The 72,089-nt window shown below is 37.8% G+C and overlaps 1 protein-coding gene and 1 long non-coding RNA gene across 4 annotated transcripts; both read left to right on the plus strand.

Moving 5' to 3' along the window:
• The first annotated feature begins 17,344 nt into the window (after positions 1-17,344).
• CXXC4 (CXXC finger protein 4) lies at positions 17,345-44,170 on the plus strand. 3 transcript variants are annotated; one of them, XM_045471377.1, is made up of 4 exons: positions 17,345-17,641; positions 17,763-17,838; positions 20,331-21,673; positions 39,896-44,170. In XM_045471377.1, exons 3-4 carry the CDS (start codon positions 20,588-20,590, stop codon positions 39,938-39,940), a joined length of 1,131 nt encoding a protein of 376 aa, XP_045327333.1. In that variant the 5' UTR covers positions 17,345-17,641; positions 17,763-17,838; positions 20,331-20,587; the 3' UTR covers positions 39,941-44,170. The 3 variants fall into 3 exon arrangements, with proteins under 3 accessions (XP_045327333.1, XP_045327350.1, XP_045327341.1); XM_045471394.1 differs by lacking the exon at positions 17,763-17,838; XM_045471385.1 differs by lacking the exon at positions 17,345-17,641 and having other exon boundaries at positions 17,666-17,838.
• Positions 44,171-44,280: 110 nt separating this feature from the next.
• LOC123594583 lies at positions 44,281-47,193 on the plus strand. Its single transcript, XR_006710790.1, has 2 exons — positions 44,281-44,938; positions 46,732-47,193. It is a non-coding gene; the product is annotated as an uncharacterized LOC123594583 (long non-coding RNA).
• Positions 47,194-72,089: the final 24,896 nt, after the last annotated feature.

Here is a 72,089-nt window from a genome sequence, read left to right on the forward strand (position 1 = left end):
CAGCCCAGGTCTGAAGATCTGTGAACCAGGAAAACTGATGATGTAAGTTCTAGTCTGAGCCTGAGGCTGATGTCCCTGCTTGAAAACAATCCAGCAGAGGGCCAATTTTCTATTCCCTGATTTCTTGTACTATACAGAACCTCAGTGGATTGAATGGGCCCCACTCATACTGGTTAGGGCAATATGCTTTCCTCAGCATAAAGAGTCAAATGCTAATCTCATCCGGAAACACTCTCATAGACACACCCAAAAATGACATTTAGCCATGTATCTGGGCATATACCATAAAACTGTGGCCCTGTCAGGTTGACACATAAATTAACCATCACAAGTAGGAAAGGGAAATAGGAGGTGCTAGGATGCAGGATGACATTTTTAAAAGCATGGACAGGTAAAGTCCTCACTGAGAAGGGCTCATCTGAATAAAAGCAGGAGGAAAGGACATGAACAATCAATATGGATGGTGGAGAAGAGCAAATGAAGCAAAAGGAACAACTCTGCCCAGTCGCTAGGCAGGGCAAACCTCAGCTGATCCAGGAATAGCAAGGAGACTGCAGTAGTTGAACATGAAGGAAATGAGTTAAAAAGGTAAAAGGAAGCCAGATTATAGCCGTTTTTAGCCAGTATAGGGACTTTGGCTTTACTCTGAGGGAAGTAGGAAGCCTGTGAGATTTTCACACAGTGGTATGAAAAATCTGACTTTTGTTTTAATATAACCACTGTAGCTGCAGTGTTGACAATAGACTGTAGAAGCGAATGGGGAAAGAAGATACCAGTCATGAGGGTCTCTGACTAAGAGATACTAGTGGTATGAATGAGAGTGTTTGCAGTTGAGGTGGTAAGAAGTGGTATGGTGTTTGTTTGTTTGTTTGAGAGATAGAGGGCACAAGTAAGCAAGGGGCAGAGAGAGAAGGAGAAAGAGAATCCCATGAGAGACAGAGGGGGGAGAGAGAGAGAGAGAGAGAGAGAGAGAGAAGTGGGGCTCATTTGAAGCAGGGCTTGAGCTCACCCCATGTGGAGCTCAAACTCACAAACCATGACATCATGACCTGCACCAAAGTCATGTGCTTAACTGGCTAAGCCACCCAGGTGCCCCTGTTTTTTTGTTTTTTTTTTTTTCTTTAATATATTTTGATAGTAGAGAAACATGACAGATAAAGAAGAGTCAAGAATGACAACAAAATTTCTGATCTGAACAACTGGAGTAATGTAGTCGCCATTAACTGAGGGTCAGTTTTGGTGGCATTAGAAAGAGAGCTACTCAATTTGAGAAAATTTAGGTGGGCTTTTCAAATAGTTATATATAAAAGTCCATATTGGAGATTTACATATTGGAGTCTTTGGGATATAGATAAAATTTAAAGCCAAGAAATTGGATAGGATCAACAAGAGAATGAGTGTAGACAGATAAGAAAAAGCATTCTAAAGAGTAAATCTTGGGTCACTTAAGTGTTAAGAGGTTAGCAAGGCAGAAGGTAAAACAGGAGAGTGGTTTCCTAAAAGCCATGTGAAGAAAATACCAAATGATGTTGATGAGTCAAACAAGAGGAAGAATGAAAATGATCTTGGATTTAACAAAGTGGAAGTCATTGGAAATTTTGACAAAAGCTTGACTGGAGTCAGTTCAACAGGCAAAAGAAAGAGGGAAGTTGCGACATTGTGTGTATATATATATATATATATATATATATATATATATATATGGTTCTTTCAAGAAATTTTGCTGTCAAAGGATGGATGAGCTAGGTAAAGCAAGGAATGGGGTTAAAATGGATATGTGTGTGTGTGTGTGTGTGTGTGTGTGTATATATATATATATATCATTATATATATTTGTTTACTAATGTTAATAGTACAATTGAAAGAAATAATTTGATGAAGGAGAGACAAAAAATTCAAGAGTGAGGCTTTTAGGTAGGGCCAGAGCAAATGGAATCTAGAGAAAATATGGAAGGTTTGACTTTGAATTGGAACACTTGGAGTTTATTCCACTAAAAGGAAAGGAAAAAAAAATGTGTACTGTTTCTAGAAGATGAGTAGATGTGTTGGTGGGAGCTCATAGAATTTTTATTCTCATAGTTTCTATAAACTCAGTGAAAGCAGAGAACTAGAATAAACAATAGGGATGAAGTGTTAGGGATTTGAGAAGAATATGAAACAGAGAGGAAGAGTGAAAGTAACGTAATTGCTCTACAACATAAAATGCCCACGTTAAGTAATTGCTATGAAGTTAAAATGAGACAGAGATTTGTGCATTTTTTTTCTGGTCTCTACTGACACCAACTTTTCCCAATTTCAGTTCCAATGTTGAGGTCTTCCCCGCACCAGCCCCCCCCCCCCAACACAAACACACAGCAATTCCCAGACATCACCAGGGTGTTTGAGAATTGAATTCCACTCAATACTGACGCTATCGGCTTGAAGATAACATCAGATTCCATAGGTTAAGGGTCCAGTCATAAAAATCTGTGCCCCTCCCTCTTGCCACCGCTTCACATGCCAATTGCAAGCCCCAGGCTCTTACCAGTGCTTCTGAACACCTGGCCACAGATTGGAGGTTCCAGTGACCTCCTCCTTAGCTTCTTTTAATTTGCTAGAGTGGCTCACAGAATTCAGGGAAACATTTGTGTTTACCAGTTTATTAAAGAATATGATAAAGAATACAAACAGCAACCAGATGATGAGATACATAGAGTGAGGTATGGAGGAGAAAGGGTTCAGAGCCTTCATGCCCCCTGCAGGCACACCACTCTCCCCAATCTCCATGTGTTTACCAACCCAGAAGCTTTCTGAACCCACTTTTAGGTTTTTATGAAAGCTTCATTGCATAGTCATGATTGCCTAAGTCACTGGCTATTGGCTGATTATTCAACCTCCAGCCCCTCTCGCCTCCCCGGAGGTCCATGTTGTGGGGGGAAGAGTGTAGAACTAAAAATTCCAAACTTCTAAGCATGTGGTTGGTCCTCCTGGCAACCAGCCCCCACCCTTGGATGGGGTCCAAATGTCACTTTCATTTATATAACAAAAGACACATTTATCACTCTCAATACTTAGGACATTCCAAGGATTTTGGAAACTGTGAGCCAGAAACTGTAGCCAAAGACCAAATACCCATGAGAATATATTTTGGTCATTCAGATGAGAAATACAAATTTCTTGTAAATCACAATACCAAACAGGCACATTCAGCTATTCGGATACACAAATGAAGGAGTTACAGAGCTGTGTTTAACGAGGGTAAGGGTTTGCTTAGCAAGTTTAGTGAAGAGAAAGCCAGCAGATTAAGGTATATGAAAGAATATTCAAAATGATTGATCACAGAAAATTGAGAAAGTTTGCAAGGGAGGGCCTATAATGTTGACTAAGCTGAGGATGTAGGGAAGCGAAGGCCATGATGGATGAGTGAAAAGGTGGTAGTAGGATCAATAGATTGGTGGTCTCGTGGGTGAGGGTTGAAGGATATTTGAGAATCAAGGATCTGAGGATCTAGAAAATTAGGAGGTGACAAGTAGACAGTGGGTCTAGAGTGGGTGTGTGACCACAGGGGTCAGTAATTGAGGTAAGGTGGAAGAAATCATCATGGAAGGGGGATGTCAAGGAGGAAAGGGTCCTGGGAGAATTACATACCCAAATAATACTGCAATCTCTCAAAATCAAGGAAAGACTTGTGGCAGAGTGAGCCAGGATCTAAAGAGAAATTCGTGGAAGATTCAGACAAACCTCCAAGTCCTTTAGATGATTTTTCAAAAGAACCAGGAGTAGATGGTACAGTGTGATGACATTAATTTTAAAGCAGGGAAGGGGGGGCGGTGGTTGGAGAGCATGGGGAAGTCTGTAAGTGGCAACGAAGAGCAGGGATGAACCCTTCCCAGTTTGCCAATTGTGAGAGCTAAAGGGCAGGCAGTGCTGCTGAAGGAACCACATTTGAGCAAGAGCCAGATGAAAGGAGCCTCCAGAGAGGTTGCTGAGGACATGCAGGATTTTACTAATAGACCATCAGTCTCAGGAGACAGGGAGATGGGTACTGAAAGGTGGATGTGCAGAGCTATATGGAAATGAGAATGTGGAAAATGAACTCTGTCCTGGGAATCAGGGTTTCTCATGGTGACTGAACAAAATAGTGACAAAGTGCATCAGGAGATGAGTGAGTCCTGGGCGCCTGGGTGGCTCAGTCAGTTAAGGGTCTGACTTCGGCAGGTCATGATCTTGTGGTTCATGGATTCAAACCCTGTGTTGGGGTCTGTGCTGATATCTTAGAGCCTGCTTTAGATCCTCTCTCTCCTTCTTTCTCTCCCCCTACCCCCCCTTTCTCTCTGTCTCTCTCAAAAATAAACAAACATTAGGAAAAAAAAAACCAAAGAGATAGAGAGAGAGATGAGTCCTGACACGTCTGATGAGTTCTGATGAGGTGAGTATTGGGAAATACACAAAGGTTGGAATCTGTGAACCTCTCTTCATCATCTTGATAGAGGTATAGAGACTGGAAAAAGATGGTCTTTACTACATAGTTATCACGTAACCACAAAACCTTTGAAACCCTCTCTCAATTGCAAAAAATTCTTCTTACGGCCAAATGTGTTGGCTTCTTTATGGGGAAGCTCAGATGTACAGCAAGAGCGTCTAGTTTCTGTTTTACCATATAAAATAAATAATAGTTTCCCATAAAATTAATTATAAAATAACCGTGATTTTGGCACATGAGTGAACAGATACCAATTGTGGGTTGCACTAAGACCAGTAATAGTAATGGGAATCTGCCATCTCTTCCCAAACCAATTAGTGGTAAAAATAAAACTGCTCTGAATACGACCCTAGGATTGCCCCTGGCAGCTTCTTTCAAGCCTTTTTTGGATTGCTCAGCATCATTATTTCTGTGGACCACTTAGCAATTTAGGAATACCCTTCCTTTTGGGATTTTCTGTCACTATCTCCTTTCCTGATGACTCTTTCTGAGTCACCTTCCTTGTCTTCTGAAACTTATTGGTTCCTTAATTAAAATGTAGGCATTCCAAAAATTTTCGGCTTGGTCTCCTGCCTGTTCTATTCTGTAGCAGGAATCTGAATCTAAAATGCCCTCCAGGAACATGATGTCTCTCCTCCCTCCAAATCATCTTCTCCAGTGGAAGTCAGAGGGACCTTAAAAACAAACAAAAGTGCTGATAGTAAATGTCCTGTACTCAAAACATTCAATGGCTCCTTTTTACTACCAAACAAGGCTTTTTTCCTCAGGATAATGTTAAAGGTTTTATGCAATTTGGCTCTGTTCTTCTTCCAGGGTTTCATTACCCATCACTTTTTCTCTTCTTGGGAGACCCTTTACAATAGTCACGTTCAACAACACACGGTTCGTGGGCTCTAATGTACTCTGTGTTCCCTCAGCTTTTGCTTACACTATTTCCTTTACACCAAATATTCTTTCTCCTCTTCTCCATTTGTTAGTCATTCCAATTCAAAGAAGACTTCTTTTGTGAGGTCTTTCTGAAGAGCATCCTAACCCTCAAATTATCCAACCATTCCTATTTGCTATCTTTACCCTCTATTTACCCTTCCGATATATAGAAGTTTTCAGAGTCCACTTCATGTTACCCTTTACTTGTTCACTTAAATTCTTCTTGTTAAAAAATAACTGGGATAGTGGTGCCTGGGGGCTCAGTCGGTTAAGCTCCAACTTCGGCTCAGGTCACCGTCTTGCAGTTTGTGAGTTCAAGCCCCACGTAGGGCTCTGTGGTGCAGCTCAGAACCTGGAGCCTGCTTCAGATTCTGTGTCTCCCTGTCTTTATCGCCCCTCCCTGCTTGCTCTCTGTCTCTGTCTCTCGGAAATAAACATTAAAAAATTTTTTATGGGATAATTTTTTTTAATGGGATAATTGTCATTAGATCTCTGCGTGTGTACATGTGTATGTATTTTCTCCTCATCTGAGTACTTTCTGTGAGATTATTAGTTTCTCCAGGGAAGTTTTTCCTTCCCTCAGTACTTCACCCACTATGCTGTGCACATATCTGGTGTTTAAGGAATGTTTATTCAATTAAAATATGATAGGGAATAATTCAGGCTGGAAAGGAAGAGTGAATAGCCATCAGCTGAATAAAGAAATGGCAGTAGAGGTGAGTCCCACAGGGATAAGGATTTCAAACTGTTTTGTCTTTTAGGAGCATCATAAAAATTCCTTGAATGAAAAAGACTAATATAGGAGACTTCATACTTATGTTTCAGTACTTAACCTTGAGCAACATTCAGGTGTTGTATGAAAGGTGGAGTTTGTCACATCCCAATTTATATGCCCTTTTGAGAAATGGTGACTATCTTTCTCACAATCATCCTTTAAAAAAAATCTGAACAGACATAAAGGAGAAAAATGTTTTCCCAAGTATAATATTACAAAAACTAGTCAATCTCCCTTTTCCAAACTTTTAGGTTTAATTCTATTCAATTTTTTAAATCAATCACTCTTGTGCTGAATATTTTTAAATGAATATGACACTTTGCATGGATCCCATAAATAAACAAAACGTGCACAGCTTTGTTTATGTTAGGAACCTTCTGCTAAGTGTTGCTTCTATTTATTTACTTTTAAATTATGCCAGATTTTTGCAAATTTGAGTCAGTTTGGGGATCAACTTGAAATTTTAAAGACTGGCTATTTATTTTGCTTCTCATACCTTGCAAATATGTTAAAGTAATGGTTGTAAGGGCCAGCAGAAGGTATAAGAGGAAATTATTTATGATAGACTTAATTATGGAAATAGATGTGCTATACCATGAAAATTTCACCACTTCTCTTAATTTAATTTCCTCATTCTCTCTGCTTTCTCCTAACATCCAGAGTTTTTAACCCTATCCCTTATTCTGGAGCTCAAATACTCTTTGACTTGTGTAGAAGAGCATACAAGTTCTGAGACAAATATAAGAGGATTCAGTAGTAATAAGTCGGTAAAGCTTTGCTCAGAAAGCCATGTGGCTAAAAATGAGCTCTTACTTACAGAGAGTCAAAACTGGAATTTTAATTTTTACTCACGATACAATGTTAGTATCCATAAACTGACTTCTCCTTATCATATATAATCTGGCATGATTCATGGGATTTAGGACTGCTTACCTTTTCAAGAGGGAAAAAACAAAGTAATGGAATTATACAAGGCAACAACAGACACTGATACTTGTCTCACTAACAGCCATCCAGTCCCCCACCTCCTTCTTCCTCTTTCTCAATTGAATGATGATTAATGTTCAGATATTTCTTTCTTTCTGTTTTTTTTAATGTTTATTTTTGAGAGAGAGAGAGACATGCATGAGTGGGGAAGGGTCAGAGAGAGAGACACACACACACACACACAGAATCTGAAGCAGGCTCCAGGCTCTGAGCTGTCAGCATAGAGCCTGTCATGGGGCTCCAACTCAGGGAACAGTGAGATCACAACCTAGGCCAAAGTTGGACGCTTAACCAACTGAGCCACTGAGGCACCCCAGATATTTCTTTTTTTTTATTTATTTATTTTGAAAAAGAGAGAGAGATAATGCAAGTGGGGGAGGGGCAGAGAGAGAAGAGAGAGGATCCCAGGCAGGCTTCACACTGCCATCCCGGAGCCTGACACAGGGCTTGAACCCATGAAACTGGGAGATCATGACCTGAGCCGAAAACAAGAGTCAGACACTTAACTGACTGAACCAGCCAGGTGCTCTATGTTTAGATATTTCTTATCCTCCAGACCCTCATATGCTTCAGGATGATCTCATTGCTAGCTCCTGGGATAGTAGATACTCACAAGACTAAGTCAGTCTCAGGGGCGCCTGGGTGGCTCAGTCGGTAAAGCATCTGACTTTGGCTCAGGTCATGATCTTGAGGTTTGTGAGTTCGAGCCCTGTGTCGGGCTCTGTGCTGACAGCTCGGAGCCTGGAGCCTGCCTCGGATTCTGTGTCTCCTTCTCTCTCTGTCCCTCCCCAACTTGTGTTCTGTCTCTCTATGTCTCTCAAAAAATACATAAATGTAAAATAAATAAATAAATAAATAAAAATAAGACTAAGTCAACCTCATTCTCTTTGAAAGTGGTTGGTGTGGGTGTGGACATGTGACCTCATTTTGGCTAATGAGATCTTAGCGGAAATCAGCCTTAGTGCTTCTAGATTATATTGCTCTAAAGATATAGACACAAAACAAGGCAGTCCTTTTCTTTCCTTGAGATGCCTGGAAATGATGATTGGAATTGCTGCAGCAGTAACTGTGAGGGAAATCTGCCTGAGGGAAGACCAAGGTGATGGGGATGATTGAGGAAAGAGATGGAGAGAACGTGTACCATCCATGACACCCTGAAACTACACATTGTTCTATGCCTGAAGCCTGCCTATCTGGGACCTCATCATTTAAGCCAGTTTGAGTAATTTTCTCTTACATGTAGTGAGTAGAAATCTGACAACTTTCCTTCCCACTATAGTGGAAGAGTAAAAGTTACATTATGTTTTGTATAAGGGAAAGATAGGTTTCTCTTGCAAGGGTTCTCTTGCAAACAGATTAGTGATCAGTAAAATATCTAGAGGTTAGCTTTCATTGGACCTTGTTCAAATTTTGGACTCGTGAAATTTGGGAAAGAAGTGTAAATCAATGAATGTTGCCGTTGGGTAACTTTCTTTTTCACTTTTCACTTTCTTTTTTTGCTTATATAGCATAGCCAAAACGACAGGAAAAGAATAGTTCTAAAAATAGAGACATTCAAAAGGAAAAGCCATCAAATCATCATCATTTTAAAAGCACCAAGTTACTGGGGTGCCTGGGTGGTTCAGTCAGTTAAGCATCTGACTCTTGGTTTAGGCTCAGGTCATGAGCTTGTGGTTTGTGAGTTTGAGCCCCACGTAGTCGTCAGGCTGTACCTTGGCAGCACAGAGCCTGCTTGATATATTCTCTCTGCCCCTCCCCCATTCAGGCTGTCTCTCTCAAAATAAATAAATAAACTTAAAAAAAAAAAAAAAGCCAAGTTCCTAATAGGTAAGAACAACTGGTCTTTCAAGCAGTGCTACCCTTGTAAAATGTTAGCAGTTAACAGAGAATAGGGTATAAATAGTGTCCCCTATTTCAAAAGGTAGTTGTCCCCAAAGAAAGAAATATAACATTATTACAACGATCCAATACACATTATGCTTTTGGTCATTTTATTAATTTTTAATTAAATATAATTCTGTTTCAGCCGCAGTGAGTTAACACAACTAAAATTTTCATGCTATTTACATCGTATTTGAAAAGTAGCTCATGTTGGAATGCGTTTTAGGTACAAATGGGTCCACAAGATGAGAGGGTAAATATAAAAATGGAATACGATTTTAAGTTTGATATAGTCTTGTGGGGTATAATTTCAAAGACGGGATGCTAATTTTTTAATACTAATTAAGGTCACTGTGGCAGTCACTGTTCTATTTAATTGACTTATAGCTGGGATACTGACAAGGCCACTTCTGGTCCCTAGAATGCCTTTGTGCAAATTAGACCCACCAGAACATGGCTTGGCAAGCAGAGCAATGGGCTGGATTCCAGGCCCTACTTGTCCATTTGGCCAGGCATTGTTGTGCAGTGAACAGCTAGCACTAATGTTCTCAGAGGCCCTGAGTTGCAAATTCCAATGTTTAGGTGGACAAGTGTTAGATAATAGGGAGTGCTAAGAATGCCGGCAAACTAGAGACCCCATCTCTAATCACAGCTCCAGCTACTGTTTCCAGAAGGGAATGTAGACACAGGGCTTTCAGATCTCTCAATCTTTGAAAAAGACTGGAAATCTAACTCCAATAACACCCAAGCAGAAGGTGTTTGAGACCCAACTTCAGACTGTAGACTCTGACTTAAGAGAAGGGCACCGCCACTCAGATACTACATTTCTCCTGTTCCTATTGGGTTCCAGAATGTTTCAACTCCCGGGGGAAATGGTACACCTGAGAGAAGTGGGGCAGAGGCCATGTGCTTCATCCACGGCAAGTCTCAAGTAGGAAGGACCACGGATAGAGATTTGAAGGGGAGGGAAAAAGCAATAAATGTGATATTAAGGCTGAAGAGAAACGTAGTGTAGAAAATTAAGTACTATGCGGGGAGGAAGCAGTTGTGATTTTCAGGTAGTTTGCCTTTTATAGTACTGTTCTACTAAATAGCTCCAGCACTTTGCTAACATTAATTAAACCTCACAAACCCTGTGAGATAGGTAATTACTATAATTAAACTGATATTCCAGATCAGTAAAATGAGGCTTAGAATGCCCAAGGTCATAGGAAGATTGTGTGGCCCAGTTTGGCAGACAACCTATATGTTCTCACAACACATCACTCCCCTAAGGAGGGCTTCCCTAGCTCTCTCTTTCAATCTCTCTCCCTCTCTCTCTCTTCGTGTTTAGATTAAGGATATAATGATAGGATAAATAAATTAGATCTTTGAGAAGTTAAACTGCAAGTTGATTAGGGAAGCTTAAAGACAATATGGAAAAATACCTAAATGAATGAGCCATATTCCACAAACACACATAATATGCAAATTCCATTTCAATTAATTTCATTTATTTAAAATATTTCCATTTAAATTGCTGGTTTCACTAAATACATCAATAAATCAAGAAACTGATGCACATAAAGCATTCGCCATATTACACAGCAGCATAGAAAAGACTGTCATTAGTTTGGAAAGAGAACACAACAGACAGACAGAAGGAACTCTTCTTGTTGCTATAACTACAGCATAACAAAGGTCAGCACTGGAAAAAACAAAAAAAACAAAACAAAAAAAACCTTCCTGGACTGAACATTAACAACTCAGGAATATTATCCTGAATTCTTCATCTTAACAAAGAAAGATAATAATCTTTTATTCTGAAAAGGGTTAATTAAAGATAAACTAAATGGTGGAAACATACATTTTTAAAAAGCAAGCATAAAAAAAAAGGTTTTGATTCGAAATGTAATTGCAAATGGGGATATCCAGGTTACACTGGACGTCAAAATCTCAAGCTTAGTAGAAAAAAAAATCACAAACATATTATAAAAAATGTCTTTATTGTATTTTAAAAATGTCAAATTCAAAAATGGTGATTTCAGTGAACATTGCTTAATAGAAAACGGTTTAAAATAAATTTAATTTCAAAATTTTATAGAGCTTAAAAAGTATGATGGTCGTAAACCTAATTTTATGTCTTTACAAAAGCAAATTTTAGAAATAACCTCATTATTAAAATTCTTGGAGGTTTTTTTGTTTGCTTTGACTAACTGGGCAAGTCCTGTCTGGTGATTTGAAGGATCACAAGCCTATTTACAAAATGTCCAGTTTCTGCATATAAATTCATTTTAAACAAAAGCCTGCCTCTTGTCTTTGAGCAAAGGAGAACATTTGGGTTTGAGGCTTTGAGTGAGAATAAAGAGAGGGAGTGAGAGAGGGGACTCTGTTACTTGTGTGCCAGTGTTCTGTAAATCCTGTCAGGTAAGACTTGTGTGCAGAAGAGAATGGCTGAACACAGAAGGAACAGAGGCTGCCACATTCTGGACTGTCGTCAGGAAGCACGGGCCACTGTGACACTGAGTGCTTGCTGACAGAGGTGCATGAAGTGTTTTCTGGTCAGCTCACACTTGCAAACTTCACAAGATTTCCAAACTTTATATGATTTTATCATTACTTATCTATCTTAAGAAATACACTTTCAGGAAAGCACCCAGCTCCATGCCTGAAGCAAATTTTCCTGGGAGAAGGGCCAATGAAGGGTGCCTGGATACTGCCAAGCAGAGAAAAAGAGAGACCCTAAAGAGAAACTTGGGGCTCAAATTGCAAAACTATGCTTAGATTTGCTGGTGTCTGGAAGATACTTATCATGACTTGGTGTTTTGTACCAAAATTGACCATTATTTCCTTTATGAGTGAATATTTTGAAAAAATCTGTAAGGTTATTGCTTGTGCTTTCTAATACTCCAAACACAAAACATACCAAGTAGTTATGGTAAAGTACAAGGAAGCCCGTATCTCGTCAAAATCAAGCCGGTTAGGAAGCCTATGGAAGAAGTGTTCTTCTGGAGACTTCCCTTTCTGGCCTGTTTTTATTTCATTTGTATGGGATTCTGTGTTTGTGGACAACTGTTACACAGCTGAGTCTCAAAGTGGAGTCTCAAAGATGTAATTTTATAGAAATGAGAATTTATATAACAAGGAGTGCCACAAAGAAATAAGAGTGGGCCTAGACCAAATTAGACCTTGTGAAGAACGATACTAAAAATCAATGCCCAGAAGAGCATTTGGTACATTTCTGTCTAGTGCCCAGACTGTATGTAAAAATAGGTGAATGTGTGTACTTTATGAGGATAGTTGATTTGAATACGGTGCTAATGAGGCCAAGGTAATGGGTTTAACCCTGTGAACCCATTATTTTCATTACCCTCAATAGTCACAGATTTTATCCTTAACGGTGGCCAGCCATTTCATAAATTCTTCCTGTTAGTCATTAGAAAGACAAGGCCAGAGAGTGTAGATAGCTTAAGACAAATTTATTATTGCTGGAAAACAGCTCAAAGCACATGACCTACTGTTGGCAGGTTAAGAGTACCAGCTTTGAATATGAAGGTCAGCATTGTGATAATGATGTATCGATATTTAATTAAAAGTGAAAGAAAATAACAGGTGTGCAGAATATTGATTTTTAAGAACTAATTTGATCAAATTCCACTTCTTGAGTCACCAAGAAAATCTCTAAAAATTGTCTAAAATATGTTCACTTAAGGGATTTAAAAATATTATTTCATTATAATAGAATAATTTGCCACAAGCAAAAAAGTCTCTTTTATATAAATAGCAGTACTTCCTCTTAGTTTATGATTCTGTAAGTAAAGGGTTTTGTTGTTGTTGTTGTTGTTGTTGTTGTTGTTGTTTTCGTCTTTGTTTTTTTATAAGGTCATGGTAAAGTGAGGAATGTTGTCTGGAAGAAACGGATGTGCTGGGGTAGAGAGTTCTTGTAAGGTATAATAAGAGATGAGATTCAAAAGATGGGGCCAATCAGAGAAGAGCTTTGAATGCCATCTTATGAATTTTGCATTTTTATCCTACAGGCAACGGAGAGCTTATTTCCATGTTTTGTGTGTGCTACTTTCCTTCAACGTGCATGGCACAGAAGGTTAGGATCTTACCATGTGCCAAGCTTCTATGAGCTGGGACACAAAACTGAGTAAGACACAATTCCTGATACCAGGGATCTCAAATTTGGTAAAGAAGACAGAGAAATAAAAATCCCAGGTAGCTCCAAAGAAGAGTTAAAAAAAATTATTCCCTATCCATTTTATAGGTATATTCCTTCTGTGAAGGATATAGTTATTGTATTATTATTCACAGTGTGGATTATGATGGAAAGAGGCAGTTCTCAGAGACTGTAAACACAAATTGGGAAGGTGGCTTCTACAATGTTAGGTGAGAGAGCTCTGCTCACCTTTCCTAACCTGGATGGTGGATAGTTTTAGCGATTAATAGGGAGCACCTTACTGGTTGGAGGGTTAAATGGTACCTCTGGGTTTTGAAAACACCAGTGAGTAAGCTGCTAATGACTACGATTTATCTTTAAGTTTATTTTATGTTTGTGGTATTTCCTCCGCTTTGGTTACTTATGCTTTCTTGTTCTTTAGTAAATTCTTGTTTGAATATTCTAACCATAGTTTGGATGTCCTACACGTATTTAAGAAACATAATTTGTTCCTGGTTGCCAAACTTTCCCCCAAAGTCATTGAGATTGCTCTTAATGGTAATCTCTCAGGGTGATAATCAGCAAAAATGCTCTTAGGGAAGGAGGAATCTTAAGGTCACTTCTGGGCTGTGTGGACTATTTAACCCCTCCAGCCGGTTATTCTCCTTTTAGTGTTACTCTGTGTGGGAAACTGCCAGCTGTCCGCCAAAATCGTTTCTCTACTCCACAGTAATAGAGTTACATCTAGGAAGTGACTGTGCAGCAAACTTTGCAGCTAGTCGTGGCACATCACAATTCTTGACAATTGCATGTGAGCTGCAGCACTGTGGATCACTTCAAGACCAAGGTCTTTAAGAAGGGATGGTGCCTTCTCCATGCCCTTCTGCTTGCTCCTTGTAGTTGGTGAGCAGTCCTTTGGGGACAGCAAAGTGCCGAGATAGAAGGAAACTGGAACCATGAATCACTCATAGAGGAGAATGGTTCTCTGATCTGAAATTCCCACCCTGGGCTGTTTCAGAAGCAAAAAATATACTCCTATGGTTTTTGTGCTGATACATTTCGGAGTCTTTTTGTTAGGACAGATATGCTACCTTTTTAGAGATTCCGGGATAATGGTGATACTGATCATGATGAAAGGCAGCAATGCTTTAATGATATTTCATAGCACATTACAAAATGTTTTCAGAGGAGAAGATACTTTTTCAGGTGATACTCAAGTTGTAATTTTGCATTTTCCCATGAAGATATCAATGAAGCCCCTGTACTCCTGCTTCAGATCACAAAACACATAAAGCAGAGGAAAGGCCCACTTTCAGGTGATCAGAAGCTGTAGCAGGCATTTTGCAGAGGGAACAAACCTTAACTTTTAGTACTTGTAGAACTGTGGATTCCTAAGAAGAGTTAACAGAGGACTAAGTGTTCTCAGCAATTGTTACAAAACACTGACACATCACAACATAGGACAAGGACTGGTGTGAAACATGACAGATATGCAAGTGGAAAAACTAGTATAACAAATAATAATAATAAAGGATAAGAGGTAGACCAGAAAAGAGATATTTCTCTTTATCCCATTTGGCCAAGGATGTAATCAATTCCCTAACCGAAAGACGATGATGTAATATCAGAGCCATGAGGTATATTTTATCATCTGTTCTATATGTTCAATTAATGTCATATTAATTAGAGGCCTATGATCATAATTAAAACTAAGGTTCTAGTATGCAGAGAGGGTTTATTGATTAATTAATTCATTACTGATAGACTAGGATAAAGATTAGAAGTGTAAGTCTTCGGAGACAGGATTGGGTGCAGATTTTGCCTTGTTATACATTAAAATTTAAGACTCAATCTTGGTTATCTAATTTTTATGGGCCTCAATTTACTTATTTGTAAGAATGGAAATAATTACCTCATATGGTTAGTGCATAAATATATATTAAAATAAAGTATCTGCAAACCACTTAGCACTGATCTGATACGGATGGGTCATTAATAGCATCTCTCACCAATTAAGACTAAATGGTCTGGAGTTTTTACTTTATAAGCTAGAAAATAAAATTCTTTGGAATTTGGAGCCTATTTTCTCTCATTTGTTTAGAGTTTCATTTTGGAAGTGAGCTTGGTGTATTCTGAAAATGAAAGCAAATATGGCATGAGAAAGCATAGTGTTTTGATTTTAAAAAACTTTATTTACGAACTTCAAAACTTTTATTATTGGACTGATATTATAAATATCTTGAAAAGATGGTTAAGAATCTATCAGCTTTGCATTATGTTTTCATTCATTAAAAAGTGCCTACATTTTGCTGACCAATTTTCTACGATGCTAGGCTCAAAAAAGTAAAAAAAAAAAAAAAAAAAAAAAAGAAGAAAGAAAGAAAGAAAGAAAGGAAGAAAGAAAGAAAGAAAGAAAGAAAGAAAGAAAGAAAGAAAGAAAATGGCCTTCCTTGCTTTTACAAGGAATTAACAAAAGTATAAAAAAACTTATCAGTGAATTTAAGTAATTATTAACAATCCAGTTATTTTGTCTGTAAATGCCAGATAGCCAATTTGTTTAATTTTGTAACCAACTTATTTTATGTTTAAAAAACAGCAAAACATTCATATTAATCAATAAGTCATGAAAGAATCTTCCCCTCATTTCAGTAGTTACCCACTCTTGGGACATCAACTTCATTTATACACACCACAGTTCTTAACATCTTATCAATAATCAATCCTGTATAGTTGGCAGAATCTTGATATGGTCAAGGTCAATCTTTTGAAAATTCAAATATAAAATGGTTTAAAATATCTTTTCAGTATTTTGTTATTATAAAAGAAACAACTCATTATGATACTTTTCTTCCTTTGCTGAAGATACACTATTGCCTTATTTCAGAATATTGTTTGAATTTTAATACAAAACTTTAGAACACCACGTTAAACAGTCTTTTTTTTTTTTTCTTTTTTACTTTTGTAGCTTAATGTTAGCCGGTCTTAGGAAATTATTATCAAAAAAGATCCATGCTTTTATATATTATTTCATAACCTTTTCCACTAGAGCATACTTCATTTCAATAGTAGGATAGCATGAATCCATGAATATCTCATTTTGTTGAAGGCAGCAGTGAAAAAGTTAATTCATAGCTGCATTTATGAGTGAGTTTTATTTATACATGACCTGTGGTAAAAGATTTATCTGTCCATTATTAAGCTCTTTCTCTGAGTGTCAAGAAGCCATAGTAGTATAAAATCAATTAATGCAGATATAGAAGTAGTTTTGTTTGAGTAAAGTTTGAAATTAAAAATAGGGCAGTAAGTTAAAAATCTGAGTTAATACTTGGAACCACCAGATGGAACAGAAAAGAAGGGGATTGGAGGAGAGAGGGAGAGTGAGAGGAGGAAAGGCGAGAGGAGAGGCGAGGAGGGGAGGGGAGAAAGAAGAGAGGGAGAGAAGGACTGAGATTGATTTGGAGATCGGTCAAGCGTCACATCACCAATTTTTTACATTCTGGTATACAAATATTTAAAAGATGTGGACAACAAGAAACCTGATCCGTTTTCCCTTACTTTAAAGCCCCAAGTGATAAGATCTTTGAAAAAGTCTTTCTAGGTACAGCAGGAGAATTATTTAAAAGCCATGCGGCAGGGTGCGAACTAAGAGCATTCTTCAAACAAACGCGACCTTTTCTGTTTCTTGTACTCCTCTCCTCAACCCATCCAGAAAACCCAGACAAGTTTATTTACACACACACACCCGCACACGCTGCCCCCCCCCCGCGCACACACACACACACACACACACACGCACACGCCGAGAGAGAGCGGCGGAAACGCCCTCTTTCCATCCCTTCCAAGCAATTATCTCCGAGAGCAAAAGAAAATAATCAACGGCCCTCGGTGCTGGGCGTCTGAGCCGGAGAGCCGGGCGCCGGGAGGGAGGGCGAACGGCAGGCGAGCAGGGAAACGTGGCTCCTCCGCCGAGGAGAGGATTTGTGAAGGGGAGCGCCGGCCCGCGTGCGCCTCTTGTTCCCCGTGTAATTTGCAGCCAATCATCAGTAGGTGTCCACGTCCCTGCGTCCTCCTCACCTCGGCGCCAATCACCCCCCCGCCCCCGCCCCCGCCCCCAGCCTCCACACCTCCTCCCTCGCCTTTCTCTCGCGCTCCCCTCCCCCAGCAACCACACACACGCACACACACAAACAGAGAGGGAAGGGGGGAGGGTGAGAGAGAGGGAGAGAGAGAGAGAGGGGAGAGAGAGAGGCTCCCCGGCTCCCTCCCTCCCTCGCACACAGCGACTGGAGACGGACGGAGAGCAACGCGCTGGGAGAGGAGAGACCACCGAGAACAGCCCCGCGCTCTCACACATACACTCACACTCGGCTCTTTCCTCTCCCCCCACCTCCTCCTCCTTCCACCCCCACCACTAACACCATCTCCTCCTCCTTCTCTCTGCAACAAGAAAAAAAAAAGCCATTTACAGGTATTTTTTTTTTTGATCCGCATATTTATTTATCCCCCCCCCCCAACAGTTTGTTTACAAGTATTAAAGTTGTAATTGGGAGCTGCCAAGACACATCTGGATTTGTGTTTCTTTGTGTTAGGGGGTGATGTGCAACTAATTAAAGGCAGACTAGCAGCGTCTGCAAATTCTAAGGCTCCCCAAATAAAAAGAGACTGGTAAGTGATTGTTCTTTCTCTTTCTCTGGCTTTTTTTCTCTTAAATGTTTGCTGTCCGTTGGGATTGTAAAAGTAGATTATTAATGCTGGAGTCCAGCAATAAAAGGCGTCGCTGTATTAATTTATTAATTAATCTGCACCCGCCCCTCCTCCTGAATGTTAAATATGACCTTTGATCTCTATGTCTCTGGTAGACCAGACATACAATATTAGGCATGGACAGTCACATTGTTTAAAGGCAAAACAGGATCATGAAGTATGGTTGTCTAATTTAGCTTTGGAATAGGACTATAGTTATTTGTGTGTGTTTTATTTTGTTTTTTAAAGAAAATCCAAACAATAGCTGTGGCTTAGGTACCTTTTTCATGCTCCAGAGATGCATTGATTAAACAATAATGACTTGGATACTGGGCACAATCATTTTCTACAGTTTCTGGTGGCATTAAACCTTGAGGGAGGGAGGGGGAGGTGATGGCAATAGGAAAAGCAAGGAAAGCTTGTGTTTGGAAACAGCCCTCTAATACTCTGGAAAAGGGACATTAAATTATTTCTTTATTTGGAACAAGGTCAAAAGACTAAAATACTGAATTTTTTCCCTCCACTCAATGTGATAGCTAATGCATGGTTGGCATAACTAGTTTTTACTGAGTAGCAGTTATTATGGTCTTGCAGTTACAATGTGATTCGCAGAAACTGAAGCTATATGCATCATCTTGCTGTGTCTTCCCCTACCCCCTTCCAAGCATCAAGAATATTTAGCCAGGAGCATTTGGGGGGCACCCTTTGTATTGCCATCAGACCTCTGAAGGGAGCAGTTTTCCCTAATGCGAAACCACAGAGGTGGTTCCTGAGTGATTAGGGGCTTTTGCTGTGATTGAAAGATGCCTGCTAGCTTCTAATCCAGCCTGGGGTGAGGTTCCTTATCTTGATTTACTTTGCCTAATAGGGATTTGTTTACGTAAACCCCTCTTTTTAGGGCACCTCATCAGCAGGTCTTGAAGTTTTTGCACTTGGAGTTTGGGCATAAATGGTTCATTAATCTAATTATAAGCATAATTACTATAATTGATATCCATTTTGAACTGAATATTTGAGACTACTGGGCCCCCATTTAGAATTCCCTGAACTCCACATTCCAGGCCAATATGTGGGCTTCAGAAGATGTCACCAAAAGATATTCTGCTCCCCCCCCCCCAAAATCTGGAAACAAAGAAACTGGGTTTTTTAGGTTAATATACACTTTATGTCTTTGCATTACTTCTTAAAGAGCTGAGATGTACCTCTTCCTCTGTGATAAACAACTAAAATATCTCTTCCTAAAGCATAATAATGGCCTATAAGCAAAGAGATGAATGCAAATACCCAGTTAACATTAAACTTTCCTTTGAAAAAGAGCAAAAGAAAAAAATCTTTTTAAAGGTTATTTCTTCAGGTAAACAACACCTTAAGAGATCTCCCTTCCTCCCCCCCCCCATCTTTTACTCAATGTAAAAAGCAGTGAGTATGAGAGATTCTTAAAAAAAAAAAAAAAAAAAAAATGTCCCATGCTTTCCTCTTGTCTTGGGAAGAGACAGGAGTCTCCATTTGGAATTATTGGGAATATTCTTACAGAGGCTGCAGGCACTTGGTTTAAAACCTGTGACATTGTTTGTATTATTTTTAAAAATTTGTATCTAGTCCATCTTTCTTTTCTTTCTTTCGTTCTTTCTTTCTTTTAAACAAGTAGAACACCACCCTCTTACCCCCACCAAGCCCCACCACCAAATGGCTTGTACAATTGAGACCTGTCCTTGGTCCATTGAATTAAGACCCTAACAGAGCCAGCTGTGCTGGGATTCAAACTAATGACCGCAGACACAGAAGGACACTGTGGCAGCTGGTAGTTCTTTTTTCCCTGCCTCTTTAGTTCGGATTGTATGTGGGCAGTCTCTCAGCTCTCAGTTGTATTGTGTTTGCTTACAGTTTATACTCGGATGTATTGTAGACTTTCTCAGTACTTCATTTGCTAATTTCCTGCTCATTTTCCTCATAGGGCCATTGCTGTTTTCTACTTTACAGCATTTGCATGCCCAGGCAGCACTTGTTCACACATTTCATAATGTTTAAATGCCCTCTGCTTATAGGTAGTATCGCCCTCCCACCCCTGATTTGCATGTCTTTAGCACTCCAATTGCCCTTTTCCCTCGGCATTTGTCACCCCCGTCTTTCCTCTTTCCCTGGGTATCCTGGCTATTAATACATTTTCTCTGGAGGGTTATGAGAATAGGGGGGAGGAGCTGCGGTGTGCTGTGGGGTGGGAGGGAGTGGGTTGGGAGCGTGTGTGGGGGGGTGGGCGGGAATCGGGGGGTCACGTCTTGATGATTGTCATGCAAACGACCTGACGAAGAATGCGGGAGCTCTCAGTGTCTGCGGTGGGGTGGTGAGGGAGGCTGTTTATTTATTTTTAATCTTTTTCCTCGTGCAGCTCGTTGGAATGACTTTCTTTATTTTAGTTGTAACAGTTGGAGGATAATGCTAAGGAAGACGCTGCCTGGGAATTCACCGTCTGTGGAAATGCGCCCCAGAGAGGAATAAAGCAGTCCTCACCTTGCTCTCCCCATCCGGACCCACTTTCCCCTCCCGCCTCGGCCCCCACCCCGACACCACCATCACCCCCTTCCCTCCCCCCCACCTCCCCCCCTTTCCCACCCAGGTGTCGGACCAGGCGGTCCCCACTTCCACCCTGCACCCCTTCTTCCCCCCCTGCACCATGAACACCAATGTCTGCGTGGAGCCCGGGCCGAGCCCGGAGGCCCCGGGCTTGCCCAAGGAAAGCCACCTGCCCGAGGGGGCCCTGAACAGCCTTGTGGATTACAACTCGGAGATGGAGCGCTACCGCTCCTTTGCCACCTCCTTCTACAAGACCAACGGGGGCGCCTTCCCGCAGGCGGCCAAGATCGCGCGCATCACCACCCCCATCTTCCCCAGCAGCGCCGCCGCCGCCGCGGCCGCCGCGCGCATCGGCATGTCCCCCTGGAACTGCGACAACGCGGCCACCGCCGCCGCCGCCACCGCCATGCTCTGGGGCAGCGGCGGGGGCGGGGGCGGCGGCGGGGGCGGCGGCGGCGGCGGGGGCGGCGGGGGCGGTGGCGGGGGCGGCGGGGGCGGCAGGAAATCCTCCTCCGCCGCCGCCTCCTCCTCCGCCTCCTCCTCGGCAATCCTCCCCGCCGGCGGTGGCGGTGGCGGCGGCGGCGGCGGCGGCGGCGGCGGTGGCGGCGGCGGCGGCGGCGGCAGCAGGACCAGCATGCACCACCGAAACGACTCCCAGAGGCTGGGGAAAGCTGGCTGCCCGCCAGAGCCGTCGTTGCAAATGGCAAATACTAATTTCCTCTCCACCTTATCCCCTGAACACTGCAGACCTTTGGCGGGGGAATGCATGAACAAGCTCAAATGCGGCGCTGCTGAAGCAGAGATAATGAATCTCCCCGAGCGCGTGGGGACTTTTTCCGCTATCCCGGCTTTAGGGGGCATCTCATTACCTCCAGGGGTCATCGTCATGACAGCCCTTCACTCCCCCGCAGCAGCCTCAGCAGCCGTCACAGACAGTGCGTTTCAAATTGCCAATCTGGCAGACTGCCCGCAGAATCATTCCTCCTCCTCCTCGTCCTCCTCAGGGGGAGCTAGCGGAGCCAACCCGGCCAAGAAGAAGAGGAAAAGGTGTGGGGTCTGCGTGCCCTGCAAGAGGCTCATCAACTGTGGCGTCTGCAGCAGTTGCAGGAACCGCAAAACGGGACACCAGATCTGCAAATTTAGAAAATGTGAAGAGCTAAAGAAAAAACCTGGCACTTCACTAGAGGTCAGAGGAGATGATTTCTTGTTTCCCAGTCTCCCCCCTTCCCTCCTCACTCCCCTCTCTTCTCCCCTTCAGGGCTTCTTGTCTGGCTTGAAGATGCAGTACCCCTTTCCTGAAGCTTCCTTCAGGTTGTAAGATACAGTCGCAGGTGGTTGCGAGGGCACGGCCTCTCCACCACCCTCCCCAGCTGCACTTCGCGTGGAACTGGCCTCCAAATGGGGGGGGGGGTGCGCCCCTCCTTTTTATCTGTGGTGGTAAACTAATGTAATTGGTTTAAAAAAATCAGAAGTTTCACATTCAGTATGGTCAAAAATGCCCCCTTGGCGGTTTCAAATGCCCCCCTCCCTCTTAGTATTAGTTTTAAAAGCATCTCTGCCCAAAGGATTGGACACTTCGCTTTTTATATACTTTTATAGGCTAAGGGAGACTTCTTAGTGGCCCAGTTATAACAGTGAGGGCACAGTTTGTGGCACAAAAGCCTATGGTTCCATTAAAACACAATCGGAGTGATCATTGAAGCTGAAATACATGCTTTCAAAAGGGTGTTCTACCCCCTTCTAGAATAGTTTTTTTTTTTTTTCCTCTCCACCGTGATAAAAAAACGTTTCTATTTTCCATTTTTTGCATATCTGGTGTTTTTTTGAGAAAGCAGAAATAATATGGAAAGCTGAACACCACCTGCAATTTTTAAGAAGGATGTGTCTAAGAATAAAGGGACGAAATTAGTTCAGTTCGGGCAGGTGATGGTAATTCTATTTAAGAATTGTTTCACGTAGTTTCAGAAACAAATGACTCCAAAAAAATTTGGTGACCAAAGTATATTTCCTTTGGGCTCTGCATCTGACAAAGTAACCATTTTTGTGGTCACAAAATTGTTCTATACACCAAGCACAGTTTTGATTGATACCCAAGATGGTCAATAATAGTTTCTTTTTCCTATATGACCTTACAACAGGCATGTACTGATTACCACTAAAGTAATTGTTAAATTAGGCTTTTAATTATGTTAAATACAAGGAGTGATGTGTCTGGTGGAAATTTCATATGGTAACTTGATCAAAACAAAAAGGGAAAAAATGTACAATCATAGGTAAATGGGTTTAGTGGAATGTTTAACAAAGAAATATGGAAAAGTAATCGTATTTAGTCCCTTGATAAAATTTGCAGAGTAGATGGCAGGATGTTCGTATATACTTGAGAACGTAGATAGTGGATTTAGCATTTGGGAATGTTCTATGGGTCAGATTATAGAGGGAGACTGACTCTCACAAGTTATTATCAGAGGGCACTTGCACATTCTTTTTAAAAATTGCGAGCACTGCTTCAAGGAGTTTTCTCCATGAAGGAGAACCTCTTTGAAAGGTTAAAAGAGGAAAGTTAAAGAATTCTGTTGCAGGTTTGAACACATATAAGATACAGATTTTTTTTTAAGTTTTATTAATATACAAAGCAAATGGCACTTTGGGATTCCAAAAAAACCACAGTCTTATATTGCTATGATTATTGATTGTGATCAGGTCCATCAAAACATTGCACTTATCCCTCCTTATAAGAGAATCCATCTCTTTGTCAAGAGTTTGACTTTACTTCAGAGTGGTTTACTATGTTTCCTTTGGCAATGCTGCTTAAACAAAGATAATAGCAATTATAAAAATGCAGGTCTATCTATTTTCTTAGGTGGCAAAAACTAGTTTTTAGTTTTTGAATTGTGGTTTTCTGGATTCATTTATTACAACTTACCTCTAGGTCTCTAAGGCCTATGGGAATTAAAATTCAGTTCATGATAAAATTTCCTGTTAATGCCCAGTTGATAAGGACTAGATGGCTTTATGTTTCCTCTTTAACTATATAGTATGTAGCATAATAGATTTCATGTTGCAAGTAGGCTACACCTTCAGCTAGACCCATGGCCCAGCCTGCATCCCGATTTAGAGTATGCAGTGGGTAGGGCCACTGAATAATTCTGATTTACTTAGTAAATAACCGCTCTGAAGAAGCTTAATGTGGCTATCAATAGGTTTTCTGCACAAGTTTCTATGCTGATTTATCAGTCTAGACAAATTTCATAAATGTCCATTTTTTTCTCATTTGGGTAGTTTTCCCACAGACTTGTTGTGATGTTTAAATTCCTTAGACAGTTTGATCACAGATGATCCCATGGTACTACCTTTTCTTTTAAATCCACGTGCACAAAAGTTCTGTTGCTCTTCATAAAATGGGGTGTGGGTGAGAAGGGAAACAAATTTCAGTCTTCATAGAGCTCTCTGAAGATGTTTTCCTAACTACATACTCCTTCCTACAAGAAGGTCATGGTTCAAGGCTAAGATTGTTAGTGGAATGCTATTTGGCAGAAAGAAAAAGTTTGGGGGAGGGGTTTTGTTTTGTTTTTTAATTGGCTAAGACTCTGTCTAGCTTATTTTAAAAAGGCAATGGCAGCCTTAAGCACATGTGTAACCACACAGTTATGGTTGTAGGAAACCAGCTGGATGCATGTCAGAGTGACAGGGTTTACATGACTGAACCAAAGCTGGAGCAGTGTTTGCTGGTGGGTGAAAAGTCCCCTGCTGACCTGCTTCCCTCTCTAATTTGGTTCCTGTAAGTTATCATCATCTGTGGAGATGTTTTAGAGATTGGATAGACTCCCTGGCTGAGGATAATGATTTGGGGTTTCATTATGGGTATTACCTGTGGACTTCAGGTTTAAGTTCAGTAGCTAATATTTGTTGGCTTTAAATTATGGACACCAATTAATAATTGCATCATCATCATTAGTTTTATTCTTATTTATCATTTCAAACCTCATGAGTCCTTCTTTCCATTGACTTATTCTCCTCCCAAAGACTGGAGGCTTAATCAGATTTTCAGGGTGAGTAAACTGAAATTAAGACAAATTCACATGGATGTTTTGGGATTCTTGCCCACATTTTTTAAAGCCTCCTCTCTGGCATTCCTTTTAGAACAACCTAACTTATTTTCACATTTTCCTGCTTCATCTCATGTTAAGAGCATCTCAATGCCTTGGAAATATGTTTATAAAATCACCCTCTTGATAATATTCCATAAGATAACAATGCACATAAAACAAATTTAGTTTTTCTGTGATACTGTGTATTTGCATAGAACACTGTTCATTTAGTCAATTACTGTATTAAAAACTTGTCACTAATTATTCAAAGCAGTTATTACAAATACTATATGCCCTTTTTGCAACAAAACTTCCCTTAAAAACTTGCATCCTAAATGATCAATATTAAATTGAGAGATTTTAATAAACATGTGATTATGCATTATGATAATAAGTTACATAATAACACATTGTCTCATGGAAAGGTAATCAATCCTTCAGTTTTCAGATTCACAGTAGTTACATTTCTGATATGAAGATCTAACTTTTTAAAATATCTCAGCCTCATATGACTCAAGGGATAGAATCATCCCTTGGGCAACCCCAGCCTCTTAGTCCCTGAACATTGTTCAGGTGACATGATTGATCTCTGTGGGACAGCATTAGAGACCACACAGATCTGGTTTCTCTCCCATTAGCTGATTTATGGAATTACATTAGTAAGCAGCACCTCAGGAGATTTCCCTGCCCCCACCCTTGGCTCTCAGCTCTAAGTTACACACTGGCATCACAAGCTGGAGAAGGGACTTGAAAAGGGTACCTTAGAGGGAAGAGGCTGAGAAACTAGAAACTCAAGAAAAAGAACAATTTCAATCACTTTCTTCTCTTTTCTCTCATTAAACAATTTATGTGCTGAATATACAGGCCAACAATTTTGGTTGTGCTTCTCAGGAGTTTGGTGGAAAACATCCAAATATTGCCCCAAACTTGATAACTTGATTTTTTTGAGGAGTGTTGTAGGGGAGGAGGGACACGTTTCTTTATACATGCTATTAAGTGCTGAGAGCCCCAGCCACCCAAATGACAATTGTAGAATTCTGGACAAAGCATTGTCTGCAAGGGAGATGGTTCCTGTTTCCCAAAGAAATTCATTTGTAGACCATGTATAAAATAGGGTGGCCTTCACACTCAGCATCTGTCTAGTTAAATAATTGACCATGTTAATAAGTTTTTGAAGTTTGGTGACTTTTAAATAAAAAATTTATAGGTAACTACGGATGTTTCCTATCTTAAAGTGAAACATCCACCAGTTTGTCATTTTATATCATAATTTAAAAATGAGTTCTCAATTTTTAGTTTCAAAAATCAAAAACATGCCAGTTTATAAAAGCGTAAATTTTTGTTTTACTCTCAAAATGCGAATATATAACTATCAAGGGAAAGAGGAAAGTTTTCAGTCAACTTAAACAAAATGATAGGATATTAACAGGTGTGTAATATAGAAATAATGTAGGAAAACAATCCTGAATTTCATAAGTGATAAGAAAAAAGTTCAGAAAAGTTTAACTTTGACTAAAGTCATTGTGGTCAAGGCATCATACTGTAATACAAGTCCAGTGCGATTTTCCTTCTATCACTAGATTTAGTGCAAGGTGGTCCAAAGTTGTTTTCAAAAGGAACATACATTTTCAATAATTCCTAAATGAAAATAATACCCCCACCCATCCAAATATCATGAAACTTCTAAGCAATCTTTGGCATGGCAACTAGGAATAGTAAAATAAAAATAATTAAAATTCATATTTAAGGTATCCTGTAGGAATGTTTGGGTGAAATTCAACTGTCCTCAAACAAAATACAAACCAATAAGCAACCAGAAAGCCAATCAGAACAAATCAGTAAAAACGACAATAAGTTTTAGACTAACCAGATAAAAATATTGGACATTTTAAATAAGAATGAAGAGTGTATCTATTGATTAGGAAAATAAACCAAAGTTACTTGATTCCTAAACTTTTTGATGAGCTGATTACAGAAACAGTGCTGTATATTTTGGTTAGCCTTAGTCAGCTGTTTTCCTGGGTGAATAGTTAGGAGTTTTGTATAGTCAGACTTACAGAATGATATTAACAGAGTAAATTTAAAAAAATCGTCTGTCCACTAAAAATGGAAAGGAGTGCAAACAGGTGGGCATTTCATCCATATTTGCTCTAGTTTGCCAGGTTGGAGACTGATGATCTATATGGGAGTGACCCTGGAAACCCTGTAGGATATTCCTTCTGGATTCACAAGTAATATAAACTACTTGCGTAGGTCGAAATGTGTTTTTAAAAACTCTTTTGAAATAGTTGGTACTTAGAACTGTTCAAACTGTTCAGACTCGGTTAGACTGTCTGAATGCATAGTTCATTTTTACCCGAAAACAATTCACCTTTTAATCTTGCTTTGAGAAAGCATAACGAAATGTCCTACTGTCCAATAAATTTCACAAGAGTGTATATGCTTCCATTTTTTACATGTTTTCTTACATTATGCAAAACTTTAAACTAATACATTCATTATGTAAAAATATCTAATCAAATTAGTAGGTTAAATTCAAGATTTAGTGAATGGCCCAAGTATATATCTACATTGGATAAAGGACTCACCTCTCTTTTAGTTTTCCTTTATTTTTAGATTAGTCATTAAAAGGCAAAAATGCACCCAAAATAATGGTAAACTCTTCCATTTTTATGTGGGATTTTCAGTCACTGATTAGAATGTAGACGATCTTGGTTGGGAACGTGGAACACTTGAGAAAATACCATCTTTTAGAAACATTTGTTTTCAAGAATACTTTTTATTGTAATCAGTGTAAATTTTGAAGATTTTGCGTATGTGTAATTTTATTCCTTCCCTTGCTTTGTGGTGCTTCTGTTCATTCTTGACATAGTTTTTCATCTGGCATTATGCTCTTGTCCTTATGAGTTTCAAAATATTTGGGGGAGCGGCACAAGGGTGGTCTGTCTTTCAGTCTTATCTCGTTCCATCACATACAAACACCTGTCCTAAAATTGAATTATTCTGCACGTTAATCGACAAGCCTCCCTCCATTCAGCATCATATGTTTTCTGTTGTTTATTGAGTTATGTTGCACCATACTTCAGATGCGACAGCCATTTAATAATGTTGAAGACTTAGCTCTGCAGGGGCTAAAAGGATCCCAGCAGGCTTGTTAACTTCTACTCTAAAACATTATGAGAATTTTTTTTTTCCTCTGTGAAACTTCGGAGCTTTCCCTTAATTTGTTTTAATAGCCTAAGAATATGAAGCCAGGTATGAGAGCGAGCCTGTTAAATTTGTCCTGTTTTTCCTTTTCTTAATATTTAATGCATTTATTTCACATTACATTACTTACTCTAAAGCAAATGGCAAAGCAAAAATTACTTTTTTAAGGAAGTAATATTCAAGATGTATTTCTTTGATATAAAACCAAATATAGATTATATTAGGAAAGTATACTACTAGTTTCTTGGCTTTTCATTTCTTTTATAATTAAAAATTATATTCGGGCCATGTGGCCACATTTAGATGATGTGTTATGGGAAGAGCCCATAGTATTGGGTAACTTACAGTTGAAATGTCAGGTACATCAGCATAACTTATCTGAACTTTATTTCCTCATCTATAGAATGGGGATAATAATACCCACTAGCTTACAACTTTTTGATATTATAGGTAGGTTTGTATACTCTGCATACTGAAAGATGCTATGCAATTTCTCATTCCTATTTTAAAGTCGTCAATGAAAAGTAGAGAATAAGACAATTATGTTTACAGATAATTCAGTACACAGGCAGGCTACTTATAGTTTTCAGAAATTAAAGCCCAGATAAACTCTGTTGTAGCTTGTGTTTTCTGGATTTTTGCTTTAATCATCCAGTTCTCCAAATAACTGGCTTGATTTCACTTGGAAAGAGATAAACCTGATAAACAAGTTTTCCTTGTTCTTGTATTGTCAAATGCCCAGGAAAACTGCACAACTCACCCAGTCAAGTCAGTCAATGTGATGAGCCAAATTAAACACATTAGTGTGCTTCCTCCTTCCTCACCAAAGGCACACCATTGCCATTAATTTCTCTAACTTTTAATGGGGGCGAAGGGTGGGGGAGAGTGTATGTGTGTTTCCCTTTAACTCAATACCTTCGTTTGGTTACTCTTTTCTTTATTTGACAGACATGGGGAGTTATTCTAAATGTGAATTAGTTTAAGAAAATCATTGTGAAAAGAAATGGTTAAATGCTTGTGAATTCTAGTTGGAGAACATATTTAATAAATATTGGAAAGTTTTACTTACTTTTGTTTTGAAAGATAGGTGTGTGGGGGGAGCGTAAAACAGGTAGATATACATTCTGAGATAAAAAGTAAAATAACTATGAAGAACTTTCCTTTTTCTTCTTAATAAGGAGAGAATATTTGTGAGGTAAAGAAAGTTAGTGAGCGGTAATAGAGAGGGCTGATGGTTTTCTGGGAGAAAATAGTGATAAACCCTAAGACAGGTGAGATACTAACCCAGAAAGCACTAAAAACCAAGTAGAAAGGAATATTCAAGTCAGGATGCAATGCAGTATCTAGAAGGAACTTTGTCAAGGCAGGATATAGATGTCTGCTTTGCTTCAGCAGTTACAGAAGTTTTGCAAAGAATGGAAACTATAAAATAAGGGAATATAATATTTTTATGACTTCACTCAATACATTTGGTTTGGGAGTCAGAGCTAAAGCTCAAGTTCAGTGGAGTGGCAGCTGAATCAGAGACAAGGAAAACAGATTGTGTTATAGCTGATGTTATTATTTTTACTTATGTCTTTGAAACATTTGGTAGAATAATTCCAAAGTGTAGCTAAAAGAGAATGCTTCCAAGATGGGTGGAAAATGGTGTCCCATTTGGATCTCCTCTGCATCTAAATTCATACTTTAGAGGACATTCTTGAGAACGTGAAGAAGTGTCAAATTGGTGAAAACTCTGCTGAAAGTGCAGTTTCCTGGTCAGAAATTAAACACACACACACACACACACACACACACACACACACACACACCTGGATGACTGATAGAATCAAAAGGATAATGATCTAAGAGGATGAGAGGGGAAAAGGGTATATGTTTATACATCACCAAGACTTATGGCATTTCTGTATATTTCAGCAATTCTGGCAAATTCCAAAGAAGGTATATTTTCTTCAAAACCTTACAGAGTGAAAAAAAGTGGAATACATTTTAAAAGAAAGATAGACTATGTACATTTAATTCATTTAATTGTGCAGAAAGGATGATTGCGAGTGTTGGTGAATTGGTGGTAGAAAATAACTGTGCTGGTGAAAGATTTGTCTATAGGAAATGTTCTTGTGTGTAGGTAACATGAGACCAGTGATGGTTTTGGTGGAGTCAAGAATAAGGGAAAGAGCTAAAATTCTCAGTTGTATATAGATGGATGAAAATCGAAAAGATGTGGAATCTTCTAGTAAGCATTAAATATTTCGTGTGCTCTAATTTTCATCCATGAAAAACAAAATAGAGAACACTGGCCTTTTCCGTCCCCAAAGAAATATAGATCTTTTGTGTAAGTCTGCTGTAGAGAATTAAATTCTTTATGAAGTGGAGTGGTTTTTGGATTTTCCTCATGTGATTCTCTTCACATGAATATGTTATTTGTGTGGCGTAGAGCTGTGTTTTTCAAACTGCAGGTGACAGAACATTAGTGGTCCATGTGTTGGCTTACCACAAGGATTTTTAGAAAGTAGAACAGAACAGAGTGGAACATAAAATATATGAGTGCAGCACATATAGTAAGAGTACATATTGTTAAACTTCTGTTTCAGTTTGTATGTATACATAAATGTATGTGTATGCATGTACTAGGCTGCTATGTAAAATGTATCTCTAAGTGTTGGTTGCAGTCAAAAAAATTTGAAAAACACTAGTTTAGTGGCAGCAACAACACTATTGAACAAGTCTGTAGTGAGGAAAGAAATTATATTTGTAAATGGAACAATGTTAACAAGATAAAGAGTAAAATTTAAATGTCTTTCTTAAATAGTGTGTCTTTACTTCTCCTAGGCAGGTCTGTACCTATGCTGTATAATCCTGAATACATGGTATGTTACTGAGCACATAGCAAACCCCTGATCAATTCAATTCAATTTAACAAATCTCCAGGTAGAACTCTTATTTTCTAAGGTTTGTGGTAAGTGCTGTGGATGTATACATACATATATGTTCATACACACACACACACACACACACACACACACAGTTGCTTAAGGACCTTAAATTTTCTTTATTTCTACCTTTTACAATACCCATCGAAATCCCTAACTCTACATCTTAGTCAGCCCTCCATCTAAGATACTTAATTTCCAACTTCATTCTCAACTCTCAATCCAAGAAATGGACACATTCAAAATGATATGATTGAATTAAAATGATACAATCGCTCTGGAAGCAATCTCGTACCTATTTATAAGCCTTGGGATTCCTTGATTCATCCTTGGCTTAGTTCTTCCCCAGATTTAAATAAGAAATACAAATTGCTGTTTATGATTTCTGCTTGGTTACCTCACGTGATTATGTGATGAAGTATTAAGTTTTCTTTAGTGTTCTAGAATTTGTCAAGGAATAAGAAAACAAAAAGAATACTTGCCTTGAACATTTGAACATACTGAGAATCTACAGTATGACTTGTTATTTCAAGTGTATTTTACAAAGTACTGGAAACTCTTGTTTGACCTGAATAAAAAAGAAGTAAAGGAAGAAAAGGAGGGAGGGAGGGAGGGAGGGCAGGGAGAGTGTAGTGTTACAGATTAAAGGGAAATCAGAAAGGAGCATATTGGTAGAGAGGATTGTCATGCTCAAGGTCATCTTCTTGAGTCTGGTTTAAAGAAGAGATTGGTAGAAATAGTTAATGTCTCAAAATTTCTGGAAAGATGCCGTAAGTCTGAGCTCAGACCCTCTAGAACCCCTCAGCATTGTTTCTTTTCATTTACCATAATGAAATAAGTAGTTTCACAGAAACTAGGTTTTGTTTAGTGTTGTGTTTTTTTTTCCTTTTAATTTCTCTTTAAGATTAATTAACTCAGGTCTACAGTTAGAAATGTAGCAAACCCAAGGTGAGAAAACTAGTGCTCAAAATGAAAAATAGTGTTTCGGGAGACAGAGGCCATCCTCTATCTATAAACATCTCATTTTTCAAAAATAACTGTAGTTTTTTGTGGCTATACAGAGAACTTCCTGGAAAATACAGAATGTACATGCAAAAAAGACTCCAGAAAAGTGGCAGAAAGAATATTAATCACTACATCTTATAAATTCTATGCTTGAAAAAAAAGTTCGGCTTATTAATATACTCTGCTGGTTAGTTAGCTTTGTGAAGGTGGCTATGTTTGCACAAAGATGGGGCAAAAGATATTCATAGAAAAAGAAGTAATATATGGAAACTCTCTGAGGAGAAATTTCAATCGAAACATTTGAGGACTTGCTCTAGCACAAGATTTGCTGATATTATGGTAGTGTAGAATGCTTAAGAGTATATATCCTCTTAATGAGGGACATTAACCAAAATATATTTCTAAAGAGCTAGATAAACATGTAATAACTTGATAAAGTTAAATTATAATAGTTACTGACTATATGGCATTTAATTTTGTTATTTAAAAAGAAAAAAGGAGAGAGACCAAAAACTGCATGTTATTCTCAGAAATACGGTTTTAACCAAGTACATTATTTTGATGATAACATCTTTATGACCAAAACATTTGGAACTGAGTCTAAATTCCTCTAAGTAATTCATGGACCTAAAACATTCTCTGTTTTTGGGCTGGGTCTGTAGAAGTGGTTGGAATTTTGTCATAGAGGATTCCAAACCAGATGCAGTCCAGTGACCACATCCAAGATGCTAAGGAACTTAGCCTAGTGAGAAAAAATTTTATTAAAGTTATTTTCACTTTCTATATAATACAGAAAAAAATATTTCTCAAATTATCAGATCTATAATAATTCAAAGATAAGCACTGTAATTATAGAGGTTTGGTGTAACTATTGTGTTTCATTTGAATACATGTTAGAGACTATCCAAATCATAGCTTTGATAGTTTTAAAAAGTCACCTCTTCATATTTTTTAATGTGGCTTCCTATTTCCTCCCATTTTACAAGAATATTTCCACAGTTCACTGTCTACTTTAAAATCAATCAACATCTTCAAAATGGTCCAACAACTTGATCAAGAAAAGAATGATGGTCGTTTTTCAATAGCTGATCAGCAATGATCTTACCTAAAGGTATCATTGCATGAAACAGGATTAGTAGAGTGACTCTGAGGGGACATAGAATTACCTAACTTTTGTCTCTGTCAGATAGGTAGGTAGGTAGGTAGGTAGGTAGATTAAGATTCATTTATCATATAACCACATGTATTTGTATATATATTCATAAGTGAAATCTAAGCATATGGAACATATAAGTAGAATTAATTCTTATCATTTTTATAGTATTGATGTTATTAATCTAATTTTTGCTTTTTAATCTGTTTTACATTTAATTTCCTTTCACACTCCCTCTAAGAACTTTTAACATAGGGTTAAAAATACTGTATGTAATTGTTTTTCAGAAACACCTTTTTAATTTGTGGACTGTTGAAATTTTTTCTTCTTTCTGCGTACCATCCCGTTACAGTTTATTTTTATATGTCCAAGAACATTTTCATCACTAAACAACTCATTTATAACACAATAAACTTACTTATTTATTAGAAAGATGTGACTTGAAGTGTTTTTACCAAAATCAGTTGAAATATAATCCTACATAGCATTATCAAGAGACTTGCTTAAATACAGTAGTTGCATTAAATACTAGGACCAAAAGTGGGTGCCTTTTTTGTCACTTTGGGACCCATGTCCAAGTCATGGCGTTCAGCTGTTACTTTCCTTCCTACCAACCCACTCCTATTCTTTAGACACACATTCTCCTTTAGGCAGTTATTTTCCTAACGGGCTCTACCACCACATTGATGTGACTTTAGCATCTGTATTACATACTATAACAACTCAGCTTTCCATCTACAAAGGTTAGCTAGGTTTGTCTTGTAAAACGTCATGCTGTCATAGTCTAAAACCATCACAGTGGTGATGGTGAGGGTGGTGGTGTTCGTGTAGGAGGAGGCGGAAGAGGAAGAACTGTCAATATTGGCAAAGCAGGAGGAGTGGTAGGAGCAATGGCCCGCAGAGAATGGATACTAATGAAAAAACCATTACGAGTTCTCCACCATTAATCAGAGAAATCCTGGCCATAAACGTCAATTTGAAAACCAAAAAAGTTGAGTTCTCCTTATAATCATATTTAAGGCCTCCAAAAAAGTGGGTCATAAAACATTCAGTTACTCATTTGGTTCTTTCTTTCATTTAGAAAGGGGCCTAATATTCCAGTTAGTGGTAATACTGATAAGTATTTTTAGTTGACATCTGGATAATGGCCAAAACAAAATGTGAGTATACAAAAATGTGAGTATAATATATATATTATACAGTTATATGATAAATGAATCTGAATTATGAGGAAAGTTAGTCTGATGCATATCACATATGTGATATATATATATATATATATATATATATATATATATAATGCATATATCACAAATAGATATCGTACATATATCATCACACATATGATATATATCACATAGTATATAAGGCATATATATTACAATAGAACAGAAAAAGAAAGGTATAATGTAAAAAGTAGAAGCTATACTTATATTAATTTATATATTTTAATTGAGGTATTGTTAACAAATAAAGTTGTTTATGATTGTAATAACAGTTGTTAGACTGTGAGATTATCATATATCACAAAATAATTGTTCTCTCAGATTTACTGACCTCTGCTATACTTGTGCTTGCTAAAAGTTCTAGCAAAGTTAGTGGGTTACTGGTCTATGATTTCTACAATATATTAATTATAAATAGGATATAGAAAAATATTTCTGCTAAAAAAACTTTTGGTATGTCTCTAACATTTTCTAGGTGTCATTTTAGATCATAATTATTAATTTTATCGATGTACTGTGTGTATTCCCATCCACAATATTGTATATAGAATACGATTTTCCCTTCTCCAAGTAGGTTTTGAAATTTTGTCAGTAAAAGAAATTGAGAACCTATATAACTTGATGTTTTAGCATTCTTTGTGAACCAAATCAGAAAAAAAATGTAGTTTTCTTCACCATCGGGAATCCTTTTCCTTTTCTTAACGCAAAATACTCTAAAGTTTTGAAGTTTCATATGAAGCCGAAACAAAGTATAATCAAATATCTAAAGGCAAACATTGGTACCTACTATTATCTTTTGTCATACTTGCATACTTTCTATTGCAAAATTTCAGTGATTCATTAAGGTGTCAAGTTCTTATGTGACAAGGTGAGCCAAATGCTGTGAGGTGTTCCCAGTTTCAAGGTCTTAGATGCTTGGAGTCTAAGAAACTTATAGGGGATTCCTCACAGGAAAACTATTTCAGCAGAGTTTAAAAGAGGCTGTATTGGCTAACTGCAGTTCTAAATTGCTTTGCTTTTGGTTGGAAAAAGTATACTTCACATCATTATATGAGAATCAAAAAATGATTGGATGATTTCCATTTCTTTAATTAATAATAAATGGGAAAACTAGAAATAATTTTCTGATTAGTAGAAGAATAACAGTCTCCCAAAACACTCCAGGTTGGAAATCATTGTATTAGAACCATCCTGTTGTTTCACAGAATTCCGAAGACCCAGGTGAATTACTGAGATTTTTGGATTCAAAAGTATATGAATAAATATTAGAAAGATATATTTAACTTTAGTTACAGAATTTTCAAATGTCATAATTATTATCTCAATTTATAGCCTTATGCATTCTGAAGTAAATTTCAACATCGAGTTGCCTTTAATTTGCCCTTTGAAAGTTCATGTCTAGCTTTATTAAAATGATGAGTATTGTTTAGTGCTGTACTTTATATATTGTAAAAAAGGTATAGATATCCCATTTTCAGCTTTCAGGAGGTGAATTTTTTTAGACTTGCCATATTTTATTTTTTTTCATTTTAAACTTTTAGAGAGAGAGAGAGGGAGAGCAAATGGAGAGGGGCAGAGAGGGGGGGGGAGAGAGAGAGAGAGAGAGAGAGAGAGAGAGAAAGAATCTTAAGCAGGCTCTGTGCTCAGAGGGGGGCCCACAGTGGGGCTCAATCCCATGACCCTGGAATCACAGCCCTTGGATCATAACCTGAGCTGAAATCAAGTCAGATGCTCAACCGACTGAGCCACCCAGCCACCTCTGGACTTGCCATATTTTAAACAAAAGTGTGTAGATGCAGGCTCAACCTGAAGATGTCACAGTTCACGTGACTGCTCAACAGGCACAAAAAAAGAAAAAAATACTCAAATTCTAAGGTGGCAGCTTTTGGTAGTTTTGTGTATTTTAGGTTGTTTAATTTATGTCTTCATTGCTGATTTAACAGAACTTAAATAATACCATTGCCGGAGACAGATTGATAATTTTTTGTATTCATTTTTTAATGTCAGTGTAAACTGTACTTGGGTTTGGGTTATATCATTCTTTTATTCAAGAAAGTATCATTGCTTTTTAAAGTTATTTAGGAGGGAAACAGAAGCCAGCCCTTTAAGCTCATTAGTTTAAGTTCTTCGGTATGTGGCTCTGGCTTTCATAGGGATGAATTCTCTGGAACACCATGCTTTACAGCAATACCGGAAGGAGAACTGAGGGCTGCAGGTTTCTCCACAGTCCTCCTGGGAGCAGGCTGTTTTTTGTCAGTGTTTGCACCTGCAGGAGCAGCGAAGGCTGTCTTAAACAATGCTGATCAACTCAATTCTATTCTTTACCTCTCCACCCCCTTCTCTTCCTGGGGAATCTGGCTTTCCTGTCACTCAGGATAATGATTTCCTGCAAGCATCACTGAGATCCAGAAAGTCACTGTAATCTCATCAAGAGTGTGATTCCCCAGCTGGGACTCTTGAATTTATATAACCCCGAAGGTAGCTAGGCAGGGTGCTTAGTCCCTCATTGGTGTGTTGAATCCACACAACATTTGAAATAAAAGTCCTCTTACAAAGATGACCTCATTCATTGACAGGATTAGAGAAGACATGTCCCCAAATTAGTACAGACTTAATCAAAAATATATAATTTAAACAATATTTTATGTATGAAAACAAACAGCGTTGCCTTACCCATCTTGGCAGAAAAGAACTCAGTCCAGATATAAAGTAAATTTCCACTGAACCAATACAAATCAGGCAGGAGATTGGGCATACATTTTCTGCTTTGTGTGACCTATAGGGGACACTAAGGAGTTTTATTACTTTTTTAATCCTGAAATAACATTTAGAGGAACCTCTCACTTCAAGCTTCTGGTGAATGCCTTGATAATTTGTTCTAATTAACGCACCATTGGTTTTCCTGTTTTCTCACACATTTTAGGTGATTTCCCAACAAATCATTTTTAGGCTTCATGACCTCATAAATCTTCATATAAGGGAGAGATCGTTTTTAAAAGATGCCTCCCTGCTAATCTTCACCTTTACCCTACAGCGGTGGATGGTCTGTACCTTAGGTGTGGAGATACGGACTGGTCTCAATGTATGCATAATAATACACACACATCCCAGTGCTATTATTTTGTGACAAGATGCATTAGTAAAGAAAACCAGCTCTCTGTTTTTATCATATTTGCATTATCTAATTAATTTTTAGTGGTAAAAAGCATTGAGAAATGATTATCTTTCTCCTCACAATAATGACCTTTGATCTCAGGTGGCATTTTATAAAGCTTGCTTTTTCTAAAATATTGCAAATAAAACTGAGTAATGGAAAAGGGCACAGGAAGAGCAAAGAGCTGGAAAAGAGATTTCAAAATATATCTAAGACATAAGGAGTTCACCTCATTTAAAAAATGTACTCCATACATTTTTCTGTTTATCTTCATAAACATATATGTTTATCAAGATACAAGATTATCTAAGTATATACTTACAGTCTTGTTTCCAGTTGGCATCTGAGAGTAAATTGGCATCTCTATGTCATATTCTATACATGTAAATGTGAATATATATGAATATATATGCACATGTTTATTTTTCATATGTGAATCTGTAATTGCATGGATATGTTTGGATCTAACTTATCTTGTTAAAAATGACTACATTTATATAAGTATGCATACTTATATAAAATTTATTCTTAGTTGGCATCAGGCAGCAAGCTTAGCATCTGGTATAAACGTCTAAGTTTTCATTTACTGCTTGTGTGTGTGTGTGTGTGTGTGTGTGTGTGTGTGTGTGTAAAGCATGAATATTAGAATGAATATGTTGTTTTTTATGAGTTCATATAGTTCCTTTAATAGTGATTAAATAAACGCAATGAGCATATATAATTATATTTATCATTCAAAAGTTAATTTTGGAAAGTAGGAAAGGAGTTTTTCTTATCAACCAAATCAAATGATGGAGATTCCGGTATGCATAGTGAGCTGGAGAGAAGAAAACATTACACCATGAGGAGTAAGGATTAAAATATTAATAAGTACTAGTTATGTGGGAATAATAGACTTCCTTATTTGCATTTTTAAACAATACTTCACAAGTTAAATACTTTTGTATATACATGGGTACAAACTTGCATTAGAATCAGTTTGGGGCACCTGTCTGGTAGAGCATGGGACTCTTAATCTCGGGGTCGTGAGTTTGAGCCTCACATTGAGAGTAGAGTTTATTTTAAAAAATAATCAGGGCGCCTGGATGGCTTAGTTGGTTAAGCCTCCAACTCTTGATTTTGACTTAGGGCATGATCTCTTGGTTCGTGAGATCGAGCCCCACTTTGGACTCTGTGTTGACAACGCGTAGCCTGCACGGGATTTTCTGTCTCCCTCTCTCTCTGCCCCTCCCCTGCTCACTCTCTCTCTCTCTTTCAAAATAAATAAACATTTAAAAAATAAAAATAATAACTAAAGAATCGTTAGTTTGTTCTTACATATTCCTCTTCAAATTTATTGTGTTGACTGCAGGGACAAGTTTTTAAAAACTCTTTCTAGTACAAATAGTGAAAAGTGGCTTTGCTTTCCAAAATGGTTATTCTTTTCATTTACATTTCAGTGGACATCTTAATTAATACACTCTTATTTTTAGATGACATTAACACAATAGGACTGTGTCAACCAAATAAGTCAAATGTGAGACAGTAAATCAAAGCTAGTTTCAATTATTAAGGAGTACTTACAGTAGAATTTTTCATGTATATTCTGAAATATGAAGTTCAAGTGCTATTAACACTGTCTTAAGATGTGTTTACAAGAAGTGCGTGTATGTGTGTATGTGTGTGTGTGTGTGTGTTCGCATTCTGTACCTACTCAATAATTTGGTAACATTCAACATGTCAATTTATATACTTAATTATCCTAGCAGCCATCTTATATTCTACACAGGCTTGTTGGACTGGTCTAAGGAATAGTACCAGCTCTCTTTCATTAGCCCCTATAGGAAAATTTACTCTTAGCTTATTGTTTCTTATGTACTTTCAACATGTTCTCATGTGATTCTGTTTTTTAAAGAAGAGTATAGGATAATGAATTACTGTAATGTTAATATACAGAAGAAAATTCAATCCTATACCGTTTTTCTGACAAAAGAAAGTCCCACAGTGACTTTAACATTTTTGTTAAAAGAATTGCTCATACTTTTGTTGCTAACTTATTACTCCTTTGAAAAACGATAGTATTTTTATGGTATAAAAGTTATGCTCCATTGAGTATCATTGGCTAGTGTAAGTTTGTTTCATACATATGACCTTAATTTGTTGAAAATGCAGACTTTAAAATAGTGGTACATAGTTGTTAAATGATAGAAGTAACATCGATGTAATATTTGTTGTTGTCCTGTTATAAAAGAAATTCCCCAGAATGAAGAAACTACTTCACTGAATTCTCTAAGCAGCAACCTTACATAGAGGTGCATAGGTACACAGCAGATACGGACTTTCTGGCTGGACTTCCTACTACTGATTAATAGCTTCAACCTTCCCATTTATTCTAATGGTTATCCATGTTCTAGGCTGTGTTTCTGGTATTTTTTAGACTAATGTGTTTTAATCATTATATTCAGTAAATTATCATTAATTTCAACATTCTAATTTTTGTAATGTTCTAAGATTGAGCATTTCTTTTTTATTAAATGTTGAAATATACAAGTCATTATGTTGTGTATTGCTGACTAAAAATATTGCTGAAGTGTAAAGGAGAAAAATCTAATTTTATATTGGCATAGAAAAAAAGCTTAACTTGTTTTCTTGCTCTTTTTTTATAGAGAACACCTGTTCCCAGCGCTGAAGCATTCCGATGGTTCTTTTAAAGCAGTAGTATATCTTATTTTCAAGGCATTTGGAAGTGAAGGGCAAACTAATGTCTTGTTTTAAGAAACTGCTTAGTCCACCACTGAAGAAAATATCCAGATATTATTTTCATTTTATGTATAGGGGTTTCTTCAAAACAAAACAAAACAAAACAAAGGAAAAGAAAAAAAGACATATAAAAATAATCTGGGAGTTTGGGGAATTGGCCAGTCTATTTACTTTCAATACACTGATTCTTTCTTTGATGTAATTTAGCTATACTAGTGAAGTTGTTGTCTATTTTGGAAGTGGCTGTAAAAAAATAAGTTTGGGTAAACCCCTGCTGTAAAATCATGTATCTTTGCAAAGTACATATCTATACTTCATTTTCAAATATATGTGTTTCAGTACTGTAAACTGTACAGATAGCAGCTTGTATTTTGTGTGTTTAGACACAAGGAGACAATCATGTCTGAGCATCTATGGAGATTAACAGTTTGTACACAACAGTATGGTTCTGCGAGTTAAATCTGGAGCAATAAATTTTAGCTTTAACTATTTTTTGCCAGTTGTTTCTAGAAGCAGCAACAGCAGTGGCATGTTTTGCCATGCATCTTTCCGTAGAGACTTGATGCCAAGTTTTACAAGACTAAAAGATGATGATGCATCCAGCAATTACCTTCAGTTGTATTGTTATAAGAGGGGGAAGATGTTATGAAAGTTTCAATTAATCTTTTGAGCACTATATTAGAGTAGTGGTTATGCACTTGCATTGCTTACAAACGAGCTGTACAGAAGGGTATACCTCCCAAATACTTAGTGTAGTTGACTTGTCTTGGGTTGCACTGTAAGGCGGAGTACTCACAGTAGTTGGAACATGCAGCATCAGTTGTATAACTTTTTTTTTTAAATCAGTGTTTTCTAGGATACAGAGAAAAGTATCATATCTTAGGGGAGAAATTCATGATTGATTTTTTTTTTCTCAGCCCAGCGTGGGGTATATGTATTTTTTGTTTGTTTAAATTTTGCTCGCTCGCTCGCTCTCTCTCTCTCTCTCTTTCTTTTGGTAGGAAAAAGAAACTTTTGATAAAATGTATCCAAATGTTTTAATTCCATGTATGAAATGAAATGGGTAGTTTGTTTTAAAACTTGACTACGTAAAGACCTCCTGCATTGAGACATGGCTAGGTATATTTTTAAGTTAAAAAAATTAAACACATTTATAGAAGTGAGGCTTTTAAATCTCTTTTTATCTCCTTTTCTCATAGCCTCCCAGTTGGACCACTGGCCTTCCCCTAGGCCCTCAGTGGAATGTTCCATTGCTCCTATTCCCATTTTTGTCACTTGATGCTTTCATTCCTGAGAAGGCAGGGCCACATTCTGTGGAGTTCCATAAATGCAAACAGCCCCAAACACAAAGAAGCTAATGTTTCATAGGATCTGTGCTACCTTTTCACGTAGGATTTGGTTTTCTTAAGGCAGTCAAGGTTCCTAAGTCTGTCCCGGGAGGACAGATACGTTGTGATGACATGATACCTAGGGAGTTTATTTCATTTCTGTTTCTTGCCAGATTATAAAGTCTATTCTCATCTTTAGGAATAAAATAGAGTTTAGTGAAAATACATGGAGGATGGAAGTTGCCATGTTACTGTAACTTTTGTTCTTTATCCACTAGCCACCTACTTCAGCCTATAACATCCACTAGCCTGCTGAAAAATGTTAGCAAGATGGATCACACAGAGGAAAATAACCTGAGAAGAGAAAGGGTGATGAAAAGGACTGTAAAGTTTTAGAAAGACTAGCAGATTAATGATTTTAAGAGGCTAGTTGTAGTTGTGAATGGGAAATAATATCACAGGAGATTTTAAAAAACACAGAAGGAGCACTTCCTCATCAGAGCATGGGTGGGAGGGGTGGAGAAGGTACCTGCAAATGCCAATGTGAAAAACAAGTGACTAAACCTGCCTAGAATATGAACGCAAGGTCTCCACTTATGGTTGAATGGCCTTTTTAAGGAAATTTTATTATATATTACACCTATCCATGTTTAAAGAAGAAAACTAAATAATCACAAACTAAAATGTGCTTAAAATGTATGTTAATTTTGAGATAGCTTTCTGCTTGATGTATATTCTTTGAGGGTTTCTAGTTAGAATTTCTGTTTCTGCTGTGGGACCAATGAGAACTATAGGAGTTCTTTCTTGTCCACTTTTATTTGATTTTACTTACTTTTAAACCAATTTGCTAATTAATTACAAGTAAGTGAAAACTTACTTCCACACTTGAATGGTAAGTTTGCCTTGCTATTTGGAAAACGACGATTATTACTATAGGATTGAAGCAAACGTCCGTTCGGGCTGTATCAGGCATACAATAACGGATAAAGATCGCACAGCAATGTACTGAGAGTCTAAAATACATGCTAGTATTGCATGTCTCGATGTGTTTTTGTTTGTTTTCTTAAAGAACTAATGAATCTGTATATTGTAAAATGTGGTGTTTTACATGTCAATTCAATTTTTTAATGAAAAAATGTTGATTATGGAAATGGAAAAGTGCAGCTTTTCTTTAATTCTCTTACATGTTTTTGTTCTCGATATTGTTCTTTTACGTCACCCATTTTTTTAATGATTTTGGTAGAACTCTATTTATATAATGTAGGGTGCATATAAAGTTCTCGTTGGTGATGTCGAAGAAAGATGTTACTCTTCCAGCCTCCCTCTGGTTCTCTTCCCTGTAAGTCCATATACTGAGAACTTGTAAAGGATGTCATTATAACCCTAAGGGAATTATTTAAAGGTTTACATTTTTCATGATTCTAGAACACCCAATGACATGTAACTTTTGAAAATTCCTTGCTGTATGTTTCATATTCAGTACCAAGAAAATTCAGAACATGGCAATCAGAATATAGATCATGGCGGACTATACAACTTAAAAATTACATATTGGATAAGTCCAATTTAAAAGTTTGTAAGAGAGATCTACATACACAGATGTCTTACCTTCCCTACGAAGTAAGGAGATAAGAAGACGTACATACCGTAAGCATTTGGGGAGAGCTGGAAAATACGTAGGATGTTGGTACATAGTACAGTGAAGTGTTTCCTTGTCAGCTGTCACTCGGCACCCTAAACATCCCAAGAGCATCATCATGCAAACTTCCCTCTTTCCAGGCCTTCAGACCAAAGTGGCTTTCTGATGGATTTTGCCTGTCTGTTCCCAAGTGGAGGAATATTTACAAATCAGAAATGTGTCCATCTTTAGGAGAGAAAACAGTGATAGTCTTCCTCCAGTGTAATAGTATTTAAGAGCATCTCGTGGTTGTTTAATCCCCAGTAGCCAACTTCCTTCTATACACATTCACAGGGAACAAGACATGATGGGCTTCCTATGAATTCCTATTAAGCAATCACTACAGAAAGGAATACTCCCTTCCTTTCATTTAGAACCCCTGGCATGTAAGTTGTACAATTAATACTAAAGCTTACAAAGTCTTTAGGCCGATAGTATCTGTAATCAAATAATGAACAAGGGAAAGCAGTTAAATGAACACACTATTCAGGGTCAAATATGTTCAGCAAAAAGCCGTGGTGGGTCTTTGATCATGGTTAGATTCACAGTGATATCAAACAGTTGGTTCTCATGTAACAGCTAAATGTTTCACATTTTGTTTTTATTAAATTTGGCAGTTTCACACTGAGATCTGTATTCCTAGTGAATAAAAGACAGCTACTATGTTCGGAGGGATTCCATTTTCACAATGGCAAGGAAGTCTGAGATTTCAGGAACGTGGGCCACAAAATGTACTCCTTTCAGTGTTCCCCTCTTCTGAACTGTGCAGTCATCTATTAAATTTTCTAATAGATATTTGTGTAAGGTGTATGTATGCTTGTGCAATTATAAAAAAAAAGCAGTTTTGGAAAACAGTGTATTTATTAAAGAAAATTACTTATGGGGCATGTACAAAACTGTAAAAAAAAAAAAAAAAAAAGCTACAAAAAAAAAAACACATTCGATTTGCCCAGTAAAGTTGTTTTTGTGAAATTTCTGTGTTGTTGAATAAAGGACTTTAGTATTCAAAATATCTCTATTTTTCCATGAACAAATTTTTATTTGTGGGAATTTAAGTAATGGACATGTGATCCTGATAATCTAATTTTGTTTATGATAAAACAAAAGTGTATAATTCTACACTTACCCTTATGTCAGCAGAATGAATACTGTATATAAATCTTTCATAAAATACGGCAGTTTTGTTCATTTTGTTTTTCCTCATAGATTTTTGTCTTTCTCAGAGAGTTAAAGAAAAGGAAAAAGAAGAACATGGTTCTTTTCACATTTCTAGAGGATATTTTTTGTTGTTGTTGAAAGCTTTAAAAGGTCACCTAAATAGAGGAAGAAATGAATGTATCCAAACTTTTCTCCTTCCTTCTCCATCCTAAGTGTGCCAGGAGAAAGCATCCCATGAATCCCTTGTGCCATGAATGGAAAGTCCTGGTGGTAATACTTGAAAGCATTAAAGTTCATGAAGAAATGTGCAACACTGGAATTCTATCTTCAGCCATTCCCAGCAATACTCTGAGATTAAATTTTTATTGTCGTACTTTTTAAAACATTTTTTATGGAATATGGTGGTCTGCCCACGCTGCTTATTGTTTTGGTGGTGAATGTGCTTAACCCCTACTTACCTCACTGTTTCTCAGAACAAAGCTCTAATTTTTTTGATGCCTCATAAACTACAAGAAGTGTAGAACACAATTTTATATCTTGGAAATCCTTAATGTGATGGCAAACACCGAACTTCAAACAATTGAAAGAGTCCATGTCCACAGAAAATAATACCACATTAGAAGATGTTTGTCGATTTTATAAATTTCAGGGTGTGTTCTTTTAGTATAATACCGCAAATGTAAAATACCTTGGCCCTGGCAACAGAATTAGATGGCATAGTGTGCGAAAGAAGAATTAGGTAACTTGAATTACGAGAGTTTCTGGATACTCAGCAATATTTTCAGGTGAGTTGTTGTGCTTGTTTATTACATTTTGGAGTAAGCAACAATAGGGCAAAAATATAAAACTGGGTTTTCATAGAAAATACTTTCCTTACTTGAAATCTTCAAGTAAGGTTTATTTGTAGTGATAAGAGAATAATGCTTCAAAATAGTTTGAATTAACCATGAAGGGAGAGGGGAGGAGTTCTATACCTTATTTAGACGTTGAGCCAGATAACAGTTTCATATGGTTTCTGCAAAATCATGTATTTTTTTAAGAGTGTTTATTGGTAAAAGTTATCTTTATTTGCATGTTTTATGCAGAAGCTATTCTCCATTTTATTTCTACTCTTGTCTTTATTCTGTCTCTTTTTAATGGTGAAAATTGTTATTTGAGGTAAACGGGCTGAACACAAATTTGTTTTATCTGCATGCCCTACATAAGTAGAGTAGTTATGAAAAAAATTTATTCTTATTTGGCAATTTTATTTCTAATCTTCTAGTATCTTGGCTTAAGATCTGTCTTTGTGTCCTTTGCAATTCACATATTTTGGCCAATTTTTAAAGCAATATTTCTTATTTTTAATGTACTTATATAAAATTAAATGTCAACCAAATTATCTTTAGTCTAAGTCGATGCTTTGTTTATCATATGTTACTTAAGACAAAAATCATTCTGGTACCAGGTGTTATAATTTCACAAGTTGGAAGCAGTGTAGAGATCTCTTTCCAAGAACAGTACTTTTAAAAGCTAGTCTTATCTTGTATAAATCCTGCATGTAAAGCATTTTTAATACAGGACTGAATTACATGACTTGTCCAGTATTTAGATGGTAGGAGAATCTGACTGCCTGGTTTGAATTATGACCTTCTGCTTATGACTTTTCTGAAAAGTGATCTTCTATCTAAATTATATGGATTCAGGAAACCTGCACAATTTGGAAGGGAAGTTAGAAAAAACACAGTTAAATGATACTTTTTTTACTTTTGGTACCATCATAAGACAGGTGGCTGAAAATTCATATTCATTGTATCCTTCAAGAACTTTTCTCATGTTTGCATGAATGGCCTTATGATTTTATTTATAACTTTTATTGGTAAATGTTTATAATTTGTAATTTTATTTATTAATGTTGAATTAATATGTGTGTGTGGCTGGATATAGAAAGATCAATCTGTGTGTGCATATGTGTGTGTGGTTTTTTCAGGCAGCAGAGTTGAAGTAGTTAAGGATCAGTGTAGGTCTCATTAAACATGTTTTATGGCTAAGAGTGTCAGTGTTGTGCCATTGCAATTGAATTTGATGACTCAGCATCTTACAATACTTAATCTGTTCTCTGGGAATCAGAAAATTTGGGGAACCTACATGGAATCTTTTGGTCTTCTTAAGTGCTTTTACTTCAGTTCACTATGTCCTACTTTCAGTTATTTAAGGGACTGTACTCAAAATTATGTATACAATTTGTTCCCCAAATACATTACTTCCCTTTATATAATTTTTACATTTTAGGTATATTTATATACTATTCAGTTATTTATCTGTATGTATATTTGAGTGTCAAGTGCACATCCAACCACTAATAGATGACTTAATCCATAGCTTATATATTTTGACCATATGGAAAAAGCCTGTATTCCCCCCCAAATTCATGATATCTACAGAGCAGCAGTAAGAAGAACGTTGTGAATATTATGTGTGTGTGTGTGTGTGTGTGTGTGTGTGTGTGTGTGTGTGTCTGTGTGTGTGTAGGCAAACCAGCAATTGATTTAATTCCTCATTATTCAACAAGTTTTATTGTGTATCTTCAATGTGCCAGCTACTGGGAATATCAAGATGAATAAAACATGATTCCTGACACATTTACCATCACCATGGAACTCAATCAAATGGTTGAAATAAATACACAAATAAATAAAAACAGTGGAAAGTGTTGTGAATGGAGCAGGCATCATGTGAAGGAGTGGCAAGAAGAGATAGAGTGAAGTTCTTGAATTTCACATTCTTCACGGTTGAAAGAAGAGGGCAAGGCTTGAGCACTCCTGGGATATCAAACCTGAAAGTAAAGTAGTGAGCCAAAGAGATGGGAATTGCAGGAAAGAAAAAGACAAAGTTCAAAAGACCTGAGAGATGCTACCTTCCTAGTCTAAGTTGCAATAATTTCTCATGGGGATTGCAGGAATACCTTGAAGATATTGTGGGTTTAGTTCCAGACCACCATAAAGCAAATATTGCAATAAAGCGAGCCAAACTAATTTGGTGTCTCAGTGCATTTAAAAGATGTTTATACTGTACTGTGGTCTATTAAGTGTGTGACAGCATTCCTTCTTTAAAAAAACAATGTTCATTCCTTAATTAAAAAATACTTTATTGCTAAAATATGCTAATCATCATCTGAGATTTCAGAGAGTTGTAACCTTTTTGCTGGCTGGAGGGTCTTGCCTTGATGTTGGTGCCTGCTAACTGATCAGGGTGGTGATTGCCAAGGGTTGGGGTGGCTGTGGCAATTTCTTAAATTAAGACAACAAAGAAGTTTGCCAAGTGATTGATTCTCCTTTTATGAATGATTTCTCGTAGCAAACAATGATGTTTGAAACATTGTAACTACAGTAGACCTCTTTCAAAATTGGAAACAGTTCTTTCAAACCCACTTGCTGCTTTATCAGCTAAGTTTATGTAATATTCTAAATCGTTTGTTGTCATTTCAACAATCTTCACAGCATTTTCACCAGGAATGGATTTTATCTCGAGAAACCACTTTCTTTGCTCATCCATAAAAAGCAACTCTTCGTCCATTTGTATTGTGAGATTGCAGCAGTTCAGTCCCATCTTCAGACTCTACTTCTAATATCAATTCTCTTGCTATTTCTATCATATCTGCAGTTATTTCCTCTGCTGAAGTTTTGAACCCCTCAAAGTCTTCTATGGGGGTTAGAATCAACTTCTTCCAAACTCCCATTCATATTAATATCTAACTTCTTCCCATAAATCCCAGATGTTCTTAATGGCATCCAGAATGGCATTCCAGAGATTTTCAATTTGCTTTGCCCAGTTCCACCAAAGGAATCACTATCTTATAAACTGTATTTCTTCAATAAAAAGACTTGAAAGTTGAAATTACTCCTTGATAGCTTGTCTGTGGAGTGAATGTTGTGTTAACAGGCATGAAAACAACATGAATCTCATTGTACATCTCTGTCAGAGCCCTTGGGTGACCAGGTGCATTGTCAATAAGCAGTACTATTTTGAAAGGAAACTTTTTTTTCCCCCTGACTAACCGTAGGCTTAAAATGCCTTATGTTGTAAACAGATATACTGTCATCTAGGCTTTGTTGTTTCATTTATAGAGCACAGATGGAGTATATTTAGCATAATTTTTAAGGGGCCAAGGATTTGGGAGATGGTAAATGAGCACTGGCTTTAATGGGTAGTCACCAGCTGCATTAGCCCCTAATAGGAGAGTTAGTCTGTCCTTTGAAGCTTTGAAGCCAGGTATTGACTTCTCTCTAGCTACTGAAGTCCTAGATGGTATCTTCTTCCAGTAAAAGACTGTTTCATCTACCTTGAAAATCTGTTGTGTAGCGTAACCACCTTCATTCACAATGTTCTCTACATCTTCTGGAGAACTTGCTGCGGCTTCGACATCAGCACTTGCTGCTTCACCTTTCATTTTGATGTTAGGAGATGGCTTCTTTCCTTAGACCTCATGAACCAATCTCTGCTAGCTTCTGACTTCTCTTCTGCAGCTACCTCACTTCTCTCAGCCTTTGTAGAATCGAAGAGAGTGAGACCCTTGCTCTGGATTAGGTTTAGGCTTAAGAGAATGCTGTAGCTAGTTTGATCTTCTATCCAGACCACTCAAACTTTTTTCCATATCAACAATAAGCCTGATTCACTTTCTTTTTTTTTTGTTTTTTTTTAAATTTTTTTTTCAACGTTTATTTATTTTGGGGACAGAGAGAGACAGAGCACGAACGGGGGAGGGGCAGAGAGAGAGGGAGATACAGAATCCGAAACAGGCTCCAGGCTCTGAGCCATCAGCCCAGAGCCTGACGCGGGGCTCGAACTCACGGACCGCGAGATCGTGACCTGGCTGAAGTCGGACGCTTAACCGACTGCGCCACCCAGGCGCCCCTGCCTGATTCACTTTCTTATCATTCATGTGTTCACTGTAATAGCATCTTTAATTTTCTTCAAGAACATTTCCTTTTCCTTCACTAATTTATTTGGCTCTTTGGTGCAAGAGTCCTAGCTTTCAGCCTACCTCAGCTTTAGGGCAGGCCTTTCTCACTAAGCTTAATCATTTTTAGTTTTTTTTGTTTAAAGTGAGAGATGTGTGACCCTTCCTTTCAGTTGAACACTCAGAGGCCATAGTAGGGTTATTGATTGGTGTAATTTTAATATTGTTGTGTCCCAGGGAATAGGGGAGCCCAAGGAGAGGTAGAGAGATGGGTAAATGGAGCAGTCAAAACACACTCAACATGCATCTGTTTAGTTCACTGTCTTATATGGGTGTGGCTTGTGGTACCCAAAACAATTACAATAGTCACATCAAAGATCACTGATCGTCATAACAAATTAATAATAATGAATTTGAAATATCCTGAGAATCACCAAAATATGACACAGAAACATGAAGTGGGCAAATGCTTTTGGAAAAATGGCACCAAGAGTCTTGCTTTGATCCAGTGTTGCCATAAAACTTCAATTTGTAAAACAACAGTAACCCCCCCTCAAAAAAAAATCGGTCAAGCGCAGTAAATCAAGTGCAATAAAATGAGGTATGCCTGTACTTCAGTAGCTACCACAACATTCTCCTTCAATTCATCCTTGTCTGTCTTCAGTACATTTTCTATGCAGCAGCCTGAGTATGCACACACACACACACACGGAGTTCGTGTGATTCCATGCTTATTGTCAGTGGTTTCCCATTGCTCGTAGAATAAACACCTAAATGTCATCCGTGAGGATCTTGTGATCTGGCTCTGCAATCTCATCACGTATCATGTCGTCCTTTTTTCTCTGTTCCAGCTGCTTCAACTTTTTTCTAATCCTTACACTTACGGGGATTACACTTACACTTTTCTTCCCACCTCAGGACATTTTGTTAACATTATTTTTAATGTTTTCAATCTTCCTTCCCACTTTCTTCCTCTGGATAATGGCTCTTCATTCTTCAGAACTTCACGAAAGCTTTACTCTTTTTTTTTTTAATTTTTATTTTTTTTTTTAATGTTTATTCATCTTCGAGAGAGACAGACAGAGCATGAGTGGGCAGGAGCAGAGAGAGACAGGGAGACACAGAATCCGAAGCAGGCTCCAGGCTCTGAGCTGTCAGTACAGAGCTCGACACGGGGCTTGAACCCACGAACCGTGAGATCATGACCTGAGCCGACGTCGGAAGCTCAACCGACTGAGCCACCCAGGCGCCCCGAAAGCTTTAGTTTTTAAAAGGAAGTTCTCTCTAACTTTTGTGACTCTGTCAAATTCACCTGTTATAGGCCCTTAAAGTACCCTGTATCTCTTCACAGGAATTATTTATGAATTAATTCATCCAATAAATAGATATTATACATTTACTATGTGCCCTTCACTCATTCAAGCAACTACAATATATGCATAAGCAAATAAGACAAAAAAAACCCTCTCCTCTATAGAACTTACTTATATTCTAGCACAAAGAAAGAGGTCAAAACAAAGAAGTAAACAAATATCAATGTCACAAGGTAATATGTACCATGGGTACAAATAAGGAGTGGGAATGAGAGTAGGAATGTGTGAGAGGACAAGTTGGAATTTTAAATGGATAGTCACAGAAATTCTAACTGAAAAGGCAACATTTGAGGTAAGACTTGAAGGAGGCAAATAAATAAATACCCCATATGGATATCTTAGAAACAGCAAACCCAGCAAAGAGAATGGGAAGTACAAAGACCTTGTAACAAGAGTGGGACTGGAGTTTTCAAGGGCCAGCAAGAAACCTATTGTGTCTTGAGTGCAATGGGTAAGAGAGAATAGTAGGAACTATGGTTCGAGAAGTAAGAGTGACGAGATTGTATGGAATCATGTTAAGAACTTTGGCTTTTACTCAGAAGCAGAAAGGAAATCTTTGGAGTGTTTGATGGGAGGGATACATGATCCAACGCATATTATAAAAGGACAGCTTTGGCTACTGTGTTGAGAGTAGACCATAGGCCATAAACAGAGGAAGGGAGACCAGTTTGTGGTGCAGACATTTCCATGACCTAAGTGAAAGAAGATGGTGAAACTAGAATGTTAGCAGTGGAGGTTGTAAAAAGAGGTTGAACTCAGCATATAGTTTGAAACATAGGAAATAGCATTTGTAGACAAGGCAGGGCTTTACATATGTAAGACAAAAATTAATAATGCCAGGGTTTATTTTAATTTTTTTTTTAATTTTTTTTTCAACGTTTTTTATTTTTATTTTTGGGACAGAGAGAGACAGAGCATGAACAGGGGAGGGTCAGAGAGAGAGGGAGACACAGAATCGGAAACAGGCTCCAGGTTCTGAGCCATCAGCCCAGAGCCTGACGCGGGGCTCGAACTCACGGACCGCGAGATCGTGACCTGGCTGAAGTCGGACGCTTAACCGACTGCGCCACCCAGGCGCCCCTATTTTAATTTTTTTAATGTTTATTTATTTTTGAGACAGAGAGAGACAGAGCATGAACGGAGAAGGGGCAGAGAGAGAGGGAGACACAGAATCTGAAGCAGGCACCAGGCTGTGAACTGTCAGCACAGAGCCCGACGCGGGGCTTGAACTCACAGACCGTGAGATCATGACCTGAGCCGAAGTCAGAGGCTCAACCAACTGATCCACCCAGGAGCCCCAATGCCCATGGTTTTGATGTGAATAACATCAAAATAACATTGAAACATCAAAAATAATGGTATTTAAAAATAATGAGCCTGGATGAGCTTATCAAAGGAGTGAGTGTGGATAGACAAGGGAGAGGAAGGACAAGGACTGAGATCTTGGACTCACCTACCACAGTTATACTTCCATTTTCATTGTAATCATTATTGGATCAGTGCCTGTCTTCCACACTGACCATGATAGAGAAGATATAGAAACCCAAGGAAAATTCTGCAGGTGTACTCTCCCATTTCCCCCATCCCAGTAACCTGTACTCTTTTAACCTTTATTTGTTTTAGAGGTTATGTTTCAAAAAATGTATTTGAGAGAGAGAGAGTGCACAGGGGAGGGGCAGAGGAAGACAGAGGGAGAGAATCTTAAGCAGTCTCCATCCTGTGCATGGAGCTCACTCCCAGGACCGCAGGATCATGAACTGGGCTGAAATCAAGAGTCAGACCTCAACCAACTGAACTGTGCAGGCACCACTCTTTGAACCTTTAGTTAGCCCAATCCTTACCCTTCATTCACAGGTGACCATCCCCCTCAATTTATCCTGTTTCCATTGCACACAAAAGCTTGCACTTACTATTTATGTTTATCCACACATTCTAATGCATTGGTTGCACATGACTTTTCTCTTAACACAAATAGAAATACATCAAGTTCAGAGTTTGATGAAGACCAGGATTAGTACCATTAAAAATAAGCGTAATTTTACTGTACTTGATATCACATAATTTATCTTTCTGTTCTTAAATTTTTGTTAGCAATTCCATTAAAGGAGATGAAATTATTATCTCTTATTTAACATCTCAGGGACCAAAATGTTTGAACAGAAAGTGGATAGACGTTAAAACTACAGATGGAGAATTGGAATTAAGTTGTTTGACTCCTAGTCAAGAGATAGGAATAAGATTTTAATTTGCCTAAACTTTCCTTCACAAGGGAAGAAGTTAGCTCATTAGTATAACAATATTAGAGTTGAAATTGCAAATACTTATTGTTTTTGTTATTTACCATTGATACTTCACAGAATTAGTCATGCATATTTTCATTAACAACCTAAATGAATTACAGAGAGTGTGGTTAAGAGAGAAGTGTTTCTTTATATTTTGTATGCAAGAGAAAGCATTTTGTACTAGAATCTCTTTAGACCAGAGTTTCCGTTTCAAACCTACCATTTGACAGAAATTTCTACATATGAGAAGTTCACCACTGTATCCTTACCACATTCTGAGGACTAAACAGTGAGTAGATCCAAATCCGAAAGAACCGAATGCTAATTATTTCAGTCCATTAAAGTCCTGATGAACCTCAATATATCCAGAACCAGAAAGGAAACCAGCAATGACTGCAACAAAATCTGAAGAGCCTGATTTCACAGTTTGGTGGAGAATGTGGAGGATCTTATGAAGTGTCAAGAATAAAAAAAAAAAAAAGGGAGTTGAAAATAATTTAGCGATACAACTGTAATCTACACTTGCTTCAGGAACTTGGGCAACATTGTCACCATGGATGTAGAACTTCTGAGGTTTATCAACCAATTTCATCAATGAGAAAAACATCACATAAAAATCCACAGCACCCTAGCTGTTGTATCAAGTAAGGGTTAATCTGCACGCTGAATTATTAAATGTATTCCCACACTATAACAAAATTGTGGACCTGAGAAAATGTAGTACTTTCTAGTCTGTAAAGTCTGTCAGAGATCGGGTTCTTCAATGGCCAATTTGAGGGAAGCTGGCACACAATTTAAAGATGTAATTTGAGTCATGGCTGATGATATACTTTTACTTGTTTAGCCTTTTATGCAGCTTGTTTGCATTACTTGAACAGATTTGCTGTTTCTATTCTAACTGCATTGTGTATGGCATGAGGAATGCTGATTAATTCTTGTCGGTAATCATCACACATGCTGCCAATGTTGTACATTTATATCCTCCATTACATAATCTATGTATCCATTCCTTATGTTATTAGTGGAAGTGGCGTGTAATAGGTAAATAAACCTGCTCCTGATTTAGATTTAAAGTGACTGTCGATCCTTTTCTGTTTTTAAAAGTTAGAAACTGCATCAGATGGAGGAATCTGGTTTAGGATTCACCCGCTTCAACTAACTTTAATTAGAATTCTTTAATTGTCCCTACAGCTGCCACCAATAGTAAACTCTAGAATATCAATTGTAATTGGAAGATAAATTTGCATTTTATTCATGACATGAAGTTAATATGTCTTACTTTGTGAACTTTAAGGCAGCGAAGCTATTCAGTGCCATTGGAGTATCACTGAATAGCCTTCTTTTATCGTTTTGACACTTACATACTAGATGACTGTCTTATCTACTTACTTTTAAAAAGAAAAGTAGGTAAAAAGTGATTTCTAAACTACTTACTGGTTTACTCAGAGACTGGTGAGTAATAATGAGTTAATATGTTTTTAAATTATGGGTTATAGTTTGAAAAGACATTTCACCAGAAGTCCTAAAGCATTAAGAGGAAGTAAACTGTGTCAGTCCTTGCTTTATGCTCACAGTCGAATTACAATTTAGCATAGGAAAAGTATAGAAAAATAAATAACAGCTAATATAACAAAACTAATGTATTCATGTCTTCATAACCTTATTCCCAACTTTCTCATCCTTTCTTGAGATGCCAAGTTTGAACCACCATGTCAGAGGATTAAAGTCAATATAATTAGCCTTCGCATTTTTTAGAAGAGTAAATGAAGTCCCAGTTTCTGCGAATGGCACTGTTCATAATCTTTTATTTCATAGTTACTACTCCTTAAAGAAAGTAGAAAGGGTAACTACTTGCAATGGCTTAAATAAGAAAAAAGGGAATACATTAGCTGAGAAAAATTGAAAGATCCTGAACAGACTAAAGCCAGGATCACACTATTTTATCTTATTCTCTCTGTCTCCATAGTATTCCTAGTCAGCTGTATTCTGAGGCCTCATCTGTTTAAGTTGCCCCCTAGCACCTCTAAACATATATTTCCATTGCTAAGAATTCTTGTACAGGGAAAAATTTTCTTTTCAGACAAATCCAGCAAAAATCCCAGAAATAATTCTTGGTAGGTCCAGTTGGCCTAAGTTAGATCATGTGCTCCATGCTTAGCCAGTCACTGTTAACAGAGAAGTTTTGGTTAATCTTATGCAAACGCAATATGAAAGTTTTGTTTAACCTATGCTTAGGAAGAGATAAGCCTCTTCCAACCACATTTACTGGGAACAAAAGAATAGTATGTCTCCAGGGAAAAGCAGAGTATGACTATATAAACAAAAAGGAAAATTGACATTGGGCAAGGGAAAAAAATATGCAGGATGCCTGGGTGGCTCAGTCGGTTGCACATCCAATTTCGGCTCAGGTACATGAGTTCAAGCCCCACGCTGGGCTTTGTGCTGACAGCTTGGAGCCTGGAGCCTGCTTCAGAGTCTGTGTCTCCCTCTCTCTCTGCTCCTCCCCCACTCATGCTCTCTCTCTGAAAAATAAACAAACATTAAAAAAATAAATAAAAATAAAAAATAACTGCAAGAAGAGTAGCAAGGAAGGACTGAAGAAGGGGAAAGAGAAGAAAGGGAAAGCGAGAAGAAAGGAGAGAAAAGAAGAGGAAATGATGCTAAGGGTCTACTACATTATGTTTTATTGAAGGGTTAATGGGCAAGGAAGCAGCAGGAGGGAGGAGGCAGAGAGACTGAGATCTTCCCTGGAATCCTAAAAGGATAATTAATTTCTCTATAATTGTGTGATAACTCTATTTGGTTAACTTGAAAGATCCGTTTTTATTCATTAGTCATGTATATGCATAAACACACACATACAACACACAGGCACACACAACACCGTTATGTTTGTGGGTCCACATGAGTTACCCCATTGCTTTACAGAAATGTGTACAAATATTGATTGTGTAGAAGTTAGCTATAGGTTTATATATGCGATGATTTGTTTCAGAGAAGTAAGACAAGATCACAAAATCTCAGAATACAAGCCAGATTTTAGCCACCAACTCTAACATGCATTTCACACAGATTCTTTAATTGTATTTTCTGCAAACCTATATCTCACCAGATTTGGTCCAATGAGTATGATTGAAGACAAAGGTTGACTAGTTTCAGCACACTTAATGTTTTTCATCTTGGACTCAATTACTTTATGCTCATGAGAAAATTCATATTTGTTTTTCCTAGGAAAAGGAAAGTCATATTTCCCATTGTATGCTATTATTTTATCGAATAACAAAACTATATATAATCAACACTTAAATGATTATAACAACTTTGCTATGAAAACAAAGATGGCACATTTAGAGAAGCTGTACCATGGGTGACAGTGACAGCTTAATGTGTTTGTTCTTTGTTGAAAAGTGTAAATCCTGCATAAAGGACTTCTGGTTCCCACTTAGGGATATAGAGATCTAGGAAATGTATCACTTTAAACTTTACTGAAAGAGGAGGATCAGTGTCAGAGGAAAAGTGGAGTCAAAACCACAAGATGGGGGAGTAAATGCAGGGCAGGCAAATGCAATAACTACTACATGGAGAAATAGAAACTCTCATCATTGCCTGCACTTAAATCTCATAGCTAGAGAAGGAAGAAGTAAGTACACAGTAAGTGGGCCTGTAATCTTGTTAGAGTAACAGGCAGTATTCCCAAGTGTTCAAATCCATACTCTCTTTGTTGTCAACATGTGAGAGAGCCTCCTCTGCTCTCTGCCCCAGTGGTTCAGGTAGACTGATTTCACACTGCTAGCTTTGACGGTGAGGGAGGGATTACATGAGCCCATCTTGATTTGTAAATATATGGACCGGTGATTCAGCGATAGGTACAACATACATGTCTAGCGAAACCAGGATATTCTCCCTCTTCCTCTCTCTCTCTCCAAACCCTATTCAGAAACCACTGCAAAAGGTGACACGTTTTTTTCTGCTAAGCTTGCCAAATTCAATATGGTATGACTGGAGCTCCTGGTTACCATGTTGCTCATTCCCAGGAGTGGGAATCTCCTTGAAAATAAAGCTAAACAGATTCAAGCCTAGACGTAAGACAGAGAGAAAAACACCTAACAAGACCTCCTAAACACACAGATTCAGCTGTGCCTATTGCTGGGTTTTAGTTATACAAGTCAGTCAGTTCTCATTATTCATTAACATGGAAGGAAACATGAACATCCAACATGAACAAAAATCTTCCATTAAGTAAATACGTTTGCTTTATACAGCTTATATTTAGTTCTTGTACGTATATAAGTGTTTTTCTTCTTGCACTCCAACTTGGAGTAGAAGAAAAGGATTGCAAACTTTAGATAATTTGGACTCTTATGTTGATATAAACATGTACAGGGGTTAAAATATACATGTATGAATATAAAACATCTAAAATAGGTAATGTTAAGAAAGAATAATTTGTAAAATCCTGAATTAGGGTTCTCTCTATATTTGAATAGTAAGAGACAATTTTTTGGACTGAAACATTGATATTTATTTTGAAAAAAAAAAAAAGATCTTTATTACAGATATCAACATGAAAAGTTTGCTCCAGGACTACTGCTGTAAAATCTAAGAAATATTACATTTAAATATGCTTGTAGGAAATTTAATTATGCTTTCTTTGATTTATGACAATGAATGCTTTCAATCGAATTGGAGCACCTTATGTAAAATAAATGGTTAGGCTTAATAATGAGTCTATATCCATATTTATGAATTTTAAAAATTATTTATTATTCTTGAGTCATTAGTAGAATACATACTCATATATAAACACTGATTTAAAAAAAAGCGATGGCATTCATCCTAAAAGCAAGACACTTATGTTTACAACATTGATAGAATTAATAAATTCACATATTTCAAAGTCTAACTGATTAGTTGACAGAAAGGATTCTTATGTCATTTGATAGTGGATAGTTCAAATGTAACTACCGCTATTTTTATTGTTGTATAAAATTTATCATATGTTCATGTTCAGTCACTTATTTGCATGTCTCTTCTTTAGGGTGAGAAAGTCAACTGAGTGAATCCTGTGCTCAATTCATTCTAGAAAGGCAACTCCTTAGCGTGAATGTCACCAATAGCTCACAAATGTATGTAATTACATGAAATATTACATTTCTCAAAAGCTCCCAGCTGACAAAAAGTATACAACTAAAGTAGACTCCAAACAAACATACATTTTAGTAAATCTTATGTATATTTGATGCTGGCATTATCAGCACGACATTTATTTTAGTTCATTTTGCTTTTTTAAAAGGAATAGTTGATATCTTTATAACTTACTTTTTATTTTTGAAGCAAGAAAATGTTTCAAAAAGTGGAAAGTACTCAACACAAAAGAAAACTAAACAATCTTTAGCAACTTTGACAGAAGCCTACTCTGTTGAGGTCTCCTCCCCTCCCCCACCTGTAACACCGGAAGCACTCTTTCATCTGGTGGCAAACCCTGATTAATTATAACTTAATTTTTTTTGTCAGATGTCAACGTGTGTGGTGATTCATTTGCAAATGAAATACATTAATCTGTAAATGTAGTTACCTTTCATATTTAATAAGGTACACTTTCTTAAATGGACCCTTGTCCATCTCTTAGTCTCTATTTTACCAGAGGTCTGCTAATGGTGTACCACAGGGCCTCCTAACCAGGCCTTTGGGTTTCTAGGATGACTCCAAGGCATTGTGAAAAGGGGAACTACTGATCTATTATTTGCCATTTCTTAATTAAGCATTTTAATATAATTACCTCACCCATTCACACAAAGCCTACAAGCATTGTTACCTCAAAGTTAAAAAAAAAAAGAAAAATTAAATGATTTTCAAATGTTTGATTTCTAATCAAACATTTTCTTTGATTTTTCCCCCAAATTTTTCTTTTCTCACCCTAACTCCCAAATTATTATACTCATACTGACATTTGTTTATGTTAAATGCTTACTGTAAATCTTCATCAGTTTTCTCACTATGACACTTCACTGCGGAATTAAGACGTAATTTCTCAGCCTGGCTTTTGAGCTGCATGATCAGATCCAGATTTCAGTTTCAACCTTATTTTCTATGTTTGATTCTATAAAATCTATGGGCGCGTTTCCTTTTTGTATTAGCATAGATCTATCCAGGAACAGACAATACAACAGGATTAGAGAGGTACAAGATATTTATCATGAGGAGGAGCAGGAGAAGGCGGGACAACCTTCAGAACACAGAGGGGTGTGAGGTTTGTGTGAGACAGTATAGGACTGAAAATTGGGTGGAATGTGTTGGCCTGCGACACAGTTCCAGGAAAGATCTGCTTAGGCTGAACCACACAAGCAGCAGATTTGCCCATGCCCTAAGGGACCTTGTTGGAATGCTAAGTCTGGAGAAAGTTAAGTATGAAGAAAGCCTCCCTTCTCCCAAGTCAATGAATTCTTCCTTATCCAGTCTTACATTCTCACCTTCTTGATTAAACACTTTCTAAATGCACCCCCGGGGCTGCTTTCCAGGCTCTCCCTGGTACATGCCAGCTAATTCTTACAAGTACATTTGAATGTGGTCTTTTTCCTCCCTTATCAAGCCCAGGAGCACTCCAGTGGGCAATTCTGGGATTTAACTTTAGTCATGGTCCCAAAAGCCAGGAGAGGTGGTGACGACGTTAAGTCTTTAGGAGACACCTGCTAATCTTGCAGAATAGTGGCCTCTGCATCATCTTCTAACATGGGGAGAAAGCTGTAGGCAAACTCTGCAAGGGGTCAGTGCAAAGCCAATATTCTCAACAATATCCATCTGTGTGCTCTCATCCCGTATTTCAAAATCCCTGTTTTTCCCAACTAGGACCCTGAATTTGGCATAAAAGATCTGCTTTTTCTGAGCATTCTATGGTCTCTGGAACTCTGTGACTCCATCAGATCTTGATCTGCTGCTTAGCTGTTCTGTTCTTCCATTCTAGGAGACAAAAGCTTTTTGTAGGTTACCAAGAGTCCCTCTGGCTTTCACATTTATTAACTACTTATTAATTGTCCTTAATGCGTCACCACTTGTAGGGTGTCAATGTCAATACAGTTTAGCAGTAACCAACCAACTGTATCATCTTTCGAATTTCTGAACCATTATACCTGAAAGACAAATCATCACCCACTGAAATTTTTAGCAATTGGGCCTTATACAAGGAACTGTCTGTTACCCACCTTCCAATCAGACTGAGGGGTTAAGATAAACCATTAAGTAAACCCTCATCTTACCACTTGTTTTATCAGACCACTCTCAGCACCACTTGCATTAGTTGGAATCTGCAGAGAAGCAGGTGCCAAAAGAGGGTTAAAGATGCAAGAGGTTTATTGGGGAAAGGAGCAGCAGCAGGTGAGGGCGAGCTTCAGATCATGATATAGGTTTAACAGCTGTGGTAGAAGAGAGGCAGGACGGGGAATTAAGTAGAAAGAATCTCAGCCCACAGCGTAGTTCTAATAAAGATTTGCTTAGGCCGATGGTAGTCCTTGAGCCAAAGTCCACAGTGGAGGGTCCCACATGTTGCATTGCCATGCTCAGTAATTGGGTGAGAACGAGTAGCAGATGTAACATTAAGTAGACCTAGAGGGACATAGTTGGGGCCATCAGTCAACTACGTACCCTATAGCAGCAGATGTAAACAGTGCATGTTCATGGACATCACAGTAGCCACGTCCTGAATAAATGGATGGCATAATCATGATTGGGAACATGGATCTGGGAGTCAGATAGCCTGAGTTCAAACGCTGCTGGGCCACCTACTTACCATGGTAAGGTGGCCAAATTAAAATATATAATCTTCCACTTGTTCGTCTTTAACTTGGTAATAATGCTTGCACTCAATGAGCCACGGCAGGGATGACAAGAGATCGTTCACATAAAAGTTGCCATTATTATGACGATTATGTTCACAGTTCAGTCATTCCAAAAAAAAATGCAACTTTCTTTCTTTTTCTATAACTGAACTTGTTGTTTTCATGTCCATCCCTAATCCTAGCTGGTGTTAGACACTAAATTTTGGGTAATTCTGTGTCTTCCTAGACAGCACGATGATTATAAGCGCTATTTAGAATTATACTCCTGAGATTCAAATACCAACTCTGCCATTTCTAATTAGATGACCTTGGATAAAAAACGTAAACTCTTTATGACCTAGGTGTGCCATCTATAAAATGGTGATACTATAATGGCATATCTCTTTTAATCTGATTGTGATTCAAAATTTGGTAAGAGTAATGCCTGGCCTTAAGTGCTTGATCAAGGCTGGCTGTTACTGTTCCTATACTTGAATTTGATTACGGCCAATCTTGTTTTTGGTATCTAAGTCCTAAGTGTTTAATTTTACCTTCCAAAGTTGTGGGGGGTGGGGAATGGCCAAGTACAGGGCCCTTTCCAGGAAGCTAACAAAATCTGAGCTCTACTTTCCTCTTGGGTTATCTTCCATTTTCCTCACTCTGTGGAATCTTCATGTAGTCTGAGGCAGGAGGCCTGGTTCTTTATTCTTTGTTTATGGCATAAACTTTATGCCTTAAAATGTTCAGGGCTTAGTTTCTTTCACTGCCTTGCCTTTTGAGACGTAAAAGTTTTGTTTTTGTTGGGTTTTTTTTTTTTTTTTTTAAATCAGAAGGTATTTCTTTGTATATTGTGATATCCTATCTCTCCTCTAATGCCAGAGGGATCAAAGAGTAAAAGGAAATAATATTACAAGAGGCAAATCTTAGTTAATATCTCACAATATTATTCTCTACAATGTTTCTGGTTAGGCTCTTCTTGCTACTAATTGGAATTCTATATATTCAAGTTGCACTTTGAATGCCTTCTCTTGTTGGAAACACTCTGTCACTCCACTCCAAAGTGCTTTCTTCTTCTAAGTTTTTTAAAGCAGTCATTACCACATTAATTTCAAATGGCCTGGTACATACTCTATTCTCTTCCAGTAACCACATGCTTCTTGTGAACGAACTGGCAAGAAACCTTACTCATTTTTGGTATGTATATTCTCTTCGGTCCCTAACATAGGGCTTGACACATAGAAGTACTTAAAAATGTTGAACATATTAATTGAACAAACTACAGGAAGCTGGTTATGGCGAAGCTTTACAATTTTGTTTGAATCTCTCCTTGTAATTTCTTGGTCTTCAATAGGCCTTATCTGTTGTTATGGATCATTGATATTGATGTAACTAACTACAGCATATTAATCATGATTTTGGTTAAAAAAATATATTGGGGCATCTGGGTGGCTCAGTCAGTTAAGCGTCCCACTTCGGCTCAGGTCATGATCTTGTACTTGGTGAGTTTGAGCCCTGTGTTGGGGTTTGTGCTGACAGTTCAGAGCCTAGAGCCTGCTTTAGATTCTGTGTCTCCCTCTCTCTCTGCCCCTCTCCTGCTCACATTCTCTCTCTCTCTCTCTCTCTCTCTATCAAATAAAGATTTAAAAACATTTTTAAATAAGAAATAAATAATAAAAAAATATTAAGCACTCTATGTGCCATCCATTTCACCAGACTTGTGAGATGTAAAACTGAATGAGGCTTGCCATCAAAGATATTCTTAAAACAAGCAATTTCAATGAAAACGTATACCCAGAACAGAGCTTGACACAAGGCAGTCATGAGAACTGTTAGGGATGCAATGAATAAGGAATTCTGATAAGGTTATGCATGGTTTACTTGAGAGCACAGAGCAGAGGCCTTTGGTTTGTCCCAAGGAAGTCTTAAAGGAGGCTGTGACCAAGCTGAGTCTCAGAGGATGAACAGCAGTCAAAGAAAGAAAAGGGAGGGGCAGACTTGCAGCATAATCAAGAACATGGTGATGTAAATTAATAGAATTATGTATTTTAGGTTTAAAAAAATAAAACTTCATAAAATTTAATACAAGAAAATACAGTTTAATAAAAAATAAAAAAAATATCTATATTTTAGCAGGAATACGTTTTCTGTGCAACATAGGATTATGATTTAGAGTGTGAAATCTGGAGCCAGACAGCTCAGGTGTAAATCTTGCGTGTATCACTTATTAACTTGCATTATGATCCTGGTCAAGGTTTTCATCCTTTTTGTGCCTAGGCACTTCACCCTATAAGGTTAGAAATGTGTATGAGCTTCAAATAAAGCCATACATGTAAAGCATTCAAAAATATCTAACATAGGAAGTGCTCAGCAAATTTTAGGTAACGAAGATTAAATGCCATTTTCTCTTTTTACAACTTTTCATAAGAACTAGTTCTCACTGAACATCACTGAGATCCTTGTTTCCATCCAGAGATTGATGATAGGGAGACAATAGGAAGAAGGTCCACTGTCCTAGGACACTCAGCACAATCATTTGGGGATCTTTTAAAATCACGTATCCAGGGGCGCCTGGGTGGCTCAGTCGGTTGAGCGTCTGACTTCGGCTCAGGTCACGATCTCACTGTCCATGGGTTCGAGCCCCGCATCGGGCTCTGTGCTGACTGCTCAGAACCTGGAGCCTGTTTCCGATTCTGTGTCTCCCTCTCTCTCTGACCCTCCCCCGTTCGTGCTCTGTCTCTCTCTGTCTCAAAAATAAATAAATGTTAAAAAAAATAAATAAGTAAATAAAATCACGTATCCAGGGGCACCTAGGTGGCTCAGTCAGTTAAGCGTCAGACTCTTGATTTTGGCTCAGGTTATGATCTCACGGTGGTTCACAAGATGGAGGCCCTCTCTGCTGCCAGCACAGAGCCTGCTTGGTATTCTCTCTCCCCCTCTCTTTGCCCCTTCCCCACTCATTCTCTCTCTCTCTCTCTCTCTCTCTCTCAATAAACACTAAAAAAAATAAAATCATATGTCCATTTGGCTTCCCTCCTTCCCCCCAATTTCAGAAGTATTGTTACTGCTTTAGTGAATCACCATCAGTGGCGGAAAGTGTAGTGTGACATTTTATTCAGGGATGTTGGGACAGAAAAAAAAAAAAGACTTTGAATTTAACCTTAGAGATGTTCTGGATACAGAATGGGTAGTTTAGTTCTAGATTAAAATAGCTGATATACCTGACCTCAGGTCTCTTGTTTTACCAGTTTGTCGTGTTGCAAGGACTCAGAAAAGGCCAAGGGGGTACACTTGTTCTGGGTACGCTAGGGTCTCAATGACTTCCGGTAAAGACACCATAATCAATCCATTCCTTTGGGATTTTTACAATGAAAAAGACTATATTTTCTTAACGTTTTCCTACAATGGATCAAGAGAAAATAGAAATGAATGGAAAAATCCAATGTTTTAACCCCAAAATCGTAATTTTTCAGTTATGGCAAAGAAATTCCACAATGATAAATATTACTTGCAAGAACGGGCTTTGGCTTCCCTGTGATTTTCATTTGCTGGAGGAAGTAGCTGGGAAGGGTGGTGTGGGAATAAGGAGTGTGCTACAATGTTTTCCTTGGCTCAAACTCATTAATTAAAACCTGTTCAGTTTTTAGCTGGATACATTGGTTATATTTATAAAGACTTTCACTTAGCTAAAAGTGATTAAACATTAAGATTTTATTTCATGTGTTTGACTCCTGACTTATACCAAAATTTTGATCAAAACAAGGTTCACCTATTTAATCAGAAAATTTCAATGTGAAACACCCACTATGTGTTAACACACATATTTGCTTTATTTGTAAAGTAGAATAACTCTTTTAAAAAATTTTTTTTATGTTTATTTATTTTTGAGAGAGAGACAGAGACAGAGACAGAGAGACAGGCAGAGAGACAGCGCGTGGGGTCGGGGCAGAGAGAGACGGAGACAGAGAGACTCTGAAGCAGGCTCTGCACTGTCAGTGCAAAGTCCAATGTAGGGCCAGGACCCAGGAGTAGTGAGATCATGACCTGAGCTGAAGTCAGACACCCAACCGACAGAGCCACCCAGGCAACCCTGTAAAGTGGAATAACTCTTGAAACTAAGACTTAGATGGCACAAATATGGTATGCTTCTCCACTTTATTTGTTAAAACCCTGAGAATCAAGGAAAATATGATTTAAAAAATTGGACACTTTACGACATTGTGATGATTAACATATGGTTAATTCATAAAATAACATTTTGTGTTACTCTATCATTATAACCATAATGCTATATTATGATCTAACAATGCAATGTGGGTGTGGCATTTTGATGTACTACGAATTGCTACTTTCGAAATCTATTTTAGAGCAGTTTCCCTAGACCATAAACAATCAAATGTAATAATGATGGTATCTTAAACTTGTGTAATATTTTACAGTCTTCACAATGTAATAATTTTCACAAGTTTCCTTTCAACCTCACATGTTCCAGGCATTACTTTACCGTGCATCAACTATGTATAGTTCAAAATGCCTTAATTATTCTAATCTTCATAAGAAACCTGTGAGGGAGCATCTATTACTATCCTCATTGTACAGAAGAAGAAACTAAGACTGAAGAAACCAAGTTAACGTTACTGTTTGTTGGTAGAGGAAGAACTGACATCAAGATCTGCCTTCTGTGAAGTCCACATTTATAAGCATTGCATCACATGCCTCATAGAATGCATCAAGTCATTTATTTCTTTCATAGACAATACCTAGTTAGTTAGGAAATTTTGACATCATATGATTAGAACCTTAATCAACTGTTTGATTTATTTGAAACCAGTTCCATATACACAGAATGTCAAAATGATAGCCAGTTAAACAAAGAATTGATTTGTACACATATAATCAATGAAAACTAGCTGTAACTCATTCTTGAAAATGCGTCAGTTTATATTTGGATGGCCTGGGTCCAGGTCTGTTCTCCTTTTGGTCTTATTTCCTTGTCTTTCTTGAGAGCCTACATTGTCCTTGCAGATCCTGCTGGCTGAGCAGGCTGTCATTTCTTGGACAATCTTTCCAAGCTGGCAGACATGCTATTCCAAGACTCTCACAGTTGTTATGAGTTTTGTGGGAGATTTACAGATTCCTTCGGCAGATACCTCATTTTCCTGCTGATACCACTGCCTGCTTTCCTTGCCGTAAATCCTTATTATCTCACTTTATTTCTCCATTTTCTCCTTTCTTTCTAGTCACCCGGCTGCTGCTTCTTTTCACCTATCACCAAAACTCACTTCTCTTTATCCCTGTGCTGTTGGCATTCTCATTTAGACATCACTCTTGTTATGTCTGCTTGCTTATTTGTGGTTATATGCAGACCTTCCTAATTTTTTGCATCTATCCTCCGTAAACATCACCATTTTGTCAGAAAGGACCACCTTCTGGGTAACACCACCAGGAATACATTTCTCCCCCAGGAAATATGACAAAACCTTTCTCTCCAGTGCTTCCTGTTCTTTCCTTTTAAAGCATGTCTCTGCTGAAGCAGCTAAGTGGCTGCACAACATAATCCTGTATAAAGCTGGCAGAAATGCTATTTCAGAGCATTCGTGTTTAACTCTTTACTGTCCGTTTTGTACCAGTTGTACAAAGGTACATGAATTTGCACTCAACATACACTTTTTAAGCAATTAGGACTCGTCAACCTCTTTAAATCCTGCACTGCATATTATTCTTTATTGTTCTAGTGTGCTCCGAGCCCCTGCAAAAGGTAACTATATGGACTACATCAACGGGCTGCAATTCCCCCTGGCTTCTGCATCAGGTTCACAATATGGGAGACACTAGCAGGTAGGAAGGACACTGAAGAGGACGTATTTATTATCTTAGCTCTCTCCGTATGGAGTTTACTTCCAGCTGGTGGAATCCCTGCAGAAAAGGCCACAGCTCTTGGGCCACAGGAAAACCTCTCCACCCAATCTGGGTACCCCCCCACCTCATCCTTCGATATGGATTTCCTCTATGTTAGCTTCCAAGTTCTGAGGTATCCATTATTGGTCCCCCCAAGTTCCTGCCACAGTCCTTAAAATAAGGCTCATTATTGGGCATTCCTCAAATTACACACTTTGAGTGTAGCATCTATCTTCTGAACTGACATGGACTTCGAGTACAGTATAAGGAATTAGATTTAATCGTTGCCTTTAAGGAACTTGAACTGTTGCAATGGAGCCAGCCATGCAAACCTATGAATTGTGAATTATAGGACATGTGACAGATAGAAGCCAATATAAGATACAGACGAGAAAGTGATTGGTACTATCTGGGAAGAGGGTATCAGAAAGGGCTTTTTGGAGTAATGCTTGAGTGGTACCTGGAAAGATGAGCTGGTTATCAATGGGTTGATGAAAGGGCTGGGCTGCAGCAGGGGCGGAAAGCCCATTCTCGGATGAGGGAACAGACCTAGTGAAGCAGGAAAGCCTGGAACATTATCGTGTGCAGACAACTGCAAATTCCTCATCACCAGAGCTCACAGGAGAGAAGGAGCATGAGAGTCTGGAAGAGTCTGAGGGTCTTAGAGGGGCCAATATATCACACTAAGGAATCTGGACCCCATTCTGTATGTCACGGGGAGCCACGGAAGTTTGTATGCTAAAAAGTGGAAAAATGAATTTTGTCTTTAGATAGAGCTCTTCGATGACAGTGAAACTCATCTGAAGGAGAACACAACTGGAGACACGGAGAGGAAAAGAAACAGGGAAGAAGACAGAGACTAATTCAAGCACTAATAACACAAAGAAATGTTAGAGAGGTAGAGCTAATAAAAGTGGCCCATGGATTGGAAATGGAGGTGAAAGAAAAAGAGAGACGTAGGATGGTCCCGGGCTTCTGGCTTGATGTTGATATCACTGTTTCATGAGACTTGCAGTGCAAGGGAAGGGTATGTTTTGAGATAAAATACTAAGGAAAGAGTTAGCTTTGGGGTTGTTTTTTGTGGGACACTCACATGTAGCAACTGCAGTGTGCAGAGGAGACCTCTGGACCAATGACATAGATTTAAGTATCAACACGAAATAAAGGGAGCTGCTGCTATAGACATGATTAGGATTGTTCAGGAAGGGTGTTTCACTTAATAACAGAACCAGCAACGCTTATATAACGATTTAAAAAATAAAGGTATTTAGCATTCAGAGTATGCCAAGCATATCCGTAGTCAATTTCTTACACAACTTATTAGATGTGTGCCATATAGCCAGGTTATAGACATCTTATTTTCCTAATTTCACAAATGAAGAAACTCTGCTTTAGAGAGTTAAGCTAAGGTCACAACACCATAAACCAGGGCACAGGCGGCTAGAATTCAGATCTTTTACCTCTTTTCGAATATGTCATACTGCCTTCTTATGGATTTATTTTAGCAATGTTTATAAACATAAGGCAAGGAATTTAAAAAAAAAAAAAAACAGGAAAAAATAGACAAAGAGCTCTTGGGAGCCATCAAAAGTGGCTCTAGTGATAGAAATGTCTGTCTGGACTTTATAAGGTACCCTTACTTAAAACATTTTATTTTGAAGAATGCAACCTTATTTATTTTACATGTTTGAAACTGTTTCCAATTTCATTTAACCTTTTTATGCTTTTAGTTTCTTAACCTCAACTTACTTTATATTTCCTCTCTTCACCCTGACTGCCACTGCAGCCTTGACTCACCATCCTTTGATTGTCTCACATACACAGCATGTTGTGGCTGAGTTAAAAGAGCCGGGGTTCTAAAGACTGGCATATTCTTTCAGAACTGCCACAGCTTCCACTTATACTTCAGCATTACAGATCTTGAAACTAATTTGGAAACAGAGAGGGCATTTGTGCCATGTTCCTGCTTCACATTTCTGTAGTAGTTTCCTTACTCACAGTCTAAGGCAATGAATTGGAAATGCTTTGTGAAGGAAATATGCAAAGATAAGAGTCCTTAGATTAATGTTAATGCTATGCATTATGCAACATGACCCATAAACTAGAATATTCGTATTAGACAGATGATACCATGATATAGTAATTTATTGCTGACTTTCACAGAAACCACTGGATAGATTCATGATTTACTAAAGGAAGAGATTGAATCAGAAAAACCCTTACACTAATGCCATATCCCAATGCTAATCTCTGAGTATTTTGCTGAAGACTCAAAGTTACCTTTAAGAAAACAGGTTGAATAAAAGTAGACCCATCATGTGGGCCTGCTTCACTCTACAGATGAGAAAAAAAATGAATCCAATAGAATGCTTCCATCATCAAATTGGATGCAGATTTGGAGGGAAGAGGGTAAGGAAGCCCTTTTCCAACTGCTTCTATTTTCTTAGTATAGGGAACAAAGTCATAACTGAAATTCAAGGAGTGAAAAGGTGTTGATGATTGGAAGAGAAAGGAAGGGAAAATGCAGATGAGTAGAGGGTTTAGGGGAAGAAGAATGTAAATTGACTGCCTGAATGTGGCAAGCTTATCAGGCCAGGTGAAGGCTCGCTTGAAGTCTGTGGTTATTGTTAGAAGGAAAACCTGTCAAGGTGGCTGTGACTTTTCCACCATCCATGTTCACCAGAGGTGTGTAATCTGATGTAAATAGAGAGATTTAGCAAGAAAGAGCTGTTAAGAGATAGAAGAAGCAAGGGAGTTTATGTAATATAGTGATTTTATTTTATTTTTTTAAGTTTATTTATTTATTTTGAGAGAGAGAGAGAGAGAGAGAGAGAGCTCGTGAGCACAGGAGGAGCAGAGAAAGAAGTAGAAAGAGAGAATCCCAAGCAGGCTTTGCCTGTCAGCATGGAGCAAGAAACTCGCAAACTGTGAGACCATGGCCTGAGCCAAAATCAAAAGTCAGACACTTAACCAACTGAGCTACCCAGGCACCCCTGTGATATAATGATTTTAATTATGTAACAGAGTCTAAGCTCATTGTGGGGAAAGGGAACATGAATAGATTATGGGTAGTCAAAACTGAGTAGATCAAACTGGTGATGGATTCAAAAAAATGTTGGAATGGGACTACCCTAGGGAATTAGATAGATTAGAAAGATAATTGTCTTAAATTTTTAAATCACTGAATGAGAAATTGAAAGAAAAACAACTAAAAGAACAGCAAATATTCTAGATGTTAAAAGTTTGTCTGAGAATATTGCAGTAAAAAGGTGTGAGGGTAGACATAAGGGACATTTTCTCCTTTTGCTACACATCTGGTAACCTAGCTAAAAGTACATATTTGAACAGTATTCTCTTGATTATCTGCTAAACAAAGTGAGTTTGTTTCATGCATATAAATGCGTGAACATCTCACAGTTAGATTCTAATTGATTTGTACATAGTAAACCTATCACATAAAGTGAGACTAAGGCATGCTAAGTGTCTGTTTAAAAGGCTCTCATTTTCAAAGGGTGCTAGCCAAGAAATTATTTTAGCTATATAATCCCATATATCATAATTTCTTTGCAAGATTGCCCTATGTTTTATTTTATATTTTCTCCTAGGAAAGGAGAGTTCTAAGAATACCAATTGTATGAGCTTTCTGGAGAGGTAAATTTACTAAGTCAAAATTATAAAAAAGTGAAGGCTCTGATAAATTTTACAAAAATGGTTTCAGTGTGTACTAATTAAACTCCTAACAGTTAATGTCTCTGTTTAATACATCTTTTTCTCAATATTGGGTTTTATTATTTTATTCTTCACTAATTTTATGATAAAACAGTATCTTATAGATACTTTAATTGGCATGTGTTTGGTTATTAGTATGATTAAAATCTTTCCCCAATTTTAGCCTCTTAAATTTAGTATGTTAGTTATCAAGTTCTTTCTTATGGTTTTCTAGTGAGCATTCAGTCTATTTCTTAACAGCTTATAAAATTTAAATATAATATTAAGTCTTTAATTTTTTGGCAAATACTTGTCCAACTTTTGTTTGTTTTTAACCTGATTATTTAAGGTTTTTGGCATATGTGTTTTAATTTATATGTAGTCATTCAAATGTCATACAAATTTGTGCACTATAAGCATTATTATTCCCGTTCTGTGTATGAGAAAATAGAGATTCAGGTAGGTTGAATAATCTGTCGTAGGTCCCATGAAGTAAGTTTTTTTTTAATTTATTTACTTATTCCTGAGAGACAGAGAGAGAGAGAGAAAGAGTTCAGACATGCATGTGTGCATGAGCAAGGAAGGGGAAGAGTGAGAGTGAAAGAGAGAATCCCAAGCTGACACCATACTGTCAGCACAGAGCCTAATGTGGGGCTTGAACCCATGAACTGTGAGATCATGACCTAAACCAAAATCAAGAGTCAGAGGCTTAACCCATTGAGCCACCTGGCAAATTTTTTGTTACAAGACACTCTGGCCCCAGAACTCATTCATTTTCCTGTTACACTGCAACTGGATACATAAAGTCTGATGATGAAAGGATTTTAATATGAAACATGTAATAAGGGGATAAAGTAAAGCAGAGTGAAGAACCATATTTGGGAAGTATAAGTACAATTACAGCAAGGGCTGAAGAAAATGGGTCTATAGAACAAAGGACAGTGATGAGTTGACAATTACTCCAAGATTTCCTGCGTGGCTGGCTGCTGATATAGTGGCATTACCCAGTGTGACAAAGAAACCAGGCACAGAGCTCTGTCACTGCAAGATGATAAGCTGAATTGTCTTCTCCACATTTCATTTCTGTTAGTGACAGTACATACAGTTTGAAATGCCTTGTACAGAAAACTCTCGCCAAGTTGGGTGGAGAGGCCAAGTTCACAGTTAAACAAGTAGATTTGGACAGGTTTTCTGTACACAGATGGAACCAGATGACAAGCCCAGTGTTTGGTGCGTGGCAAGAAGAGCAGAGCACCTATTAATTTCCAGAGGAAGCTCTATAGAGACAGTTTAAGGAAAAAGGGAAGGTTGGGAAAGGAGGTAGAAGGATTTCTGCTATCACACAAAATATAGGTCTCTGAAAAACCTTGTGTTTCATAACATTTACAGAAGAATAGCAGGGTTTACAGGAGGATAGGTTTGGGGTAGACCACTTGAAACTTTTGTAGTTTCATGAAACTAAGAATCTTTGAATGTCCATAATCAACACACTAACAAAACCCAGTAACAAGCCTAAAAAAAATATTAACACAGTTTGAAAGATGTGTTTAAGTTCCTTGCACAAGAAGAGCTACTGGAGTAAATACAGGAAATTTATGTCTAAAAACGTAAGTGGAGGTAGGCTTATGGAAGGATTTGAACAAACGGTTGAGGTTGCTGAGTTATGGAGAGAATGAGAAAATGCACATCTACGAGGGAGACCATGTGCTACCATTTCCAGGACAGAACATGTGGCCTGACTGAGCTAAGAGTAAGAGCATAGGGTGAATGGGCATCATGTCCTGTTTGATATTCCTGCGCACTCATGCTGGGTTCAACTGTGCAAGAACCTGGAGGAACAAAGTATCGGCACACTAGGGAAAAAACAGTACGTGAACCAACGCAATTTCCATGTTCTACTGACATTATTATTCTCTTACTTACCAACC

The sequence above is a fragment of the Leopardus geoffroyi genome, chromosome B1, assembly GCF_018350155.1.
Source record: "Leopardus geoffroyi isolate Oge1 chromosome B1, O.geoffroyi_Oge1_pat1.0, whole genome shotgun sequence".
NCBI classification, from domain to species: Eukaryota; Metazoa; Chordata; class Mammalia; order Carnivora; family Felidae; genus Leopardus; species Leopardus geoffroyi.

Excerpts from the sequence above, each read along its gene's own strand:
- CXXC4 (XM_045471377.1), top strand. The coding sequence starts at position 20,588 with ATGAACACCAATGTCTGCGTGGAGCCCGGGCCGAGCCCGGAGGCCCCG. Across the intron at positions 21,674-39,895 it reads AACCTGGCACTTCACTAGAG|AGAACACCTGTTCCCAGCGC; the intron begins GTCAGAGGAGAT and ends CTTTTTTTATAG.